The sequence below is a fragment of the Sceloporus undulatus genome, chromosome 2 (genome assembly GCF_019175285.1).
Source record: "Sceloporus undulatus isolate JIND9_A2432 ecotype Alabama chromosome 2, SceUnd_v1.1, whole genome shotgun sequence".
NCBI classification, from domain to species: Eukaryota; Metazoa; Chordata; class Lepidosauria; order Squamata; family Phrynosomatidae; genus Sceloporus; species Sceloporus undulatus.
Window position 1 is genome coordinate 165,987,070 of NC_056523.1, and position 53,227 is coordinate 166,040,296.

Sequence of the window (53,227 nt, forward strand, 5' to 3'; positions counted from 1 at the left end):
ACAAAATAACACCAAAGTTATTTAACACATCGGGGGGTCCCCTTAGCATCCACTAAGCCCAAGCCTCATTTTTTCAGGATTCAGCAATGGGAGACAAATCTCATTTTTATCATAGGGATTAGTATACAAAATACAACCGAAGGCAAATATGTATCTGCCAACAGTAAATACGAGAAGCAGCCACAAGGTGCAAGGCTTTTGTAGCAATTTGGAGAAGATGTGGCTTCAAACTGCAAATGTCTTTGCAGCATCAATGGAAAAACTTTAAATTTGTGTGGGGAAAAACAAAACTGCTCTGCGGGGCCCTGAATATTAAGTGCTTGGCAGTGAATCCCTGTGAATTAGGGTTGCCACCTTTTTTAACCAACAGGCTCATCGAACATGGTGCCACAGGCTGGTAAGTGGTCACAGATCCAGAGTAGCCTAGTGATCTGAACATTGGGCTGGAGGTCTGGGAGAAGAACAGGGCTTGAACCCCACCCCCCACCCCCATCCCCCACTGGAGACCCTCTGGCTGACCTCGGTCACTCTCAGAGGAAGGTATGGCAGCCCCCAAACACTCCCATGGCAGGTCTGCTTTCGGGGCAGCATTAGAAACGCCTTAGACTCAAAGCATTGGGAGAGACCACAAAGGCCATTTTGTGAGACCTGCCAGAAAGCGCTCGCGTGCCTCAACAAACTACAATTCCCAGGATCCCCTGGCACGGAGCCAGGGCAGCTAAAGCGGTCTCAGACTGGGTTATTGTTCCTGCTGCAGTGTGTGCTTGGGACCTCAGTGGGGACCTGGAGCGGGTCAGACAGTTTCCATCACGGCCCGGCCCCTCCAGGGAAAGGGGCATTGGTTACAACTATTTCGCACAGCCGCTCAGTGCTGCTTTGGGCGCTGACCTCCTCCTCCTCCTCGCAGACCCCCCAGGAAGGACTCATTCTCTGCAAACAAAATGGCGGCGGCAGGATGAGCGCGAGCCGAGGAGGTCACGTGACGCCTGGGCAGCAGCGAGGCCCCGCCGCCCATTTTGTTTCCTCGAAGGACGACGATGGCGGGCTCCTTGAGGGCGCCGCCGCCGCTGCGGCTGCCGCTGCTGCTGGCGCTGCTCCTGCTGAGCGAGGCGCCGCCACAGCCCTGCCTTCCGTTATCCCACAGACGGTGCGTCAGTCACTCGCAGAGGGCCTTCCCTCTGCTAGGAGAGACTCTTAGGACCAAAACACACTGCAGGAGTAACCCACTCTGAGACGACCTTTAACTGCCCTGGCCAGTGCTAGGGAACCCTGGGAATTGTGGTTTATTTCTGGCACCAGAGCGCTCTCTCTCTCTTTCTCTCTCTCCCTGACAGAGAAAGAAAGTGTCTCTCAGAACTAGTTCCCAGAACTCCCTAGCACTCAGCTAAGGCACTTAAAGCGGTCTATCCAAACTGGATATTTCTGCATGTTATGGGGACCTAAGTGAATATGAACCGTTGTTCCATATGTTAGACCTGACCTTTGGTTTCAATGAAAATACCTTCTGGTTGCAACATAATGCAGTTTGATATAAAAAAAGACCCAGTAAATGAATCCCCATCCAGCTGGGTTTTGTAGAACTGGTTTGTTGATGGACTTCTGGAATATTTTCTGACCTTTTGGAATTCCTCCTAAAACGGATCAGTCCCAGAGCTTGTCTGTTTCCCACGAGGAAACTGCCCATGCATGTCCATAGAAACTTGGGGTGTATAATGAAGGGGTTTCTGCAGTTATCCAAATAGCCAGATCAAGAAAACACCACGTTCACACAACAAACTCAAACTCCAGAATTCCATAGCCTTGAGCCAGGGCAGTGAAAGCGGTGCCAAACTGGGTTATTTCCCCAGTGTGGATGCAGCCCTAGCTTCAGAGAAGAGCAAAGACAATCCCCTACTGGACAAATTTTGCCAAGGAAACCCCGCTTTAGGGCAACCATATGTTGGTAAGGATTGGAATGAGCACAAGACAACAGGGTAATTTTCTAACATAATAGCAAAATGTTGTATTGAACTGTAGGGGGCCAGTCTTTCACACCAGCCAACTGGAAACACCCAGAACTGAATGCTACAATTTCCCTCTCCAAGCAATTTCCCACCTGAATAATACTGCCTGCTCTTTTTCTTACCTGCCGCCCAAATAGATTGGTGACAGAGTGTGGGAAGGCTCCATTGCATTGTTCTGTCAAATGTTGCCAACACAGATTAGGTCTTTGGATAGGGGCCAAAGAGGGGGGGAATAGTCTTCTACCACATTTTGTCCATTATGGAGATGTGGTTCAGCTGGGGGTCATTCACACTATGAAATAACCCAGTGTGGAACCTGGCTTATTTCATGGGCGTTCACACATTCCCCTGATCGCACTCAGTGCAGTTTGCAGGGTGGGTGGTGGTGGTGGGACAAAAAATCCACTTGACCCGGTGCATTTGGCACCAAGTCGCCTACTGTGTTTTCAAGCGCCGCCACAATGATCCGGATCCTCGGTAGTGAGAACTCACTACCGGATCAACCCAGATTGCTCAGTATCATTTTGAAAATGGAGGTGCCTCCATTTTCAAAATGGTGTGGCTTGTTCACCACCTCTTCTTCCTCCCTCCTCTTCCCTCTCCTGTGCCACCGCCACATCCTCCTTTGTCCTCCTCTTCCTCCTCCCACCATGATCTAATCTCTAGTGGAATTTTATCCCTATTGCCACCCCCCCCCAAGTGTAAACAGCAATAGGGATAAAATGCCACGGAGAGATTCGATTGTAGTGAGAACTTCAATTTGGAATGGCATTGCCAAGGAGATCTTGGTAAAAAAAAAGTAAGTGTAGCCCCACTGTAACCATGTTGGGCTTTCTGTAATAGATAAGTAAATTGTATAGCCTTGGCTGAAGAGCGGGGTATAAGTAAATAAATATTATTATTATGTTATATTAAATGTCTCTCTTCAGACATTTGATGTATTAGTATTGCATCAGCATCACATTTATAGGCCATATATTCCTGTCTTACATGGCATAGGAAATTAAATATTTATTACAGTCACAGACCAGCATAAGAACAAAATACAGCATACAAAATACTATATACAATAACAAAACTTGTGGAAGAAGTAAAAATACATATAAACATTCCTTAAAAAATTACAAATATCAATAATTATCTGTCAGAGGACAGAACCCAGCTAATCCTGGCATCTGAACCTAATCAATATTTCATCAGCATTTAGATCATTTGCTGGTGCAATACATATACAAAGCTCTTCAGCACATAGTTCAGATATCCTGAAAAGTAATAGTCTCCCAGTGATTCTGTACATCACTTTTCTTTCCCTCATATTGAACCTAGAATACTTCTGAGTTCACAAAAATCTCATCTTCATTGTTGTTCTGAAGTGGCATAGCAACGGGTTAGGGGAAAAAATTGTTGAGTTGCATGATCCCTGTAGCCAACCCTAGTCAACAGCTTGGCCACAGCATTTTCGAACAGTTTCCAACTGCAACTCCATGTAAAATGCATTACAGTAGTTGAAATGGGATGTAACCAACGCATATGTCACCTTAGCCAGGTTTGACTTCTCAAGGAATGGGTGCAGCTGGTGCACTAGTTTTAACTGTGCAGATGCACTTCTGGCCACAGCTGAAACCTCGGCATCCAGGCTCAGATCCGAATCCAGGACCACATCCAAGCTGTGAACCTGAGACTTCAGGGGAAGTGTAACCTCATCCAACACAGGCTGAATCCCTATTCCCTGGTCTGCTTTCCGACTGACCAGGAGCACCTCTGACTTGCCTGGATTCTCAGTGTGTTCACCCTTATCCATCAGTGACAGCAGACACTGGTTTAGTACAGAGACAGGTTCCTTGGAGCCAGATGGAAAGGAGAGATAGACTTGGTTGTCATCAGCATACTGGTAATACTGCACCCCAAAACCTGGGATGATCTCTCTCAGCAGTTTCATGTAGATGTTAAATAACATGGGGGACAGAACAGAGCCTTGGGGGAGCCCAAAGGCCAATGGCCAGGGGGTTGAATAGGAGTCCCCCAACACCACCTTCTAAGTTTACCCCTCCAAGAAGGACTAAAACCATTTTAAGACAGTGCCCTCAAGCCCCATCCCAGAGAGGTGACGAGAAGGATACCATAGTCGATGGGATGGAAAGCTGCTGAGATGGCCAGTAGAACCAACAGGAACACACTCCTCCTGTCTAGTTCCCTGCATAGGTCATCCACCAAGGTGACCAAAGCTGTCACTGTCCCATAGCCAGGTCTGAAGCCAGATTGAACTAATGTGAGCACTAACATCAGCTTCTCTCTGCCATGGTTCAACCACAACATTGCATTGGCACAATACTTAGGTATTTAATTTATATCAGTTATTTACATATCTCCTCCCAGCCCACAAAGGCTTCTGAGGTGATGCACAAATAAAAGCAGTTAAAACAGTACAAAGATTTTTTAAAAAATTAAAACACAGTAAAATAATTTATAAAACTTTTTTTAAAGAATAGTCTTAAGAGATTCCTAAAAAACAGAGTAGCTTCAAACATCAAAAGGCTGTGTAGATCAGCACTGTTTCAGCTGTCAGACAGAAGCTCAAGACAGATGGAGCTATCCTAACTTAGACCCAGTACAAACGGGCGGGAAGTGCCGTCCTGGCACCGATTTTAGGGTTTGGGAGCACGCAGCGTCTGCACGTTCCCGAACCCTAGCATGTAACGGCGGCACCATAATGGTGGCCTCCCATCCACACAGAAGCAAACACACACAGCATCTGTACGTCATGGTGCCGCACTTACATCATGGACATGTGCCAGTGCGCCAATGGTGCAGTCATGGCGTCTGCAATAAAAAGAACCTGGTTTTAGCAGGTTCTTTTTAGTGTGGAGGGATGCCGTGTGGTTTGGCTGCTGCGGCATCCCTCAGGAGCAAAAACAGGCGGCTCCAACCTGCCCTTTTGGGGTGGTCTGTTGAGCCCTTTAGTTGTTCATGGAGTGCCATAATACTTTATTTTGTGTGAGATGAAAAACGTTGTAATGGCAAAATGTGGTAGATAGGTTAGTGGGTGGATGTGTAGGATGACTTTGACCCAACCAGTAGTGGCATCTGATCGTGGACAGATTATTATTCAGGGAATGCATGCTGCAAAGGAGAAACAAATGTTTAACCTCTTGTTTTCAAACAGTGGCTGGGCTGATACATAACATGAAATCAGAGTAGCTTAGCAAAGAGTATCTATTTTAATATTGTCTTGATTATAGATTTTGTGTTCTGGCATTTCCACAAAACATAATATTTCATCAATATAACTGTGTTTTGATTTTTAGAATGTGGAACAAGGCCTGTTGTGGATGAGATACCAACAGGGAGTCGGATTGTTGGTGGACATGATGCTCAGCTTGGGGCATGGCCGTGGCAAGTTAGTCTTCAGGTTTTTCAGTTCGGTTCAGGATATGGCCATATGTGTGGTGGCACTTTAATTAATCACAACTCAGTGCTAACAGCAGCACACTGTGTTAAAAAATGGACGTATGTATACTTCATTTTTAAAACCCTTTCCTTTTAATCTTGGTGAGAATAAAATTTTGAGATAAATCCATTGGTTGAATGTCAAACTCTGTAAAATATTCAGTATTTGTTCATAAGTTTATCCCACCTTGTCCCTTTCAAACTGTGTTGTTAGACTACACTGGAAAAGTACACAAGAACCTCTCTGACATCAGACCATCCAAACTGACTAGGAATGGTAGTGAGAAGCACCATAGAAATGATCCCTGCATATGTGGCCTATATTTTTGTGCCATCTGAATCGGATTCCTATGTATATCTGCTGTTTTGGTGGCAGGTGCCTTTCCCAGGCAGCTATCCCAAAAGGAAAAGGGAGAGGAAGATCACGCCCCCCCCCCATGCTTTTCTTGGTAGGATAGCTGCCTGGGGAAGACAGCTATCCCACTTGGAAAGGGGCAGGAAGCCAGTTAAAGGGATGGGAGGGTGGGGGAAGGATAGGAGCACGCGTGCATGTTCCTCTTCACCTCCCCACCCATCTCTTTAACTGGCTTTTTCGTGAAGGGAGGGATGTTCATGATTTTTCCACATTCATAGGATGTGGAAAATGTGGAGGACCGATTGTGTTTGCTATCCATTTGCAGTAAACAGTCTTCATTGTGTTGTCTTTCTTCCTCTACTTATTCCAGTGAATAGAAATTACTGATTTCTCTCATTCTTCCTAGGTGATACCAATCATTGTAAATATAATGCTGTACTGAATGGCACAGATTTGATACCTACTAGAGTTGCTATATTTACTGTAGAGCATATGATGAAATTTTGCATTTGAGAGGAATTCTTGAGCTGAATACAGAATGTACATATTTTCATAAATATTGCTTTTCTGTCTGGATCTATTGTTTATATTATCTGAAGCAGTTCTAACTATCCTTTCATCATTTAATCAGAGTTGGCTCCATACTCCTTGATTTTTCATACAGTGTAATGCAACACAGATATAATCGTGTGCTGTATTCTGTTTTAGGGATCCAGGATTTTGGAAGGCCATTCTTGGAATGCATCATCTTTCTAGACACTTAGCACATACTGTAAAGAAACGGGTCAGAGCTATCATTATCCACTCTAATTTCAACCATGTTACATTTGAAAATGATATCGCTTTGTTCAAATTAATAGGTTCTGTCAAATTCAATGAATATATTCAGCCCATCTGCTTACCTAAGGCTCCTCTTGTTGTAACTAATGAGACCCCATGTTACATAAGTGGATGGGGAAACACAATAGAGAAAGGTAAGTCCTTACTTTTATCCCCCCCTCCATTAAATTTAATTTGTTAAGCATATGAAAGTAATTTGATAATTTGACCTAAATGTACATTATTTGCAGTTGATGGAAATTACCAAGGAGTGGATTTCATTTTCCATTCACTTTGAGGTCAGATCTGTGCAAATGCTTAGTCCCCTTCTATAGTTTCAGGAAGGAGTGCAGCTGAATAAAAGTAGAACTTAGAATCCACAGACACGTTAACTAAAAATATAAATATGAATACTATTTTAATTAATAAATATACTTAAGTATAAGTTGCCCTCATATATATGTTGAGGTCAGGTTTTGGGGCCAAAATTATGGATTCTGCCATGGCCAGTGGATAAAGTCGAGGGTAAAAGAAGACAGCTAGGCTGGAAAAGAGGCTTGAGGGGAGAATGCATGCCTCCTCCTCCTCAGTTTGGCTGTCCCCATGGAAGACACCTGGGATATCAAATCAGATAAATGCAACGGTCAGGAGTGCTTGTTATCAGCTTTGGCTGATACTCCAACTGTGTCCTTTTCTGGAACCGGGGGACCTGGAAACTGTGGTACATGTGCTGTAATCTCACGACTCGGCTTCTGCAATGCCCTCTACATGGGGCTACCTTTGTGCCTGGTCTGGAAACTTCTGTTAGTTCAAAATATGGCAGCACTGAAAAAAATAGAAGTGACCTCATAACACCTAAGTTGGCCCTTCTTATACAGTGGTACCCCGGGTACGAAAGCACCGCCTTAACGAAATTCCTGGGACGAAAAAAATCAATAGGAAAAAACTGTTCCGGGTTACGAAGGTTTTTTCGGGTTACGAAAAATTTTTTGGTGCTTTCGCTATTTCGCACGAAATCGCGGCTTTTCCCCATTAGCGCCTATGGCTTTTTCGGCTTACGAAGGATTTCGGGTTACGAACTCCGCGGCGGAACGAATTATTTTCGTAACCCGGGGTACCACTGTACATAGATTTTTTTATACACGATTCAAGCATCCACGATTTGAAAATGTTCAAAAAAAGTATAAATTTCAAATATCAAACCTTGATTTTCTATTTTTTTTATAAGGGACACCCTTTTGCTGTGTCATTATATTTAATAGAACTTGAGCATACATGGATTTTGCTGCCTACGGGGGATCCTGGAACTAAACCCCTGTGTATAACAAGGGTCCGCTGTATTTTAAAATCACTTCAGTGGCTGCCTATTGGTTTCCGGGTGCAGTACAAGGTGTTAGTAATGACCTTTAAAGCCCTTAACCGCTTGGGTCCAACCTATTTACGGGATCGCCTCCTTCTGTATAATCCACCCCACGCTCTCAGGTCCTCTGGGAAGAATTTATTACAGCCTATAAAGACCAGACTGGCCACTGTTACCCAGAGGACCTTTTCTTCATCAGTTCCCAGATTATGGAACGACCTGTCAGAGGAGATCCGTCACATTACCAGCTTGGACAGCTTCAAAAAGGCTGTCAAGATGGATCTCTTCCAGCAGGCCTTTCTTGAATAGCAAACCCGGCCCCCATTGAATCGTCCTCCACACCAAATACCTTGTAACCCCATTCGCCGATCTCTGAATATTTTAATGGATTATTTTAATGTTTAAATGTGTTTAATTGATGGTTTATGTAAAAATAAATAATAATAATGAATTATTATTATTATTATTATTATTATTATTATTATTACAGTGTGCCCGCGTTATACGCGGTCTTGAGCATACGCGCTCAAGCCGCAGGGAGCGCGCAGGACGCAAGGGGCAGTGCGTCCCATTCAAATGAATGGGTGCGCGCGCCCGTGGCTCACCGCTGCACCGCTGTGCACAAGCCCCATTGTTTCTAATGGGGCTTGAGCATAGGCGGAATTCGCCTTACGCGGGGGGGGGGCGGAACGGATCCCCCACGTAAGGCAAGGGTCGACTATATTATGTGTCACTGTAGCCAGATCTGATGTCTCAAGGAATGGGCACAGCTGGCACATAAGTTTAAACTGCAAATGCACTCCTGGCCACTGCTGAAACCTGGGCATCAAAGCTCAAAGTGGAGTCCAGGAGCACACTCAAGCTGCGAGCCTGAGATTTCAGGGGGAGTATAATCCCATCCACCACTGGCAATGTTCCATATGTATCTCTGCATTTCATTTTTGCTGCCCAAGTATAGTATTGTATATTTCTCCTTATTGAAATTCATTTCGTTAGTTTTGGCCCAGCTTTCTAATCTGTTAAGGTCATTTTGAATACAATCCTGTCCTCTGAGGTAGTAGCTATCCCTCCAAATTTGGTGTTGTCTGCAAATTTGAAAAACATGTCCTCTGTTCTGTCATCCAAGTAATTGATAAAAATGTTGATTAGGCCTAGGACATAACCCTGTGGTGCCCTCCTGGTCACTTCTCTCCAGGATGAGAAGGAGGCATTGAGTACTCTTTGGGTTTGGTTGGTCAACCACTTACAAATGCACCAAACAATTATATTGTCTAGCCCACATTTTACTTAGCTTTTTAACAAGTATATCAAGGGGAATCTTACTGAAATCAAGATATGCTACATCCACAGCATTCTTTCATCTATCAAAAAAGGAGATAAAATTAATCTAGCATGACTTATTTTTGAGAAACCCACGTTAACTTTTAGTGATCATGGCATGTAACCATAAAAGCCCCTTTTATTGTTTTTAACTTCTCTAGCAAGCCTGAGCTTGTTCAGTGCTTAACTTTTCTGACTTTCCCACCACATAAACTGGATATTTGTTTGAATTCCTCTTTGCTGATTTCCCTCCTTTTTTTACATTCTTTTTCATCTTAACTCAGTTGAAAGTTCTTTAGACATCCATCTTGGTTTCTTGAGACACTTCACCTTTTTCCTCCTCATTGAAACTGTCTGAAATTGTGCCTTCAGTATCTCTTTTTTTAAAGAAACTCCCATCCTTCATCAATCCTCCTCTATATTAGTATTTCTGACCATGGAATCACCATCACTATTTCCCTAAGTTTACTGAAATCAGCTTTCTTAAAATCTAGACTGCATGTTTGACTATTCTTGGCTTCCCCTTTCCACTCTGTAACAAATTCTAGGAGAATTCCACCCTATTAACCAGATCATCACTTTTGGTTAGGATCAGATCTAAAATAGCTTATCCCCTACTTGCCTCCTCCACTTTCTGGACAATGAAATTGTTTGCAAGGCAAGTGAGGGATTTATTGGAGTTTGACTTCCAACACCTATCAGGATAGTAGAAATTCTCATTTACTACTACATCTCTCTTTTCTGAGTGTGTGGTCATCTGTTCCAGGAAGGTATCATTGAAGTCTGCAGTTTGGCTTGGAGGTCTGTAGTATATTCCCACCCCCTGCACCTTTGTTGTTTCTTTCCCCCTTAATTTTTGCCCAGGTGCTCTCAATTTGGCTTCCAGAATTTAAATCTTGGAACTGTTCACAGGTGTACACATCTTTAATATATACTGCTACTCTACCTCCCTTCATGTCTGGTCTATTTCTCTGAGATAGATTAAACCATTCCAATACTACATTCCAGTGAAGAGACTCATCCCACCAGGACTCATCAGTGATGCCTATTACAGTTGTCCCTTGACATTCGTGGCTTTGACACACAGTTTTGATTTTTCATGAGGTCAAGGCTGCCTGCACTTCTCCTCCTCCTCCCTCCTGGGCTTTTCCCCTGGGGAAAAAAGCTCAGAAGGGAGGGAGCAGCCAAGAAGGGTGTGCGCGCCAACCCTGTCCCTTTCCCAGCCAGATAGCTGCCTTTCCCCAGGCAGCTACCAGTCCTGGAAAGGGGCATGGGGGGAAAGGCAGCTGTCCGCTTGGGAAAAGGGCAGGGAGCCAGTTCAAGGGACAGGAGGGCAGGGGAAGAAGAGGACCGTACACACGCTCCTGCTTTTCTTGCCCCACCTACCCATCATTTTAACTGGCTTCTAGGGGGAGTTACTTTCAGTTTTTCCACATTCGCAGGGATTTTGTGCTCCTAACTCACCGCAAATGTGGAGGGCCTACTATATATCATATTTGCTTTGCCTAGCACCTTCCCTTTATCTCTGTCATCCTGCTCCTTCCTACCAAATTGAGCAGACTGCTTGCAGACAACTTTTAAAATTAAAGGCCACGAGTTACCTGTCTGTTCTACATCCATTACTTAGCCCGCTCATCTTTACTGTTGTTTCACTTTGGAATGTACTTGATATAAATCCTTTGTCCTAGGTGGCGTTCCCACTGGCCTAAAACGTGGATTAGGATGCGAATTAAGGGGGCATCGTTCCCATTTAACCCCGAAATCGATCCGCATTGCCCCGGAATCGTTCCCATTCAGTTTTTAATCTGATTCGGGTTTTATTGTATAATCCGGATTATATGTCTATAAACCGGTTTAAAAAAACAGTAGGTTTTAACATGGATTATTTTTGCTCCTGGGGTCCAATTTGCAGTATCCGAATGGGAACGACAACGGTGTCTGATTCGGGAACCTGGAGATGGGAGGAGCAGTGCTCAAGGGGCTGGCCTGGGGGTGTCACCCTCTGTTCTCATTCTGCATCGCCAGCGCCGTTTTCTTCCATTCGCATAGCCTTTACCCTGGTGGATTGCAACCTCCCCTCTGCTCCTCATTCATAGACCGATGTGTGAGGAGAGCCATTGAACACCATTTGAAACTACTGTATTATTTTTTCTTTTTTCATCTCTGCCTGAGCGCCTGAGCAGCAGATGGGCTTTGCAGGACATGCGTGCTTGATCATCCCCCAGACAGCCCAGGGAGCAATGGGGGAGACAAAGGGATTTGGGGGAATGGAGGCTCCTTCTCTCTTTCCCAGAGGAACTATGGGAAGACACAGGAGAGCCTGGATGCCCAGGGAATCTGTGCGGGGGGATCGAGCCTTCTCTCTTTCCCAGAGGAACTATGGGAAGACACAGGAGAGCCTGGACGCCCAGGGATCTGTGGGGGGGGATCAAGCCTTCTCTTCTCTCTTCCCCAAAGAGTCTCTCCCCACTGAAGCCTGCTGCCTTCTCCTCCTTGATTCGATTTGCCAAGCCTGAGCTTTGGATGCAGAGTCTCTATCCACTGAACCCCACTGCTGCCGTCTCCTTGATCTGATTTGCTAACCCTGTGCTTTAGATGCAGAGTCTCTACCCACTGAACCCCAGTGCCTTCCCCTCCTTGATCTGATTTTGCAACCCTGGTCTTTGGCTGCAGAGTCTCTACCCACTGAACCCCACTGCCTTCTCCTCCTTGATCCAGTTTTCCAACCCTGGGCTTTGGCTGCAGAGTCTCTACCCACTGAACCCCACTGCCTTCTCCTCCTTGATCCGATTTGGCAAACACGCATGCAAGATAAAAAGATATATATCTTTATACACACACATATGTTTATGGATACTCACACACACACACACATGCATATAAACACACACAAACATATAGGTATATACACACATACATATTTCTGTGTGTGTATGCACATATATATATACACAAATGAATGTATATTTGTGTATTGTGTGTATTTCTAAAGTAAATTATAAAGTAACAACTTTTTTAATTTATGAAAAAAACCTCATCTGTAGTTCCAAACCCACTGTAGAAATAATAGAGTTTGAGACCCCTTAACCTGCCCTGGCTCAGTACTAAGGAATTAGGGGAACTGTTGTGTTTGTGAGACATTTATCCTCCTCTGCCAGAGAGTGCTGGTGTCATAATAAACTACCATTCCCAGGATTCCCTAGCACTGAATTATGGCAGTTAATATGGGGAGACACAGAAGAGGACGAATAGAGGCTCCTTCTAGTCTGGGGAGACACAACAGAAGAGCCTCAGATGCAGCCGATTTTCATTGGCTGCCCAACCCCCCCCCCCCAGACTTCTCGGCGCCACTTCTCGGCGGTCTGTAACCCACCTAAGTCTGATTTGTGAGAGAAGAGCATTCTTTTATGCCATTTTCTGTACCTGCTGAAGCTCAGTGATGCTTCCAACTTTGCCTCCAAACATGAAGTCTTAAAATGTTAGAGCAGAAGTAAGGTTTTTTTTATTTACTGCAGCGCTTCGTTTTTCTTTCACAATGATGTGTTGGGCATTACAATTCTCAACTTCAGGTTGACTTACAAATTTTGGTTTTCTACTGTCATATGACAACATTAAGGCAAACTAAGTTTTGAGTGAAACATCCTTCTTTGGTGAGCCAACAGGGCTGACTGTTCTCAAGCATGTACAGTCATCCCTTCTTATCCGCGAGGATCCGTTCCAGACCCCATTGCATGCAGATAAAAAAAAACATAGGACATCAAGTCCTGTTGTTTCCTATGGCTTTATGCAGGGGTAGGCAACCTTTTTGAGCCGGGGGCCGGGTTGCTGTCCCTCAGACAACTGGGGGGCCGAAGCCAAAAAATAAATAATTAAATAATTTTTTAAAAAATTAAAAATATAAATAAACCAGGACAAATGTAGGACAAAATTTTCAAATGGAAGACACTTTTTTTAAAAATAAATGGAGGACACGCGAAAAAATTTGCTGATTTTTTAAAAAATGTTAATATAAATGCATGTTTCTGAGGCTTCTATAGACAATTGCCCCCCAAAGGCCCTGGTGGCAATCGGCGGCAGAACCAGGCTGGGGCCGGTCCCAAGGCCTTGCCGGGCCGCATCTGGCCCGCGGGCCCAGGTTGCCTACCCCTGGCTTTATGCATGCATATCTCTTTTTAAAAATGGGGCTTGCAGTCCATGGAAGCTCAGATTCACAGATGGCAAGCCCACAGATAGGAAGAGCCTACCGTGTAAGATTCTTCAGAAATTTTAGGCCACCTGCTGGTGAAAAGAAAATTGCATATATATTATGGGGCTATGCTCACTGCTTGATATAATTAACCAGCTTCAAGATGGACTACTCCAGCCTTATTTTTGTAACTGTTATAGATTCTCTATAGACTATAATAAGTTTGCTGGTGATCCTGGTAGCCAGCAGTTTTGCATATTGGCCAATACATCGGGCCCTCAGCGGATCCCCCCACGCATACCTAAAGCCACAGATGCCCAAGTCTCATTGTCCTTAATGTTGACACAGCCACATAATCACGCTGCCATTAGGAAGAATGGGACTGGAGTCCCTCCTTCCCTCCCTCCTTCTTTCCTTTCTTCTTCCTTTTTTTCCTTTGAAGCTTCTGCCCCAGCTTGGCTTTGGGGGTGGAGACTGTCGCCCAGTCAGCTGGGGCCAGGGTTTGAGTCTCAGAGCCCCTGTCCCCAGGCCTAGCACCAGAGACTGAGCCTGGCCAATGGGTTCTGAGGGAGCTGGGGCTTGGAGCCCAGAGGCTCCATCTTGGGTACTAGGCTTGGGTACAGGAGCTCCGAGACTCAAGCCCCTGCCTTGGTCTCGGCTGACTGTGCAGCAGAATCGGCCCCCAAAGCCAAGTCAGGGCAGAAACTTTGAGGGAGGGAGGGAAGGAAGGAAGGAGGGCAAGGGACTTTTGTCCCAATGGTGGTGTCGCTGCATGCACGCCGCCATTGGGGACAATGAGGGCTTGCCATCCGCAGATGCTCAAATCTGTGGATGGCAAGTCCGCAGATATGGAGGGCCGACTGTATATTAGAGAACGTTAAAGCCAAACATATTTTGAGCTTTGTGTTGTGTTTACACTACAGGTAGACTCAGAGATGTCTTACAAGAAGTGCAAGTAGACATTCTTCCTTTAGCACTCTGTAACAGATATGACTGGTATGCAGGCTCGATAAAAGAAGATATGCTTTGTGCGGGTTCTGAAAGTGGAGGTGTTGATAGTTGCCAGGTAAAACAAAGATATTCCATTTTAAATCATAGTATGTTGTGTAGGGGCTAGAACTAATTGGCTAAAGTCCATTAAGCCTGCTGGTGGAGAAGTTGTCTCCTCCAGTGTTTTTACACCATTATCTGTATGCAAAGGCTGCTCCCTCTTCCCACTTTCTATCCAGGTATGCAATAAAAGCTGATGGTGGTGGTGTTCCTGGGTGTATTTCCATCCATTCAGACTTTGGCTGTGGGTGTGTGGTCCAGGCACCTCCTGGTTGCCCTTGCACAACCAGGTAAAAGGGAGCAGCCATTGCCTCCCCACTGTGACAAACATTATGTAGGGAGATATGTACTACAGTCGGCCCTTCTTATACACGGATTTTTTATACACGGATTTAAGCATACATGGTTTGAGAATGTTCCAAAAAAGTATAAATTTACCTTGATTTTCCATTTTTTATAAGGGACACCATTTTGCTGTGTCATTATATGTAATGGGACTTGAGCATACACGGATTTTGTTATACACGGGAGATCTTGGAACCAAACCCCAGCGTATAACAAGGGTCCACTGTATTCATATACTTCCTTCCGCAATGGTTTTAAAAGTACATACTTTCCTGTACCCGACAAAGTACCAGTCATTGTTTTATTCCAGAAATCCTTGGGACCTTACTTCTATCCAAACAAGGTATTTGAAAATAGAAGGTGAGGGTTGTTCTTTTCAACAGCCTTATACATAATGTCTTGTTATGACAGCTGCTATTAGATCAGTCTTCATGCACTCTTGATTGTATAGGTAGAATTTCAGAGTAGGCCTATTGAGCTTGTAGCTCCCAGAGTAACTATAGCCATATTGTGAGACTCTCTTCTTTATAGGTACTGCAGTCCAATTAAGGCAAAACTGCAGAGAATTTACAGATTTATTCATATTTGATAGAAAAAGTATTTTCTTACAGCAATTCATAACAGATGAATGTCAGATCTTAAAGCAATCCCTCTGCATCCTAAAACTTGTGAATATGAGCAGCACTCAAATTGTCTCCTTTGTGTTTCATGTTCTAGGGAGACAGTGGTGGACCTTTAATGTGCTATTTCCCAGATGATACCAAATACTTTCTGATAGGAATCACGAGCTATGGCCTTGGTTGTGGCCAGCCAAAACTTCCAGGAGTCTACGTACGTGCGTCTCATTACAGAAGCTGGATAAATTCACAAGCTATTTTGTTTGACAAAGCCACCAATATGACTGTTTCACATGTTCTCATTTTTTTGACACTGGGGTGGATAGCCTTGTATAATATCTTATGAAAAGGCAAACAATCTTTCCATTGTCTTTGAATAATCTCAGATAGTTTTTTTTAAATTAAGTTTAATGTTTCATAAAATCACTGGTATGTTTTATAATCCAATATTCACTTCCCCCTCATAGGTTGTATACTGCAACAGAGATGTAAATGCTAAATGTTACCATACCACTTTAAAATAAAAAAATATATTTTTCAGTACAACACATTTTTCAAATTGAGCTGTAATATTTCTTCAGGTCCTTGATTCTTATCACAGAGAAAAAAGCATATGGGCATAAAAGTTAATGTTTTATGTGTTAATCCTGCCAACATTTGCTGTAGTCCCATAGTGTTTGAAGAGTGGGGACATTAATACTAGTGGACTATAAAGCTCTGCCAGTGTAGCTAGGCTGGGATTATGGAGATGTTGTATTTATTTTGGGAATGGGCAATGGTGGGCAGAAAGGTGATGGTGCAAGGGAACTTTCCCAACCCCCCCTGCAGCAAGCCAGTTGAGTTGTAGGGGTGGAGTTGAACATCCTGTCCATCTGCTGCTTGTATAGCATAGGAGGTAGTGGGTTGTAGTGGCAACAGGACCAGCATGTTGGAGCTGCCTTTGGGCTGGCCTGTTGCACTGAAGACATGGTGAGCTGCTTGCACATGGTGATAGTAACTTATTTCAATTCTCTTTCTTCTGCTGTGTGAGCAGCATCTAGAAACCTATCTAGTGTTTTCTATATGGTTATTTCTTGACCTGGCTATATTTTCGACCATTTTTTGGCTTTTCCTTATGTGTCTATCTGGTGATGATTTAGACTGTGCTCATTCTCAGCTTTTCCTTTGATGATCCATTCCCGGTGATTGACTCAATTTGTTAATGACCATATCATCTCTGTTTTGCCCAACAATGGCATCTTCTTTTTCTTTTAAGAGGTGTGGGAGTTGTGGAGTAAAGCTACCAAGCAGGGATGGCCCCTCAAGCTGTTTACTGTGTCTTGGTGAGGCTCGTGATGTGGGGTTGTGTGCCTGTTGCAAGTCATTTATCCCACAAGTGCAAAACAACAGAGTTTCACCTGAAAGCTCTGGCCTGAAACACATGGGCCAAAAGGTGTGGCATCGAGATGTCATTGGAGAGTTCTGTTGACCAAAGCCATGCATAGTGACGAACTCCCACAACTTCCGACATGACCTTGGCCACACTGTTTGCTGTGTGGCAGGTTGAATGCATCCATTGTGCAGCTAAAGCCAGTGCCTCTTATAAAAATGTTAACACTACATTCCGCTGCTCATCAGGAAGGTTGAGGATAAGGGCCATCATCTTATCCCATAAGCATTTTTGGTAGGCAGACGTCTTAAGCTTGAATGTTGCCTACTTGACTAAAAGAGACACTGAAGAATAAAACTGGCAACTGAAAATGTCAATCCTTCTGCCCTCTTTTATCTACTGGTGTAGCATGAGTCTCCCCACTGGCCCTGGACTGAGAAGCTTTTATTGCAATCGACTTAAGGACATGGTGATTGAACAGGCATACAGATTGTATATTACATAGGTTTTCAAGGCTTTTGGTGGCTGTGGAAGAGAGGCAGGTCTTGTCTAAGACTGTTTAATGATTTTCTTTGAGTGTTGGGAGAAGTGGCGCAAGAGTGGAAGCTGGGGCGCCTGCAAGTCAGAATACAGTACTGGATCATTCACAGGAACTGGTGGCAAGTGGACCACAATACTGAATGCTTTCGCTATTCGTAGTACCATGTCAGTGAATCGCTTAACTTCTTCAGGAAGTGATGATGGTTTAACATTTTCCACAATCTGTGGTGATGAAGATAGATAGGCCAAAGGAGGTATCAGTGCCATAGTTACCAGTCTCTCCCACAGTAAGCTGCTGATGTGCTGAATAAGCTGTTGTTACAATAGGTGCTGAAGGAGCGGTCAGAGTAGGTGGTAAGGCTGAGGCCTTTAGTACTGTGAGCAACAGAAGAAGCACACTCAGTAGCGAAGCTGTCACAGCAAATGTGAGGACCATCAATGTTGTTATAGGTCTCAGTACCACTGGTGAAGCTGGTGGTTTAGAGATCATGGCCATAGCTCTTGGTGGCAGTCATAGAACATGAAGAAATGGTGGTAGTGGTGTTGTTTGAGCTCGTTACCAAGATGAGATAACAGTGATCAGTATTGAGGAGAATACTGAAAAAGCCTGCGAGGAAGGGAGCAAGAGCAACTTTGCTTCCAAGATGGAGAGCAAGCATAAAGCACATAGTCCTGACAATAATACCTATCTCTGTAAGATGAGGAACAGCAGTAAGAAGAAGAGTACTCTAGAGATCCTCATGTTGGTATCTATCAATATAGGATACAGAGGTGAAAGGAGAGTCCTCACTACATTGAAAGTTCTTCTTGAAGATGCATATGAACACTCTTGTGCAAATAAGCAATAGGGGCAGAGGACTGACTGGGGTATCCATGATGTCGATTGGCAGTAATGTTGCTCAGCAGAAGGTCCCACCTGAAAATCTAGCAGTGTTGTAGGATCAACCAGTGGAACTGAAGGAACCGGAGTAGATGACACAGCTATCTCTGAAGCAGGTAACAACAAAGTTGAGTAAAAAGACACACCAAACCCTGGGACACACCAGATGAGCTGGCAGTTAAGGTGAAGAAATGTTCTATAGACTCCAGATGTTTGGAAGACATCTCTGAGTCCAGTTTTTAAGGGCTTGGGTAGTGAAATCCCTTCAAATAGCACAGTATTATACACTGTATCCTTCTCCCCAAGTAGAAAAAGGTACTGTGAATGTGTGTTGGAATGGGAAATCTTCCAATCACAAATACAACAGTGCCTGAAAAGTCCTGACAAAAGTAGAAGCCTCCAGAGTCATCGACCAACACCTGAACCACTACATCATGCTGGCTCTCAACTATGTATTACCCGTCTATATAATGTAGTTTCTGATGTTAATAAATGGATACCTGAGTATACCTATAAACCACACATAGGCATAAAATTAGTTTTGGAAAAGGGCTTAAGGGTTAGCGTCCCAGATAAAAGCATGGAAGAAGTTATGGTCATTTTACTATTCTATCTATATCAGCATCTCTTAGGAGGAAATGCATTACAAACATTTGTGTAGCAGCTCGAAAGCATGCAAATGCAAGTAGATAAATAGGTACCACTCCGGTGGGAAGGTAAATAATGTTCTTTGTAGTCATGCCAGCCACATGATCACAGATAAGACAAAAAGAATTTTATACTAAAAATAGCTGTCTCAAAAACAGCTTAATCTCAGTACTATGTTGGAGAGGACTGCAGGCGAAAGGTACCTTGTTGTATCTGTGTCTTCACTGTCTGAAGGTTAAATCATTCTGGGATCAGATTTTGGCTTTCATGTCTGAGATTAGCCAACTGACTTTTGTGGTTCACTCATATTGGTATCGTTTTTTCTGTGGGAACAATGCATGATTAACTAGCAACGATCTAATTGCATGTTGATTGGAGCAGGGAGGTTAGAGATAGCACCGCACAAGAGACAACGAACTGGCCTACCCTTTCAACAATGGTTGCAGATTGTGTAGAACAGTGGTTCTCAACCTTTGGGCCTCCAGATGTCTTGGACTTCAATTCCCAGTCAGTATGCTCATTGTTCAGGAATTTTGGGAGTTGAAGTCTCAAAAACCTAGAGTTCCAAAGGTCGAGGACCACTGGTGTAGAACCTGGCCTCATGTGAGAAATTAACTTGCTTTCCCGAAGCCCACTTGAACAGCTGGCAGTTCTCACTACATACTACAGTGAATCTTTGTTGTTGAATTTTAAGCATCACCTTGTTTGAACGAGAAGTTAATGCAATGGTTCTGCGATTGCTGCAGTTCCTGGTGTCTCCTTTCTTGGGGATTGGAATATATATCAAGCATTTCTTGTCTGTGGACAATTGCTTTGCTTTCCAAATTTGTTGACATATTTTAGCTACAACTATTGATATGCCATCAGTTCGCCAGCTGCGACCCTACCTGGGCCGGGGGGACCTTGAAACGGTGGTACATGCTCTGGTGACCTCTCGGTTGGATTTCTGTAATGCGCTCTACATGGGGCAACCCTTGTACCAAACTCGGAAGCTACAACTGGTTCAGAACATGGCAGCAAGACTGGTCACTGGATCTTCCAGGGCCAGTCACATAACACCTGTGCTTAAAGATCTACATTGGCTGCCCATTCGCTTCTGGGAGCAATACAAGGTGGTGGTTATCACCTATAAAGCCCTAAATGGCTTGGGCCCAGGGTACTTGGAGGACCGCCTCTCTCCATATAATCCGCCCCGCACACTCAGGTCAGCCGGGAAGCATCTGCTGAGAGTTCCAGATGCAAAATATTCCACCACAGCACAGAGGGCCTTTTCCACCTCGGCCCCACAGCTCTGGAACTCGCTTCCTGGCGAGCTCTGCTCGTCCACCTCCCTCGACCTATATAAGAAGGGGATAAAAACATACCTTTTTCAGCAGGCATTCCCCTAATGTCCCCGACATAATTTCTACTCTCCCTTCACTGCAGTTTTACCTTGAGCTAGCTTGGAAATTGTTATTTGTAGCTTTTAATGTATTTTTATTGCTGTTTTTATGTATGTTTGAATTGCAATCTTGTATATTGTAACCCACCTTGATCTTTGGAAAGGCGGGCTAGAAATAAAGATTTTATTTATTATTATTATTAGTTCCTTATGATGTGCTTTCTGACGTGCAGCTCTCACATCACTTTTTAACATTTCAGGTTCATCCTTATATGGTTCTTCTTTAAATTATTCTCTCATGAATTCATCTCTTTGATATAGAGCTTCTACACACTGGTTCCATCGTCTTTTTATTTCTTGTTGGTCATGTAATGTTTCCTTGCTCATCATAGAACATCCCCATCATTGGCATAAATTTTCCCTGGATTTTTTAAATCTTGCTGAAGAGGTCTCTTTTTTGTTGTTATCTTCTGTTTACAGCGCTTTATAAATAAAGGATAATAATAATAATAATAATAATAATAATAATAATAATAATAATAATAATAGCATTGATTATTATCCCCACACACAAGTCATTGTATAATTGCATTCAGAGTTCTGGTCCTGTTTGTCACCAATCTTTTTTGCTTGTTTTCTAATCTTGACTGCTAGTAGAGTTTTGTCTGTCATCCATTGAGGCTTCCTTGGTTTTTAACCAGACAAGTATCTAAATAAGAATGTTGTGCCCACATGTGTGTGTGTTAATCACTTTCCTCTTTCTTCTTCTTTCCTTCTCCTATGATTTTATGTATGTAGTTATGACTGTGTAGTTTTTGTACATTTGGAATTACATGCTTTTTATTCCCTTTGACAGTTTATAGAATTCAGTATTTAAAAAGCCCTGTTTGAGGGTTATTATTGAAGTCAAGGGATTCCACCACCTAAATATTGACTATTGTTTTAAACTGAGCTTAAAGATGGTTAAGTTCAATGTGATTAGTGTTACATTGCCTACAGCAGTGACCCATGTTCTCTTGCTGTTGCAGCAGCAGGCTCTGCTTGCTATACTCACCCATCTCTCTTGACATAACATTTCTATTTTCCTTTTTTCTAAACAGTAGTATCAGTGGGATAGCAATTGATTTAATGCATTTGATTCAGAAAATTATATTTAACAACAAAAATCCCATTACAGTCATCCCTCCATATTTGCGGCTTTGATATTTGCGGCTTTGATTATTCATGGATTTCATTAATATGTTCTCTATAGGACTGTCTAGGTCCTCCAGTGCAACTCTGTGGTCAACTTTAACTAAAAGTTGCACTGAAAGACCATTTGTAGCTACTCCAGTGCCATTCTATGGTCAGTGTATGTTGGACATTGACCACAGAGTTGCACTGGAGGACCTAGAGATTCCTAGAGAGGTGTCCTTCAGGTAAAAACATGGTGTTTTTGTTATTTGAGGTTTTTCCATATTCACAGGGGTCTTGTTCCCCTAACCATAGTGAATATGGAGGGACAACTGTATATTCTTTCTTTGTAAAAACATAACAATAATAATAAAAATAAAATTAGCTGTTGTTTCCCATAATTTTTGTCAAATAAATATATTCTATAGAAATATGGAGGAAACCAGAACAATACATGGGCTGAGAACAGCAAAGTATAGCTGTTGAAATGAGAGGAAGACTGAAGTGTACTATGAGTTACAAGATTAATAAGCGCATACAAAAGGATTCAGGATTCTAGCTTAGTTATATATTTTTCTTGTTCCAAAATACAGAAAGACAACACTAGATCCATATAGGCAAGACTGTGCATCTGCTTGCCTCCAAATGAACTGTTGTTGAGCTTCAACATTCAGAATTAGTTTGTGGAATGGTACTACTCTTTGAAAAAGTACAGGCATCTCTGGACTAGCATAGAGCACCTTCCAAAGGATGCATGAACAGCACAGAATCCACATATCTTATTTATTATGCCACATTTCCTAACTGGACTTAATGTCTAGATTCAGGATGACTTTTTTAAACACATAAAATGAAAGGAGTGCTTATACATAGAAGTTTGATGTTTTGGATGTAATTAGAGCCTATTGTAGTTCTACTTTCAGGGGTTGACAAATTGGAGTGTGTCCAGAGGAGGATCTGGAAAATATGCCTTATGAGCAAAACTTAGGGAGCTGGGTATGTTTAGCCTGGAGAAGAGATGGTTAAGGGGTGATATGATAGCCCTGTTTAAGTATTTCAAGGGGTGTCACATTGAGGATGGCGCAAGCATGTTTTCTGCTGCTCCAGAGACTAGAACATGGAACAATGGATGCAAGCTACAGGGAAAGAGGTTCCACCTCAACTTTAGGAAGAACTTCTTGTGGAAAACGTCCCCTTGGAGTGTGGTGAGTCTCCTTCCTTGATGGTCTTTAAACAGGCTGAATGGTCATCTGTCAGGGATGCTTTGATTGTGATTTCCTGCATGGCCCTTGTGGTCTCTTCCAACTCTATGATTCTATGGTTGCAGGTGGTGATGGGGAATAAGTTATTGGGAAGGTTTTCCCGTACACAGATGACAGTGCAGCTAGATGCTGAATTAATAGCGACCTCCCTCCCCTAGCTCTGAACATCAGTAGTCCAGTGCTGTGATGCAACTGCTTTATAACACTGTTGGTAAAATGTAATGCTAACTGAGCAATGTAAACACAGCATGGTTTATAGGAGAGTTTTGGGGGAAGACGAATATGAGAACTCACATCCCAGTGTGCATTCCAGATCTTACTCTTCCCAGACTCTTAGTAACTCTTAAAAACGTATTTCCACTAACATACCTGGGGACTCATCTGCATATGCAGAATTAACTACTGTATTTGGATAGCATCGTCTTTACTGTATATCTTCAAGGCATGGGATTACCAACTTTTGTATTGGAAGAAATGATTTAATAAGACCTTCTTTGGAATGATTGTCATAATAAGCTCAAGAAATCTAATTTTTTTAACAAGGCTTGCACTAATACAGTATACATGTAAATGACAACATTTCAAAGGACACCACTGTAATGATTCAGTATTAACTGCGGTACGGCTATATTTGTTGATTTAATGTCCATTGTGTGCTCAAGAACAGTGAGCTAACAGTGAAAGCTCCTTTAACATTTTTTGAAACAAATAACCAAAGGTACATTATTATTATCCCTGACATCTTTATACTGAGTGCAAATGCTTGTGCATTTTTCTATGATTGCTAATAAACTATTTTCTATTCATTAAACTGTGCCAAGTGAAATATATAGAAATAGGTAATAATTTTCTTCAGCATCTCTTAAAAATAGAGTTGAAAATCTGAGAGGGAAAATATTTACCGAAGCTGTATAAATATTTAAAATATTCATATAAACTCAATTTATAGAACTGGAAAAGTAATACTTCATCTATAAAAAATATCAAGTATCTTATTTCAACTGGATTACCACCTTATAAAAATTGGAGTTATTTCAACAAATTACTATCAGGTTTACAAATGAAGTCTTGTTAATGTTCAGTTTTATCTTTGGTATGTCATTTTAAATTTCTTGGCTGGAATCCTGTTGGGCAGTTGTGAATATGTAACCTAGAGGTTACCTATGATACTTGTATTGTATTCATGATCTCTACACAGGCCCTACTTTAAGGGATACATTGGGACCATGAAAAAGCTCCAATCTCCAATTACTGGAAAGCAGCTAGTGTGATCAGTGGGGGCTTGTTCCCATGGATTGAGAGGCAGCTGGCAGACGATCCCAGCCCCCCTTGGACAAGTGGAAATTGCAACAGGGTCTCTGTTTTCTGCCTGTTACAATGGAGACTGCTCACAGGAGGAGGTGGGAACATCCTTCCTAATTGACAGGGGAGCTGAACCTGATCACTGTAGCCATTGCCCAATAAGTAGAAATTATGGGGATCAGGATAAGAGTAGCTTTGTAGGACCATAACTACAGTGCTTATGCATTCATAATTCCCCAATGGGATTCCAGCCATTGTGTTTTAAAATGGGGTTGAGCTATGGAAATTTGTTGTAATCCAAGAAGAACAAGATCTTCAAACCTTATGTGACACCTGCTCACATAATACAATCATTTCTGTTTATCTTGGCGGGGGGGGGGGGGGAATCCTATTCCATAATTAAACATAAATATCCCTGTGAAAATTCTGTTCCATCATAAAACACATCAAAATGTTAGTATCAGCAATGATATGTCACCTATTTGGGGGGGGGGGGGAACCCTTGCTAACCGATATTTATGTGCCTCTGGCTAGACGGAGTCCACTGGCTTTACCAACACTGATAATCACAGCGCACATTTTATATATATAAAAAAACCCATACTGTCTTTGTTAAATGCAAATATATACTTCTATCAAAGTACTATCCTATATTTTCTCAACACAGAGATTAGAATTTACAGCAAAAAATATTATATTTACATACAATAGTAGAAAAAAACCCTTCCTGTTAGGGTTCTTCTCCATGCATAAAATGAACACACAGGTGGCAAGCAGCAGCAAACTGAAACACAATCAGAGAAGCCTTTAGAAATAGCATTTCCAATCATATGATGCTGGCACATCTGGAGTTACATATCAGTTATGCATTTCAACACGTAGGTGGCAGATGGCAGAGCCTGCTGCCATCTGTGTGTTTACCTGCAGAGAGAAGCCCTAAAGTGAAGGGGCTAAAGAAAACTGAGTATCAGAGATTTAATAAATTTGAACCTGTACTGATCAAACACACTAATAGATTTTTACAGCTGAAGACAAAAGCTCTTCAATCAAATGTTACAAGCATTTTAAAAAAAAATTCAACTGCACCGCAAGCAATTCCATCTCTTGATTGACAGAACGTACATGTCCATTTATTCTGATCTAATGAAGATTCCAGTTGCACCAGCAGAAGTCTTCCAAGAGTCTTAAATGTAGAATTTGAAGAGAAGAAATTCATTTTTGACCTTCCATCTTAATGTTTAAAAAATAATATAAAAAAATTTCCTCTGCAAAATCTGATGTTCAAAAAAAAGAGAGATTTTGTTAGTTTTTTCTTACACATTTTTATGGCAGTAAAGATCTTTCAATGTTTTTAGTTCTTCAATTAGAGTTTTATTCTGGTTTTCAAGAACAGCAACTCGATTTTCAAGACATTTGACGTATTCCTTCTTCTTTCTACGGCACTCACGAGCAGCTTCTCTGTAATCCAAAAGCAAAATTTTAATTACCACAGAAAGCCAAATTGGTTTGGAATGTCAGAACACTGCAGTTTTATGTGACAGCTACTGTGTGCTTAGAGGAGCTGGCTTGCAATATCACTTTCTTGGGAAAAATACTGATTTATGTAGTTTACATAAAAATATTGGAGGAGTTAATTGGTTCGGCACTTATTGCCAAAATAGTGAATTTTCAAAAAACTTCAGTTATTAACTTTATGAGCTGTCAATGTTTAAAGATAACCTAGGTATTTGTTGTTGTGTGCCTTCAATTCATTTATGACTGATTGAGAGCCTAAGGTGGCTTGTGGGGTTTCATTGGCAAGTTTCTTCAGAGGTTTGCCATTGCCATCCTGTGAGAATGAGAGAGTGACTTGCCCAAGACCACCTGATATATATATTTTTTTGGTTCAGCAGGGATCCAGATCACAATCTAAACAACAATGTAGAGGTTCAAAGTTCAGTGTTCATTTTCTGTTGTGACTGTTGAACGCTCTCCTTCACTGTCATTTAAAAAAAAATTCTCCCTTGCCAGCTGGACATGAAATCCCTTCACTTAGCTGCCTTAAAAGTTTAGTTTTATAAAATGAAGGAGTATCCTCCCCCCCCAAAAAAGCAAGAAAGATGAAATGGTTTTGCCTTCAGAATAAAGAAAGAAGAAAACTGCAGAGGAAAGAGTGACTGAGTCTGTTCCTCTGACTGAAAGTCAGCAGATCGGGAGTTGTGATAATAAAACTACCCCTATTCTGATGGCCGCTGCCCAGTGAGACTCTGAAATGGCAGCAATCATAGAGCTAAAAATATTTATTTCAACCAATGACAGTGATTCAGAGGATTTAGTACCAATGCTTCCATTTCAATTAAAGAAATCAGTTACAGAAATTATAGCTAGGAGCATAAGGCAGTTAAGAAGGTTTAAAAAAATCCTAAAATAGCAATTAAAAACAAATCTAGAGTTACTGAGGGGTTAAGAAGCAGGAGCTCAAGGTGCACTGGTGGAGAAAATGCAGAACGTTGCTTCAAGTCACCATGTTGGAATCGTGGTGGAATAGACATGTGGTGGCTAGGAAAGTAGATCAGGTAAAACTAAAGCTTAAGCAGCTGCAGGAGGTAATTGATAGCACAGCAAAACAGAATCAGCAATCGATGTAGAGAAGGAGAAACACAAGTTAACAGGCACTCAGGGGAAGCAGCTGTCACGTTGCTTATAAAAGTGATACTACTGAATGAATGACGCTAACTAGTATCACGCATGCAACATTATGTAGTGTCAGAATGACAGCATAGCACATTTGATTTACAGAGCATGATTAAGAAGGCAGTAAATAAGAAAATGTAAGTGCTGTTTAACAATGCCACTATGGTGCAAATGGGCGATTGCCAGTTTTCCCAAAGCAGCAATACAATGAATTTAATTGATGCAAATCTAATGAATTATATCCATCCAATGAAATTAATAATTTTATTTCAGAAAAACGAATTGCTTAAAATGATTTCTCCAACTAATGAACTGTTAAATCTGATTAAATGTTAAAGATTTGTAAAAGTTAATTAATTTAATGGGAAATGGAAATACGAATACAGAAAAAAATTATTCAAAGCAACAAAGCTAATGAAACTGGAAGTCTTTGTTAGAGAAAGAGAGGCATAATGAAGGTACGAGGGTAGAGTTTGATGAGGAAGAAAGAGAAAAATGTTTCAGAACATCAAAGCATTTAGAGAGCAGACATTTAGGCACAGAACCAGAGCTGGAGGAAGACAGAGCAAGAATTAGTACATAAAGTAACAAATGATAGCAATGATGGGGACTCCTCTGCAAGTCACTCAGCTAAAGAAAATGCTTCCAGCAAGTTGTTTTGGGTTGAGCGATTTCACAAATATTCCGAAAATCAGGAATTAAGACAGGAGTAAAGGATCTCAGAATGGCTTTGGTTTTAAAGAGAGGTAAATATATGGAATGGTAAGTACCACTCAGCAGAAGAAGATTACTGGAGTACAGTCAAAAACTGTACCTATACAAAAAACCAGTAATGGATTACCTCAAGACGTAACAAGTAAACAATCCCGTTGCAGCACTAACTTCAGGAGTTATACCAGCTCTGAAATCTCTGACCTGGCTGCCAGTGGGCTAGGTCTACTGAAGAGGCTAAAACGAGTCAACAAAGTCCTAGATATCCCATGATCCAAGTAACTGAAGCCTTCCCCAATACTGATCCATGAGATACAAGATCAGCAGGAAAGGCTTTCCGGAGCCCTTGATGATTGTGGCTCACAGGATAACCACATGTGGCACAGCCTTCCTGGTGACAGATGGCTGTGGAAATTTCCTGGTAGAGGCCTGAGTGTCCTCTTTTCATTTGAGTACCTCTTGAAAACACATTTATTCCTGCAAGCTTTTATGGAATAAGGAACTGCTGCATTTGTTTAGTTGTTGATTCTTATCAATGGTTTTAACATGTATATGTGAAATGAGAATTCTTATTTAATGGAGTGTGTATTGTTTTATGCTGGGCTCTCTTTCAAACATGCCATGGGATAGAAAGACTGAGCAATCAATAGATACACTTTAAAAAATGCACTACTTTTTTAAAAAATTAACAATCACTTTTCCACACCTTGTTTCTTGAAATTAAAAAAAAAAACTTCTTTAGACAAAATGCTCCAAAAGAAGATGAACTGAAAAAAAATCATCCATTTAGTTTGAAGGAAAAACAAAATATTTCCTAAAAGAATCAGAACACAGATAAGAAGTACAAAATTAAATTAATTAAATTGGTAATTGAATAACATCTGGTTATTAATTCTAAATGTTTATATCCCTCCCATATGGCATAAAGAAACATTGAAAGTCACATGGACTAGCTTGGAAAATTATATTGCAAAATTAATAGCTCTATACACCAAAGTCTCTTTGATCCAAGCAGGGGATTGCAATGCAAGAACAGGCCTAAATGAGAAAGACCTCTATACTCACTTTCATCTTATTCAATCTGATTTAGAAGCAGGCCTAGAACTGCCATTCCGACAATCCAAAGACAGGGGATCTAAACGGCCTGGCCTTTATCTCATCCAATTGGCACATAAGCTGAACTTAGTTATTTTAAACGGAGCTGTTGAAGTGGATATTGAAGGTGAATATACAGTCATGTCATCCCTGATGCCTAGATGTGTGGTTGAGAAGCATGTAGAAAGCAACCACTTGCCTGTAACACTCAAACTGTGTCACACAAATTGATTTTTTGGAATGTACTGATTTACCGTTTAGGAACTTAGAGACGAGCTCACGTGGCATTAAATGGTCTCTTAAGGCTGAAAACAAGGTAAAAACGATTTTACAATGAATTCAAAAGAATGCCATACTCTTCGTAGTACAATACTAACTACCATATCCTCGGATATTGTTTTCGAATCCTTTCAAAAGTTAAGTTTAACAATTAAGAATTTTCTGACCCAATAAACAATGCCTAGAAATTCAAATTTGTTACATAGATCAAAAAGTTGGTTCGATCAGGACTGTATTAATATAAAACAGGCTGTATTAAAAAATATAGGGAATACAGATCTAGCAACCTTAAATAAATTCCACCTGAATGGTTTGAACTAAAGAAGAATGATTAAAAAAAAAAATTCAAGCCCAAAAGTATTCACGGGCAAACTTGATAAAAACAGTTAAAGCCAATGATTCAATTCTATTTTGGAAATTAAGTACAAAAAAAGCATTGTGCCTATTTATCTATGTCCAAGAGTTAGACTAAGGGCATGAATAATAGCAATTAAGAATCTAAATACCTGTTTTTCATCAGCCTTATTTCTCGTTTCAATTGTGGATCATCTGTCTTGGCTGACTGCGATGTCAAGGAGACAGGAGATGTCATTACCACAGTCTGGGGGAGGGAAGTGGTGGTTGGTGTACTCCGTATCTGGTATGTCTGCATGTCACCTGATGCTGCTGTAGAGGAACGAGAATAAAAAACAAGGTAAAGGGGGAGCATTAAGTCAGATTCTGACTTAAATGTGTATTTTTTGGCAAACAAGTATAAATCATACATGTATCCCATGACCTATGAAGAGTGGCCATCTACACAATTGGGTATGTGCCTTTTTTGGAAGGGTTAGCAACAGCAAATATTTGGCTGCCACTTTGAATTGCATGCCTTTTACAGCTTTACAACTATTTTTTCGTTTCTATTCCTTCAGAATCTACTTTGCCAAAACAGTTTAAATTAGTAGCATCAAAAAGACAACACTCATAGCTGCAATTCTGTTGACTGATTTTGCCTACCTTTACTGGGTATAGTCATATTTGCTTCCTGATTAATTAACAAACAAAGGCACTCATATGAATGGGAAACCTCAGGATCAGAATTTGCTTTCATAAGTGTTTAAAGAACTGGTACAAAACAAACAAAAAGTAAAAACAAAAAGTAAAAAAGATAACCCTTAGAAAATGACAAATACACAGGGCAAGGAGAAGAGATCAGAAATTCTGAAGTCTTAGAAGTGAATACTTACTTTGCACTACTACCTGGTTGCTTGGCACAAGTATCTGTTGACCATCAGATGTTTGCATGTACTGCAATAGTGGAGTCCCACCAGCATTTGTAATTGCCTGCAAACCCTGCATACTCTCTGCACCCAGGCTGTTTAGCTGTAATGGTCCATTTGGGGCAATGGCAACTTAGAGATTAAAAAAAGAACGAAACAAAGAATGTGTTGATCACTGCACAGCAATACATACAAAACATATGAAGTCCCTTTCCCTTATCTTTCATTACATCTTCTGTTGCCCATGAACAATTTCATTCATTCATCACCTTCACTTTCCAAATAAAGCAACATTTTCTTTATTTTGCCAGTGCTGCCTTGCTTGACTGATTAAGAACATTTTAATAATAGATGAATACAGATATCATTCTCTAAAAATGACTTAAGAGTTTAAGAAAGAAAGCCAGTATGTAATTTTTTTAAACAAATACCAAATTTAACTTTCAATATCTTTCCATTAATAATACAGTCTGCCCTCCCCATATGTGAGGGATCCGTTCTGGATCCCCCAGCGTATGGGGAAAAGAGCGTATGCTCAAGCCCCATAGGAAATAATGGGGTGCGTGCTCACAGTGGCGCACGGGGCGTGTGGTGCGAGTACGTGTCCCATTATTTCTGCCTGGGCTTGCCTTCCGTGTGATCTCAAAGCCGCGGAAGGCAAACCCACCTATAAGGAGGGCTGACTGTATGTCCAAGTACAGCCAAGAATTAATTTTACATACTGTATTGTCCAGTGCTGGTCTGGTAAACAGGTGTAGAGACAGACATAGATGTGACAGTAGAGACATTTGCCTCATCTCCTTTCCTAGCATGTGTATCTTCAGAAGAAAGATCATTCAAAATTTTTCTATAAAAATAAAAACAAAATATTCAGACACAGGTTGCTGGGAAAACAATCCCAGAAGAAGTAGGTACAATTACTACTTCAACGCCTAACATTTTCATTCTACCAACTTCTGTTTTACTGCTTTTCCTAGATAATCTTAAATTTCAACATTCATATAAAAATTATAGTGGGCCCTTGATAGCCACTGGGGTTTGGTTCCAGGAACCCCTGTGGATATCAAAATCCATGGATAGTGAAGTCCCATTAAATATAATGGCATAGTAAAATGGCTCCCCCTATATAAAATGACAAAATCAAAGGGTTTAGGGGGGATTTATATATATTTATGAATATTTTCAAGCTGTGGATGGTTGAATCCATAGCTAAAGAATCAACTGTAAATGGACTGAGAATTGGGACTCACTTGCAAGTTAAAGGTCAGTTTAAAGTTACAGAAGCTAAAATAATAGAGTAGTTAGAGGGAAAATGACGTAACTGGCTACTCATTCTACAAGATGGAACATTAACACAAAATGTTTCACCACTGGAAAAACTCAGGAGGTATTTAACTTTGACTGAAAGCCTCGGCATTACAGTCAAAGGATGCAATCAAAGGGACACTACCATATCTACCAACCAACCAGACTGATGAGGATTAAAGGAAGTGTGGGGAAGTGACTGGAAAATGTCAGCAATGGAAGTGAGTTGGGAATGGATTTGGCCAAGCCAACCGTAGTGGTTCAAATTTTTAAAAATCCATGCTTAAATTAGTATACTTCATGCTGGCAAAACTTTACCACATAAACAAGAGTGGCACTGTGGCAGTTAACAGGATATAATTCCCAGAGAACACTCATTCATAACTGATAGGTATCCATTGATCAAACATTTAAATATGGGAGGGAGGGATTAGAAGTGTGACACATGAACAATTTCATGAATGCCCTTTTAAAGACTTAAGCGCATTTCATGGTGTAATGAGACCAGTATACCATGAAGAACTGCTCCTTGTTCAACTTGCAATAGTTGTGGGAGGACAGGGAAATGTCTCAGCGGGTTCATCACTCCTGCAGCAGCCTAGAGGGAGACTATGTAAACAGTCCTGCTTGCAAGAGTATACAAATCTTCCCATAAATCATTTTTGGTGATGGTGAGGCACAAACCATAGCTTCAGAATTAGAATGAAGTTGTTTGATGGGCTCATGTGAAAACAGGGTTCCTGAGATTCCTTAGTCCCAGACTAAATCAAAACCAACACCTTGAATTGAATCTGGAAGCAAATTGGAAAGCAGTAAAACCACTTATAAATTTGGTGTAATATAATCAACTGGCGTAAGTCAAGATTTTGGAACCAAAATTAATTTTCAAATTGTTTGCAGCCCTATGTATAGTGTGTTACAATATCCTAATCTGGAGATGACAAAACCATGGATAATCAGTCAAGATCTGTTTTCCCTAAAAATGGTCATAGTTGGCATATAAAAGAAAAGTGAAAAAAATGACAAGTTGCTGCTGTTGTATTTCCCAAAGATATCTGGCAAAAATACATGTTTTTATATTAAGTACTGACCTGTAAGATGGACGGCGTGCTAGAATACCTCTGGCTTTCTGTGAAGAGTCTATACTATCTGAGGAATCTTGCGAATCCTCACTCTCTGACAAAGACACCTGAAAGAAATAAACATTGTCATCTTGTTGTAAGAGATGAGCATCTGCAGTTTTAGGATATGCCAGATACAACTATAAAGATTATTAAAAGGTACAGTTGGTATGTAACGAGTTGCAACATGCTTCATTCTTTTGCTTACAGGTTAAATTTCTTCAAATTTCTGGCAATAATATTTGGATCATGTCTATCAGAGATGCACATTTCTCTGGACTGCAAGTATTGCCAGCCTTAAGAGATCAATTATGTTTTTCCTTACAAAACTAGGAATGTCATGAGGGAAGGAATAAAGACTACCCTCAATGGACTATACGCAAACAGCATAACAGAGTTGTTTTTAAAACTTCCTTAGCTGTGCAGCAAGACTTGCAGCAGCGTAACAAAATACTGTATACTCAAGGCTAATAACTGAAAACACACATCTTTAAGCCAGATTGTGTGGAGAAATGTAAAGAAATAAAACAAGCATACACCCTTTTAAGAGTTTTATTCCTTGAGCATTCTTTCAAATTTGGCAGATGGTGATTTTTCTCATCTTCCCAAAGATAAGTAAATAAAGTTATTTTATTTACAGTAAACTGGTGACATAGCAACATAAAATCCACAGGGAGGCACACAATTCTTGGAAATGTATGGTGGCTAAGTAAAGCAAATGTCCAAAAGCTGCAGTGTATGTATCCTTCAGAACTTGTTAAAGAACAAGAGTAGTTTCTTTGTATTTTGTAAAAGAAAATTAGAATTTTTGACAAATGTAACATACACAATATGAAGACACTTTATTCTGAATTAACCTAACAATACTAAATGACATATCCTTTAAGAAAAATAGCGTACAAGTTTTCCCATGACAAAGGTCCTAGAATATCAACACATGCTGAAATATTTGTTATTGTTTGTATGCTGCCATGCTACATATCCTGAAGCCTTTAGATTCTGTGTTTAGTCCATGTAAGGCCTTATATGTGTAACACCCATGTAGTACCTAGTGTCCCCCAAAGGAGGTTTGGTGTGGGGAGCTGCGGTGATAATCAGCCAAAATCACTTCTGCCATTTCTTTCAGCAGGATTGCCTGTTGAATTACAGTCCCCTCTGTGAACCGATGGAGTTCCTCAGTTCACAGATGGACAATTCCAGATCCAACCTGCAAGATCCAGAAGTCACTACATTTAAAATGCATGGCTCTATCCAGTGAAGAAGAGGCACCAGTCATTTCAGCAAGCCTGAACCCATTAGGCTACTACTCCTTTTCCAGAAAACAGAAGAAAACAGTGGTGTGATGCCACACTTCAGCCATATAAAGGTACAGGAAATAAAGTCAAAGAAATCTTTTGACATATTCCCCATCTCAAAACCTATTGGGTGGGTGGGGGAACCTTAAAGAACTGCCATTTTGAGATCAAAAACTGAAAAATTAAGCTGCCCACCATTTTGAAAACCTAAATAATTTTTAAAAAGTTTCAGATGCATGTAATATGCAGGGCATTTTGCTGCTTGCAGCAAAGAGCAACACTGTCCCACCCTCTACACAGAAAACAACTACGGTAGACTGCAGATTGTGTGTGACAAGGCAATCTGCAGCACCTAGGATTCATAGAATCCTAGAGTTGGAAGAGACCACAAGGGCCATCCAGTCCAACACCCTCCATGCTGAAATACAAAATCAAAGCCCCCTGCCCCACAGATGGCCATCCAGCCTCTGTTTAAAAACCTCCAGAGAAGGAGACTCCATCCCTCTCTGAGGGATTGTGTTCCACTGTCAAACAGCCAGAAAGTTCTTCCTAATTTTGAAGTGGAATCTCTTTTCCTAATGATAGAGGAACCCTTGACAGTGTGCTCTATATAGTCAGTAGCAATACCAAACTCTCCATTACTATATGCAGCCACCTTAAACTGAGACCTTGGAAAAAAAGATAGGGAACCCCTTAACATTGTGTTTGGAGGGCAAGGAATACAATTTCAGCTCCCAATCCATATTTTTATTAGTTTGGTAACTTACAGCACCATCTGTTTGCAATGAGTTTTATAGAATACAAGCGAACAAGTCCCTGACTCTCAAGTTTATAATTTAAAATTTAACACAGCAGAAATGAGAATGTAGGGCTGTTGGTGGCAAGTGGATGAAGGGGTAAATAACAGTTATGTGTACTAAGGACTTGGTTAAGGACTTGAGATTTTGATGTCAGTGTGTCACATGTATTCCTTGTATCCAAGTTACAGTACTGGCAATGCCACAAGAAATGGCCAATGTGTAATAATCAATACATTTTTCTGGCTCTGGGGAGTCATCTAAGGAATGTATTTGAAAATAGTAGCATGCTTATATGGTGCATGCTTTCATCTGAGGCATGAATAGCAGCTGTATAGAATAAGTGATGCAATTTGGTTTACAAATGCAGGTCACTTTTCACAAAACATATGAACTTACCCAGATACTGTTTTATATCTTGCAAATATCATAATTGCTATAATTCCTTTCTAAATGAATTAAAAAATCAATTTCTCTTCTCATTTCCTATCTTGTTTATGTTTTTCATTGTTAAAAGCGCAGCTCTCTTGCTACCTCTGTGGAGGCCTGGGAAGGCAGGAGCAGACCGGGCGTGCGCCAGCTTCAGTGAACCTCTGAAGGTCTGGGAGGAGGTTGGGTGTGCACGCCGGGCTGCGGGGCTCTCTTGCGGCCTGAGCAGGCTGGGCTTAACCCAGTGTATAAGATGACTCCCGACTTTTGACAAGATTTAAAAGGGTTAAAAAGTCGTCTTATATGCCAGAAAATAGAGTAGTTTGTATTTTTCATTGGATCAGAGCGCAGCAAAATATTAATTTAATAAAAAGCTAGAACAATAACGCTTAATTATTAATATGGAGACTTTTGTTAGCTTGACTTTTCATTTTTCTCCACTGCCATTGCAACAGTTGGTGGTATTTTAGTGGCAATGCTAGAAAGGGTCAAGTATGTTAAAGCAGCATTTAAGACAATATGCTTCTGCACAGTTAGTAATTTACCTGCACTGATTGCCCTTGTGGTGAGTGAATGACAGAGGAGGTCTGAGCTGCATGAATGACTCCCTGGACTTGATCACCACAAAGGTGCACAGATTTTGTGAAAGCTGCCAAAGGAGTTGGACCTCTAAGGGACATCTAAAATAAATCAAGAGTTTATTAGCTTAATCAGGAAATATATGCTATTGGTAATAAATAAATGCTTACATTTAAATTCCATTGAGGCTAATAGTGAAGGCACATATGTATGGAATTTCCACTGGGTCAGAAAGTGAAATAGGGAAGAACAAATCACCAGGAACAGATAATATTCCAAATGAATTGCTACCATACACACAGACAGAATCAACTCTTGTGTTAACTAAAATATGCCAACAAATAAGGAAAACAAAACAATGGCCAATAGATTGGAAACGATCAATATACATCCTCATACACAAAAAAGAGGACACAAAAGACTGCAGCCTTGCAAATATTTCCCACGCAAAGAAAATCATGCTCAAAATTCTGCAACACAGACTCAAATCATATGGAAAGAGAAATCCCAGAGAAACAAGTAGGGTTCAGGAAAGAAAAAGGCATTAGGGACCACATTGCGAACATAGATGGCTAATTCAAACATATAGCCATGTTAGTCTATAGAATCCATATATAGAGAGATCTTGTAGCACATTTGAGACAAACTGTGAAAGAAAGAAGTTGGCAGCATGAGCTTTTGTAGACTTAAGTCTACTTCAATTTCAATAGCTCATGCTGCCAACATCTTTCTTTCAATTAGTCTCAAAGGTGCTACAAAATCTCTCTACATATAGATGGCTAATGGAATGTAGTGAACAAAATCAGAGGAAAATCAGCATGTGCTTTATAGACTGTAGCAAGACCTTTGGCTGCATAGATTACAAAAAGCTATGGAATGCTCTCAAAGAAGTCGGAGTGCTACTACATTTGATAGTCCTGATGAGGAATCTGTGAGGCTATTGCTAGAACAGAATATGGTGAAACAGAATGGTTTCTAACTGGCAAAGTGTCAGGCAAGGATGCATTCTATCACCCCACTTGTTCAACTTGTACACAGAAAACATAATATGAAGGAGGTCAAAGAAGAAAGTACAAAGGCAGCTTTACTGCTGAGCATAAAGAAAACAAAAATAATTAACAAAAACCATGAAGGATCTACATAAATTCAACCTGGATAATGAGGAAATTGAAATAGTAAAATATTTCCCATACCTTGGATCAAATATCGACCGGAATGGAGATCACAATCAAGAAATCCGAAGAAGACTAGGAATGGGAAGGGAAGCTATTCAAGAACTAGACATGAGCCTAAGTTGTAAAGATATACAACTGAGTGTAAAAATTAGAATTTTTCAAGCCACTGTATTTCCCATCACCATAAACTCATGCGAGAGGTGGATAATAAAGAAAGCTGACAGGAAGAAAACAAACTCATCTGAGATGTGGTGCTGGAGAGGAACACTGAGGGTACCATGGACAACCAAAAAGACAAACAAATAGGTCCTGGAGCAGGTCAAGCCAGAACTATCCCTAGAAGCAAAGATGATGAAACCGAGGGTGTCGTTCTTTGGTCACATCATGAGAAGGCATGATTTACTAGAAAAGACAATAATGCTAGGAAAGGTAGAAGACAGAAAGACCACACGCCAGATGGATGGACTTGATCAAGAAAGTTACAGGCCTGAATCTGAAGGACCTAAGCAGAGCAGTGGAGAACAGAGAGCCTTGGAGATTTCTCATCCATAGAGTTGTTGTGAGTCAGAGACGACTCAAGGGTAGTTAACAACAACAGACTGCCTAGGATAAGTCCATTTTAAAACCATATTCTGTTTAGCCAAATACTATTTGAGGGTTGATGAACATCAGTTACTATATACATTTCACATAAGGTAACACTAGATGTCCTCAGTAGTCAAAATATAAATGATATTCATCATTAGCAAGTTCCATGTATCTAACAGAACTGCTGAGTTCCATTTTTTGAAGGCAAAACAAAAAGATATGCACAGACATAGGGCACTTCCATAGGCAATGCACAGTACATGGGAAAACCAAAATGTAACTGTTTAATATAATCACTGTAATAAATCATACTTTTGCTGCACAAGAATAAGCCCTGAAATTCAGAGAATCTGCAATAATACACTAATTTTGGAGCGCCTCTTTCAAGCCATACAATTATACAGCCTCCATTCTTTTCAACCCAACTTAAACAGAGCACACACATAAGCCGGTAAAAATGAATGGAGACTATACAACCTCAGTATTAGGTGGATTTCACTTTTGTGTTGCTCCTATCCAAGGGCTCTTGGAAGAAGAAAAAATGTTCTAAACCAATTAACAGCACATTAATCATATTTAGTAGATTGATGATTTTTTGGTTAGAAGGCAACTTTTCAGAAGTACTACTCTGGATTTACACCTTAAGAAACATAAAGATATTCAGCAAAAAATTTTAAACAAAATCAGACCTTCTCATTTCATTGCTGATTTGGTCAACATATGTGATCACTGGAGAGATCTAAAACCAACGGAGAAGGAATTTTGGGTTGGAATCCTGTTGAAGACCTATGACTGTAAGTAGACCTACATCTGCAGGCATTAGAATTGGGCAGTTTTGTACCATCTGTATCTAGTAAAGGGCTGCTGTTATGTTACTATGTAGCAGCCCAGCAAAGTGACCAGTGCGTAGCAGTGCACATCCCCTCAGTCCCAATACAGATCAAGCACCAATGTGCATCGGGGAGTCTTGCTGGTGTCCTGTTACATATCTTCACAATTCAGTAAAGGGCCTCTGCTACACAGCTAGGTATGTGTAAAGTAAGGAATTGTAACAGGTTAGATAGGATTCTGGCAGACAGTTTAATGGCACCTGCCAATATCTAGTGTATCTTTGAAAGTACATGCTCATACACTTACTAAACTAATAAAAAAGCAGGATGATAAAAAAAAAAGAAAACTGCGATTAACCTACTTAAAAATTCCTCAGGGGGGGGCCCTGACCTTAAGTAGCTTTCTTTACCTGTTGAGAAACACGAGAAAGCTGAGTTGCCTGGAGAGTGGTACCTTGTAACGATGCTGTTTGTGGGGAAGCTGCTGAATTGTTACTGTTTTTGTGTGCTTCTTCCATACTCTGCCTACGAGAAAACAAAAACACAGCAAAATGTAAAGTTTACTATTACTATTAGAGATTTTTAAAAGTCGCTATAACAGTCCTTACAACAATAGTTGACAATTACAGCCCCTAGAAACTCCCAGCCTACATCGCCACTGGCAAACTCCAGGCATGTTGGCTGGAGAATTCTGAGAAGTAAAGTTCAAAAAGCACTGATTATTTACACACAACTTTGGTTTTTGAGGTGATTTTTCTGAGCTGTACTGAGCATTACTCACAGTTGTATTTGAAAACTCATTTTCAGTATTATGTTTGAACCTATCAATCGCCCAAATTCTGTTGTTAGGCCTCACTAGAGTAAACCCGTTGAATCAGTGGGATTTCCCTACATGTTGACATGCTATTCAACAATTCTAGCTGCACCTAATCAACAGGATGCTAACCTATATATGCAATTTAGAGATGGTCAAGCAAGCCTGAGCCATGGTGAAACCAATGAAACATATGGAAGTGGAAGCATCTTAAGTATGATTCAAGTTGATGCAATTTAGGCACTTTCAACTTCCAGGGGGTTATTGTCATTGGCAGATGTTCCAGATGCTCTCAGTGCCACAGCTATGTCTTTTTGAATCTTCTAGCAACTGAATGGTCTTTCACTGAGCCAGAGTCTCTGTAAGGTAGTCATTTACAACTGCAGCAATTACCTGATTGGCATACTGTGATGATTAAGCACTTTACTCCTAGTAGTTCATATTTTGGAGTGTTTCTCTACTTGGCTCTAAGGTTTACTGGAATGTAATTAAGTACATAGTGTTTATGTTATAAAAATATTTTCTCAAATGTATTGGAGTGCTTCTCTCTGCTCACCCTATAAAGGTACTTACTTACCGGGTCACAGAATCATAGAGTTGGAAGAGACCACAAGGGCCATACAGTCCAACCCCTTTCTGCCATGTAAGAACTCACAATCAAAGCATGCCTGACAGTTGGCCATTCAGCCTCTGTTTAAAGAACCTCCAAAGGAAGAGACTCCACCACACTCCAAGATAGTATGTTCCACCACCAAACAGCTCTTACTGTCAAGATGTTCCTCCTAATGTTGAAGTGAAATCCACATGAGTCTACAGTGTGATGTAGCAGCTAAAAAGCCAAGGCTGCATCAACAGAAGTATAGTGTCTAGATCAAGAGAAGTAATACTGCCACTGTATTCTGGAATACTGTGACCAGTTCTGGGCACCACAGGGGAAAAAAAAAGAAGGATGTTGAGAAGCTGAAGCATGTCCAAAGGAGGGCAACCAAAATGGTGAAGGGTCTGGAAACCATGCCCTATGAAGAGTGACTTAGTAACCTGGGTGGTCCTAGTTATTAATATGTGGTGAAGTCAGAAAGAGGCATATATGTGTGAAGAAGAAGGGTAAGAGTGACAGCCAGAAAGGCAGCCAGAAGGGATGCCTTAGGAAGGATCAAGATCACTTTTCAGGGGGGAAAGATAACGCAAAGAAGGAGCTGCACTCAGAAATATAAAAAATAAGAAAAAATACTTTTCTTTATTTTCAAACAAAACAGCTATTCAAACCAAAGAACCATTCTGCTTGTTTTTGTGATTTATTCAAGAAGATGCGATTCTCCTACTCCTCTGTCTCCGTGGTTTCATAGTTTCTTGAAAGGGGGGGGGAGGCTGAACTCTTTGCATTCTAAGTTGTTTCAGAAGTTACTGTTTCCACTATATGTAAGTGGTATATGTGTCATAACACCTGCAGCACAATTAGGCTTTTCCCAGCCTGCACACAAAAGATTTCAATAAAAATACCCCAAGGCACTCAAAGATGATCACCTAGTTCTGAGCATGTTGTTACACAACACTTGAAATAGTTGCAAGAGCCGTTGCTGAGAAACGGGAAATTATATTTCTCTCAATGGAAATATGAGTCATTGATTTTTCCCCGCTGAGATCAACCACAGAAGCTTGGGCCTGAAAACTGAAATACACTCTGAATGTAACAGTTAACACAATATAGACAGACAGACAGACAGACAGATCTCTTTCAGCCCTTCCTTTCTTAATCAAATGACTTACTGATGTCAAATGTTTTTCTCTCACAAACATAATGACAGCAAACCACAAACTAATCCAGTATTCACACTTTCAGGAGCATATACTATATCTGTGATGGCGAACCTATGGCATGCATGCCAGAAGTGGCATGCGACGCCATTTTGCCAGGCACAGGCGAGAGGGAGAAGGTGGAAGAGGCACACATGTGCCCATTTCTCCTCCTCCCTGCCATTTTCAGGTCTCCCGCTGTCTCAGAGAGACAGCAGGAAGCAGACAATGACACTTGAGAGAAGGAGCCAGAGGGACGTGCCTCTGGCTCCTCCTCCCAGCCCTCTCCCGGCCGGGAAAAGAGCAGGGGAGGAGGAGTGACCAGCGCATGCCAGTTGCTCCTCCCAAGAGACCTTTTCTGGCCTCCAGCTATCTCCAGAGGGAGAGCTGGGGGCAGGAAAAGGTCTATGGGAAAGAGGGATGGGCTGTGTGCCCAGTCCTCTTCCTCCCAGCTTGCCTTTCTTCATTCTGAATGGGATCCAGGGGGTCCGTTCAGGGTGGGAAAGGTCTGGGAAGGAGAAGACTGGGCTTGTGCCTAGGCCTCTTCCTCCCAGCTTACCTTTCCTCATCCCGAATGGACTACCTGGAGCCCGTTTGGGGTGAAGAAAGGCCCAGGAAGGAGAGGACTGGGCCCATGCTGAGGCTTCTTCCTCCTGGCTTGTCTTTTCTCTTTTCGAAAGGATTCCCCGGAGCCCGTTCGGGGTGAAGAAAAGCCTGGGAAGAAGAGGACTGGGCCCGTGCTGAGGCCTCTTCCTCCCGGCTTGCCAGGGAAAGGGCAGGAGGAGCAGGAGCAATGGCGTGCCCATCGCCCCCCCCAATTTTCCCTGGCTTCTAACTGTCTCTCAGAGGTCCCGCCCAAGAAGCCCACCTCCAAGGGCAGAAGCCCTGCCCCAAGCACACAGCCCCCTCCCTGGGGGACAGAAGCCTCACCCCTGGCATGTGGACCTGAAAAGGTTCGCCATCACTGTACTATATTCTGTCTCCAAACTTCAGGAGAATGTCTGCCATGATGTAGCAAAAGGTAGAAGCACAAGAGGTAAATATGGGCAAGCTCAGAGTATGTACATCATTTTCTTTAAAAAAACAACAACCAAAATACAAATCTCTTAAGTGGTGGGGGGGGGGGGGGAGAGTAGGACTACAACTCCAAATGGACTCAGTGACACAGGATATAGATTATGGAAGTGGGGGAGGGAACTTGAGAAGCAAATGGGAAGAGAATTGGACAAGATGAAGTGAAGGAATGGGTGATGAAGTGACTTCAAGTTGTCAGTTCACTTATGGTGACACCACAAAACTTCATAAGTTTTCTTAGGTAAGGAATACTCAGAGGTGTTTTTACCAATTCCTTCTTCTGAAATATAGCCTACAGCACCCAGTATTCATTGGCGATCTCCCTCCCAGGTACTAACCAGGGCTGACCCTTCTTAACTTCCATGATCAGATGGGATCTGATGCCTTTAGAGCAGGGGTAGGCAACCCTTTTGAGCCAGGGGCCGGGTTGCTGTCCCTCAGACAACTGGGGGGCCGAAGCCAAAAAATAAATAATTAAAAAAAATTTTAAAAAATTAATTAAATAAATAAACCGGGACAAATGTGGGACAAATTTTTCAAATGGAGGGCACTTTTTAAATAAAAAATGGAGGACACGCGAAAAAAATTGCTGATTTTTAAAAAAATGTTAAGATAAATGCATGTTTCTGAGGCTTCTATAGACAATTGCCCCACCATGCCCCTCGCGCGAGACGCCAAAGGCCCCGGCGGCAATCAGCGGCAGGACTGGGCTGGGGCCGGTCCCAAGGCCTCGCCGGGCCGCAGGTTGCCTACCCCTGCTTTAGAGTATTTAGGCCCTAGTGATGAAGCAATGTGTAGAGATAAAAAGGGCACACAGGGGATCAACTTATCTAAATAGATCATGTCTTGTTCACAGACTGCTGTGTTAGGATCACTCCTGTCTACATGGAATTACAGTACACTGAAGTACAAGTAGGTCTGGCTGGTCCTTTGTATAGACTGACTGTTCTCCACATGGCACAATCATGAACAGGGATTCCTCAATAGAAAAGGACATATAAAGCCCTACCCAGCTCAAGCCTAGGTTATTTCAAGGATTGTATTCTCCCATACAAACCTGTCTATATTTTGCTATCTTCTGGGGGGGGGACTGTTCTCTCTGCCTCACACCCCTCACAGATACATCTGGTGGGAACATAGGAGAGGGCCCAGCCTCTGGAACGTCTTCCCCAGAGAGATTAGATTGGCACCCTCTTTGCTATCTTTCTGCACCCAGGTGAAAGCCTTTTTATTCTAATACCTCTGATAAATGGTGTTTTTTTAAGGTGAGCTGAGCCTTGTATAATGTGCTGGACTTTTGTTATTTGTAATGGGTTTTTTAATTATTTAACTGGTTTTAATTTTTTTTTAAAATAATTTGATTGCTTTTTAACTTTTCTATGCTGTGAATTTGTTTACCTGTTGTAAGCTGCCTTGAGTCCCAAGCTGGGGAAAAGGTGGGATATAAATAATTCTTAAGGATAAACAGTTTGAAACCTCTTTACTATGTTTTTATTGAAAAATAAAACAAAACACTATCACCACCTTCTACTCCCCTGTTCTCTGCCCAGTTAACAGTCTACCCACGTCATGATCTAAATCAGTGATTCCCAAACCTTGGTCCTCCAGGTGTTTTGGACTTCAACTCCCAGAAGCCCAGCCAGGTTGGTCAACAGTCAGGAATCCTGGGAGCTGAAGTCCAAAACATCTGGAGGACCAAAGATGTTAGAGTCTAAGACAATATCTTCCATGTCAGGCATGGCTGGGGAACATGTGGCTTTCCAGATGTTAATGAATTTCAACCCACATAAATTCCCAGCCAGCAAAATTATTGGTTATGGATGATGTCAGGAGACAATGGGAGTTGCTATAATAACATCTGGCAGAGCAAAAAATCTCTACTCATAATCTCAGGAAATTACCATTATAAATTTCTGCAAAAACTATAAAACAAGTCTAAAAATATGACAAAATGACATAATCATAACTAACTACATAGCTAACAGTTCATATTTCAGAAAACTACCATTGTGATCATACTGTCACATCAGCAGTCAAATCTACATGCTAGTTTCACATTTCTGGGGTACCCATAAATACAAGATCAAAAGTGACAAAATATGATCATATTGTGTTCTTCTTCCCTGGCAGATATTTTTATAGAAGAAATGAAACTTAAAAAGATGCCCGGAGAAAGGGAAACAGAATAGCAACACCACCAAAGAAATCTCCATGTATCTGTCTCACTCACTCACTCATATCTTGAGTTAAATATGAAAATGAAACAAGACTTTCACATAATCTTATTTACCTCTCCAAACCCTTCCTTTTGAATAGTTTGGAGCCACAAAATCATAGAGCTGGAAGGGACCATAAGGGTCAACTAATCTGTTTAAAGACCTCCAAACAGCAGAATTCGTCATCTGAGGCAGTCCATTACACTGCTGAACAGCTATTATAATAAATAATTAATTTAAGCTTTTTCTAGAAGTCATATAATACACTTACAGAAGAAGCAAATGACAGTATCTAAGAACACTTGTTTTTTTATGCTAGATATGACAAGAAATCCCCTGACTTCAGGGTGGTCTTAGGTATGCCGTGATATATAGCAATTGCTATATTTGTACACAAATACAGATATATGGTATTTGCATGATTAAAGTAAATGTGCCTAGTTCAGAGTTCCATATAACTAGAAAATCTAGCCCTTTTAAAACCACAAAATGTAGTGAAATAAAAGATAACGTTTTATCTAGAACTCATCTAGTCCAGGCTGCTCCAGAGTATTCTGGCCCTGGAGCTGCCCTAGTTCCCCCTTTACCTCTGCATGCCATAGTGATGCTGGGGTGGCTGTTTACATACACAATGTGTCACCTGGCATTACAACCATTGGTGTGAGTCACTCCCTCTCGGCATCAATCATATGTTTGGATGCCTTGTTGTGACAGAGCAGTGGTCCCCAATGGCTCCTTCTACCTCCCCCCCCCCCCCGGTACCCGGATTGGGTGAGCCAGGCATGGCAGGAGTGGAGAAAGACCCCCGTGGGTCCCCTCCGGACCTCTGCCATGCTGGATCATGCTTAGTCTTTCTCCCCCCTGCCATGCCTGGATCACCCGATGCAAGCATGGCAGGAGCTCTTTCCTGACCCCTCTGTTCTAGGCATGCGAGAGGGCAGGACAGACCTTGCAAATAATCAAATTCACAAATTCCAGGTTCGCCAGTCAGGAAGGACAACTGTACTTCTTCCTTGAGATAATCATCTCAATAAGGTTATGTAAAACTTTGATTTTAGATTTGACTGGCATTCTAGTTGACTTATATCCATTCTTCATGCTACTAATTAACTTTCTGAAACAGTGCAGTTATAGGTTCCAGGAGGAAGGGTTACCTTGTTAGTCTTGAAGCAGGTGTGGCAGGGGTCCAGAGGGGACCCGCGTAGGCCCTCTAGTGGGGGAGGGGTTATTTGCAATTTCCCCATATTTGCGGGAGTCCGTCGCCTCTAACCCCCACAATTATGGAGGGACGACTGTGTGTGTATATGTGCACACAGCTCTTCAGGTGGGTTATCATCTGACAATGCCTTCACCCCACCCACCCCACTAAAAATCTAAGTTATATAAGAAAAGGGAATGCTACTGAGTTACTATTCTTTAAAATATTTATAAGCAGATTTAAAAAAAATAAAACTGGAATATGCATGAATACAACAATCACAAAGGGTATAATGACTGTAGATTAAGCACCACTGAAAACAGTGAGATGTATTTTTAGGTAAACATGCACAGGACCACATTTGTAAGATGCTTTGATTTATTTGTTTCCCCCCCAGTATATATAGGTACATTTCAGTATATAGACTTTTGGCTACATAAAAATGTGCCAGATGCTTATAGGGCACACATGCATTTTGTTTTATTTACATACTTTTTGTTTTATTTATTTAAATATCAGCAAACTAAACATATTGAATTAGATCTTAACCAATGTAGGATACTGGAAAAATTTCTGATTCAAAATTTTCCAGAAATCCCACATCACAACAACTAACACAGCTGAACAATGTAACTTAACACAGACATTCCAAGTATGAAATCAGTTTGGTCTAATCAAATTTCCTCTTTCATACATTACGTACAAATAAAATGCTTACTTTCCTTGAAGTGATAAAAATGGCAACATCAATATAATTTATTCTTACACTTAAATGAACCCATTATCAGTGGCTGAACAAGACTGGTCAAACAGTGGATAGCTGCTTATTGATCTTACTATTTATTGACTAACAAATATGTCCTCCTCTCAATTAACTTGTTTTGAGGTAAAATGCAGCAGGAGCACAATTGCCTCTTCACAGAGCCTGATACTGGTGTTTTAAGGTATTCTGTTTCAACAACGTATTCCAAATTATTGACATTTCAGAGCAGAGAATTCAAATTTAGAGAGGTATGTTATTGTACCAGCTGGCTTTTGCTTGTGCTTCACTCTGTTAATAAAACTCTGCATGTGTGCAGCACTTTCAAGTATTCAAAATGCTTCACATGTTGCACTATTGTAATCTTCCTCTCCATCTTGTAAGAAAGGTTAGTATTGAGTGGAAGTCGGAGAAAAATAGCTTGAATGGGGCCCCATAGTGAGTTCCTAGCAGTGGAGTAGTTTGAATGGTAGACTTCTTGACATGTAGCACAGGCACTACTACCCTAATCTAGAACGGTGACATCGTTATTATTCACCTTTATTGAAAAGTGAATTAGTGTTGTTATTCACCTTTATTGGTATTTTGCAAGACTTAAACTAAGAAAGGAGAAAAAAACCACTCCAATTAACTAGTTCTGATGCTGTGAGAATTCTGTAGTCAGCTGGAAAACATACACATACTTCAGCTTTTGGGCACTGCTATGAAACAAACAATTAGCTCAAGCCAAAATTTTCAGGGCATAGGCAAAGATGGGGAAAAATAATCATCCAGAGCCAGTCCATAGCTTCTAAGCCTTCAGAAGTGTAGTTTGCTGTTTCTATACCATTTTGAACAGATGCAACATTTTCCAGACTACTGAAATATTATCTCTAGAATCTACCTAGTGGGATTGTGAAACGCTCTAGTGCCTGCTAGTGCCTCAAAATCTGAAATATTTTTACAGCCATGGTCAAAACTCAAGAGCACCTGGCAACGTTAAACACAATTCTAACAACATCAGAAATCAACCAGATAAGGCTTTTAGTGCAAACAACCCCTTTAAGTGCATCCCAGGAAACAGGTCACTGCTTTTCAAAATCAAAATAGACTGAAGTACCACCTCTTTCTCACCAAAAAGTGTTGTAATTAGTCTGCTCTATGTTCTATGTCCTTTCCTCCTCTAGAGAGGATGAGTCACTTGTATACTCAAGGGTACAGCAGTACAGAAACAGATGATAAACTTCCATTTTTATCAAGCCACAGAGAGCCAGCAGCAGCATGAGTCAATTTCACATGATCTACCTGCAGCCACTTAACTGATGGTCTGCAAATCCCACTAAGTGTACTGTAAAGAGCTTTACTACAGACATATTTCCTATCAGAAATACAGACTCAGAGGAATAGCATACTGTATCTCATCACTCTGTGGGAAGATACCACAGAGAACTAGCTTGTCATATAGCCCAACCTTGTAAAAAAGCACTCGATAAACAGTAGCACACACAGCCTAATGTCCCAGTCTGAACTCTTTATTCTTCAAATTCCATTCACTTTCTGCCTACTTTCTCTTGTTCCCACTGAACTTCTTTGCTCCTGCTGCTCTTCATCTCTGGAGCACTCTTTTAAAACCTATTCAATATGTTCTCTTTTCAGGATGCATCCACACTGCAGAAATAATGCAGTTTTAACTCAATTTTAACTCAATGCTATAGAATTCTGAGAACAGTATGTCTGCCTCATCTGCTGCCCACAGTTTTGGCCACAAAAATGGAAATCATACAAAAAGAGAGGGCTGGTGAAAAAGTCATCCCTGGGATACATGTTGAAAGAAGTCTTCAAGTGATCTCTAGAAGGTTTAAAATGTTTTTGTTTACTTATGCAAAGCTTACCTGAATGAGTTTTGTTTCACATTTATATATTATTAATTCTGAATAAAAAGGTCATTGAAACATGTTATTTAGTTACATGAGGTACTCCTGTCTTCCTCTGGTATTCCCTTGTAAACCTTATGGCCTACATCTTAACACTGATGGTGTAAAAAGAAAAAACCCATTGGTTTAGTTATACTGGACTGCACCACTGTGTAAAAAATTATAGAGCACAAAAATGGGAAAACCACTCTCATAAGGTGAGACTGGACACCATTCTTGCTTGAGTTCAAATGGAAAACCATTAGCAAAATGGAAGCTGTGTGAGCATGACTCAGTTTTATCCATACATTTGTTTCTCCTCTCTTTATTGTTTTTTTAAAAGTCCATATTTTAAACTTTGATTAATTAATCTCTGATCCATTTTTGATGTGAGCTTACATACTCCCTCAGTTTCCCCACTCCTTTCAGGCCAATTATTCTTTTTCTTTTTTTAAGATTATAAACCAATTCAGTCAAAGATCTATTCATTTTCTTGTAAACTTCATGTAAAATTATCTAGTAAGCATGTAGTTGTAGAAATAACTATTTATTTATAGTGTACAATCAATATACAAAACAATCACTTTTTACAGAGTGGGATAAGTAAGAGATTGTGCCAATTTACAGTGATAATTACAACAGTGAGAGACAACAAGCTGTAAGGAGGAATGAGAAAAGCAAGAGTTTTTCACATGTTTACACTTCCTTTCAATAGGAAATGAATGCTAAGGAGTTGAGCCAATGGGTTAAAACTGGGTCTACACTTGCCATAAAACTCAGGGTTGGCCCCGGAGTATTCTGGGTCCAAGTTCCTCTTGAATTTGCCCCTTATCTGCCCTATTCCTGCTGTGGGCTTTTGGCTCTTGTTGTCAACAATGGGCAGCTGCCTTCCAATGCAGTCTTGTTTGTCACTCAGTGCCGCTGCTGAGGTCAGAACGAGGCGCCCAGTCATGCTAACAACGCTGGGCACCTCATTAAGACCTCAGAGTGACCCATTCCTGCAGTCATGGCATCGGGCAGCTTGTAGGGATTGCAAGTGAAAAGGCAGCTGCCACCAGCACCGCAAAGAGTCGAAATCCCGCAGCAAAAGGTGAGTTATTTAAATAATAACTTTTTAGGGGGTGGAAATATGGGTTGGGAGAGAAGACAGTTTGAACATGACTCAAGGTTGTGGCACTGCATAATGTAAGGAGGATGCAGTGAGCCTTTGGGGGTGGGATTCAGAATAAAACAGCCATGTAGACAAGGCTTATAAGAGAGACACACAAAAATGTCAGTAAGCTTAAATAGGCTGAAATAACAAATATACAGATTCATAAGGAAGCATCAAACATAATTTTCTTTTTTTGTGTGTGTCTTTATACAACTCATTTTAAGGGGCCTCATTATCTGCGGACCTGCCATCCATGGATTTAATCACCTGCATATGGCAAGCCTGCATTGTACCCTGTGGCTGTGCCGCCATTAGGAACAGCTCCTGTTGTCCCTAGTGGCAGCACATTTATGTGGCCATGCTGCCATTAGGGACAACAGGACTTCAGGTAAGCCCCCGTCCCGCTATCCCTAATGGTGGCACAGCTGTGTGCACATGCAGCCATTGGGGACAATGGGACTTGAAGTCCCACGGAGTTTGGTATCCGCAGGTGGGTCCAGAACAGATCCCCCACAAATACCAAGCTATTTGCATCTTACATTTCTGTTTGCCAAAGGCATACAAGGCTCTCTCTCTCTCTCTCTCTCTCTCTCTCTATATATATATATATATATATAATTTTAATAAACATAACAATTTAAATTTGTTTTTTACAACAGGCATTATCTTGGAAGATGTATTAAAGAAGTCATTCTCAACCAGTGAACACCAGTGGTGCACCGAAGCCTAAGTGGGAGATAAGATTTATTTATAATAACATAATAGTAGGCATCCTGTTAGTGGCATATACGCAGGGCAAGTCCACTTTATGCCTGTTTATGTCTTTTTGTAGTCACTGAAGAGGTTGGCATTCTCTTCCACGCAGCACAATGACCAACCGTTCCACTCCTATGGCAATCACATGGAGCAGGAAGAGGGTCTGGTGAAGAGTCTGGCTATGTTTCCATAGCGAGACACAGAATGATTAAATCTTCTCTTGAGACCTGCAGAGGATACCAGTGGATTTCAATAGATGACTGGGACACACATAGATGCTTCTTTGATCTGCCCTCCCTGCTCTCCACCAGCTTTTTGTTTGTATCATAATGGGAGCAAAGTTTCTGACAGAGTGCTTGGTGAGAGCTGAACTGTGAAGGGTTAAGAAACCAGAGCAAAAACCCTTTTCCTTTTGGTACAGTGCCACTCTAGTGTCCCTTTAAAAATTAAGTCCCGACATCCCAACTTGGAAAACAGAAAAACGTGTCCTCTAAAAGTTGGGTAGAATGACTCATTTTTTCAATATCCTTTAACTTCCCTAACTTGAATACCAGATTACTTAGGTTTATGGGATCTATCTGGCTTTTCACTAGAATCCCAAGGTCTGCCAAACAGAATCATGCACAAAACAGTGCCTCAAGAAGCCAGACACTGAACTGCAGAAGAAGGTACTTGAGAGCATGAGCTCCACCCAAGAATTTGCTCTCACTATTAGACCTGGAGTTCCAAATAAATCTTTTCCCATACATACTTAAACCTCACCTGCACCTCCATTTCTCTGATTTCAGCAGATTATTTTAGGTAGAGTAAGAAGACTTTCTTGTCAGCATTGTTCAACTCCTGAAAACCAGAAGCCTTTGCCTGATCACTGCAAATCACTCAAAACTTTACCAGTTGCTCAACTCTACCATCCACTTCCTACTGATCCTAAGGGCATCTATAATCAATGTTTAGATGACTTTATGCAGAAACAGTCTTATCCACATTTCATATGGTATACACTAACTGTTTTTCCTACTAGGTACTGTATATCTTCAAAGAAAACTACAGCTAATATTGTGTCTCTGTCAATGATACTTGTCAGACATCACTTCTGCCAGCAAGAGAGTCCTTTACTCTTTTGTGAAGGAGAATTCATTCGTGTTCTGTTTTATGGCTTTGTATTCCATCACTCAATATACACATTTTTTCCAGAGGTCCTCACAAAAACTGCATTAAAACACACACACACAAAGAAGCACAATGAGCAATTTAACTGATTGTTTACTACTGTATTGTAAAGGGGGGTGGAATTATTTGAAAAACATAATTCCATCTCAAGTCAAAAATCAAAAGAGGAGGAAAATATAGAAGGTCTTCCCAGGGGATGTATTTTTTTAAAAGGGGATATTGGCGTTAGCACAAGACAAGTGTGCTAAGAGTGCTATGTTCTCCTTGGGGGCAGGGAGCATCTTATTTACTGACTGACTGACTGACTGACTTAGTGTATATGCTGCCCTTCTCCCAAAGTGACTTCCATAGACAGCAAATTAGTATTGTTAAATAAAATGGATAAGATGCAAAAGTAGATGTCTGTATGGAAAGGATACTAAAATATGTTTTGTAGAATTTCAAAAGTATTAATTAAAAATGTTTACAATCAAAATATAAAAACAATTTAAATCCTCATCACCTGAAAAACGCTTTATAATACCCAGGCATGCAGGCCTAAAAAGCCGTGTGTGCAGAGGCCCTTTGGGTCCAGGGCCAGGTCTTCCTCCTCCGCAGAGGCTGGAGGTGTGTGTGGGGTGTCTTTGCCTGGGAGTCCCTTGGGCTGCCTTCCGTCTCTAGGGTTTCAAACACACAGAAAACATAGCTAGCTCTGGTGCTGCCTCTGGAGAAAAACAGCGCCAAAAGGTAACGCACAGAGAAGCAGTATCTTCGCTAAGCAAGCTCCCTGGTGCCTTCTCTCAAGTGTGGATCTCCTCCCTTGGGAAGAAGGGGCTGCTGCCCCATGGCCAAAGAGAGGAGGAGCAGAGTCCCACCAGAGAAAGGGGGTCAAGGCAATGACTGGGGGAGAGGTCTGGGAGCTAAGCAGGGTCCAGAGGGATGAGTCCATGGAGGGGAGACGATCAGTTGATGCCTGCTGCTGTGGGCCATATTGCAGAGGAAGGATTGGGAAGCCACCCTGTAATAAAGCCCTATTGGCCTAAGTGCCCTGAAAGGCGTCAGACCCCACCCGGCATCGGGAGCTGAGAGGGCCAGGGCCAGGGCCAGGGCCGGCCAGTCAGTCCTTGGCTGGGGCCTGGCAAAGGACGCCAACTGCGGCCAGCTATAGCCTCTGGAGCAGTGGCTCCCAAACTGTGGCCCCCTTGATCAAGGGACTTGGGACTCACTCCGTCTCCCAGAATCCCAGGCTCTTGGGCGCCGGAGTCCAAAGTCTCTTAAAGGGCAGGCAGTTGGGGGGATATTATCCCTTGTGGAATACAAGTACCCCATCGGCCCCAACACCGGGAGCCCAGCCCTGGCAGCCCTCGGGAGGCTCCGTCTCTGAGGGAGGGAAGGAGGGAGGGCTCCTGGCCTAAGAAGAAGAAGCCCGCGAAAGGGGGAACTCAAGAGGGGCCCTGCGTCGACGGCAAAGAAGAAGCGCAACCACGACGACGGCGGCGGCGCAGAGACACGGGGGCCAAGGCCTGAGGGGTTGCCCGAGCCCCCTCCCTCCCTCCTCCTCCGACGCCCCGCGCCCGCTCGTTCTTACCGGCGTCGCCTCGGCCTCGTGGTCTCGCTGCGCCCACAGGAGCTGGAGGAGGAGGAGGAGGAGGAGGAAGTGGCCCTCAGCAAGCGGGAGCAGCCTCTGGCAGCATCGCAGGCCTAGGCCCCGCCAGGGAGGCTCGCTCTCTCCCATACAGACACAGACACTCTCTCTTCCTCAGGGAGGGAGGGAAGGAAGGAAGGAAGGGGAGGCCATAGAGGAGGCCCAGGAGGAGGCTAGAGGGACCCGCCGCCGCCGCCGCCGCCACAGAGTCCCCACTCCAGACGCCTAGAGCGGCCCCGGAGGAGGAGGAGGAGGAGGGAGGCCGGCCCTGGCGCCATTTCCCCCTCGGACTGCTGTCATGATTAATTACTATCTTCATATTTATTACATCTATTATTAGAATATTTGTTATATTTAGGAGGAGTATTATTATATTTATTGTTGTGATATTTATTATTATTATTATTATTATTATTATTATTATTATTATTATTACTTATTATTATACACTCATCCCTCCACATTTACGACTGATATTTGCGGATTTGGTTATCTACGGATGTGATTAATGCGTTCTCTCTAGGAATATCTAGGTCTTCCTCCAGTGCAACTCTATGGTCAACTTTAACTAAGCGATGCA

General features: G+C 41.5%; 2 protein-coding genes across 15 annotated transcripts; one reads left to right on the forward strand and one right to left on the reverse strand.

The window, feature by feature from the left end:
• The first annotated feature begins 955 nt into the window (after positions 1-955).
• LOC121920442 (transmembrane protease serine 12-like) lies at positions 956-16,184 on the forward strand. Its single transcript, XM_042447581.1, has 5 exons — positions 956-1,147; positions 5,309-5,400; positions 6,514-6,779; positions 14,414-14,556; positions 15,603-16,184. The coding sequence occupies exons 1-5, from the start codon at positions 956-958 to the stop codon at positions 15,846-15,848; spliced, it is 939 nt and encodes a 312-aa protein (XP_042303515.1). The 3' UTR covers positions 15,849-16,184.
• A 7,029-nt stretch (positions 16,185-23,213) lies between these two features.
• On the reverse strand, positions 23,214-52,810 carry ATF1 (activating transcription factor 1). 14 transcript variants are annotated; one of them, XM_042451203.1, is made up of 10 exons: positions 52,591-52,799; positions 51,526-51,679; positions 46,950-46,956; positions 38,607-38,724; positions 35,570-35,704; positions 32,474-32,571; positions 30,800-30,924; positions 30,045-30,209; positions 29,322-29,481; positions 23,214-25,515 (listed from the first exon to the last, which is right to left on the reverse strand). In XM_042451203.1, exons 1-10 carry the CDS (start codon positions 52,735-52,737, stop codon positions 25,371-25,373), a joined length of 1,254 nt encoding a protein of 417 aa, XP_042307137.1. In that variant the 5' UTR covers positions 52,738-52,799; the 3' UTR covers positions 23,214-25,370. The 14 variants fall into 14 exon arrangements, with proteins under 14 accessions (XP_042307137.1, XP_042307138.1, XP_042307139.1 ...); XM_042451204.1 differs by lacking the exon at positions 46,950-46,956 and having other exon boundaries at positions 38,651-38,721; positions 52,591-52,810; XM_042451205.1 differs by lacking the exon at positions 35,570-35,704 and having other exon boundaries at positions 52,591-52,801.
• Between the last annotated feature and the right edge of the window lie 417 nt (positions 52,811-53,227).

What these genes read in the sequence shown, in the direction of transcription:
- LOC121920442 (XM_042447581.1), top strand. Translation starts at nt 956, where the DNA reads ATGAGCGCGAGCCGAGGAGGTCACGTGACGCCTGGGCAGCAGCGAGGC. An exon ending in TTGGGGCATGGCCGTGGCAA is followed by an intron (nt 5,401 to 6,513) that starts GTTAGTCTTCAG and finishes ATTCTGTTTTAG; the next exon opens with GGATCCAGGATTTTGGAAGG. An exon ending in GGGAAACACAATAGAGAAAG is followed by an intron (nt 6,780 to 14,413) that starts GTAAGTCCTTAC and finishes TTTACACTACAG; the next exon opens with GTAGACTCAGAGATGTCTTA.
- ATF1 (XM_042451203.1), bottom strand. Translation starts at nt 52,737, where the DNA reads ATGGGAGAGAGCGAGCCTCCCTGGCGGGGCCTAGGCCTGCGATGCTGC. An exon ending in CACAAGGGCAATCAGTGCAG is followed by an intron (nt 32,572 to 35,569) that starts GTAAATTACTAA and finishes TATTTCTTTCAG; the next exon opens with GTGTCTTTGTCAGAGAGTGA. An exon ending in CAACCAGGTAGTAGTGCAAA is followed by an intron (nt 29,482 to 30,044) that starts GTAAGTATTCAC and finishes GTTCCTCTACAG; the next exon opens with CAGCATCAGGTGACATGCAG.